Genomic DNA, 72,089 nt, shown 5'->3' with positions numbered 1-72,089 from the left:
CATGCAGAGAAGGGTCCTCTTCCCGTTATCCCCCGAAGTCTTTTTTGTGAGTGAATTAAGATCCAACTCTAAAGCTGAGTTCTGTGAGAGAAGCAGATTGTCTGTAGTAGCTACCTTATCTTTCTTGCTGAGGAAGTGCAGGATGAATGAAAGTGATTAAGCAGATTCCAGGAATTCTACCAGAATACCTGTCTTTGCCTGCCCTTTCTTGCATTGCTCTGGTGAGGGGCTTAAACCAGGTTTCATATTTTGATGTGTTATGTATTATGGGGCTTGACTTGATTTCTGGGGTCTATGTATAGTAGCACCAAAGGTCTACAACTGCAATTAAAGACAGTGAGAGCTCTATTTGAGTAATTAAACTTATTCGGCATCTGAATAAATGTTCTTTTTGGTTGTTCACATTCCGAATTAGACATTGGCTCTTCTGTTTATTTCTTACAAGGCAGCAGTACGCAATGCTGCAAAGCTAGATTAATCATTCAAGTAATTCATTTCAGGATCTCAGTTTTGTTAAGAATGGAGTTTGACTAGGAATGGAGTGTGTCATAAGTGAGGTTAACTGTGAAGAGGTAAAATATTAAGTTTTTATTTAAGTGAACAACCTCCACATTGTAAGACTGGGTCTTACTGGAAAGTACAAACTATATTAACCGGGGTTAGACAGATAAAGATACATGGGATAAGAATGAGGTTATAGGGCACTGGTGCATTGTGTATCTGTGTGTGTGCAGTACCTGTGACGGTGTGAGAGCAGTGAGGAGTGACAGTGGCTGTGGGCAGTCACAGCACACCCAGAGCAGTGGCCGGGTTGCTACAACAGGCACCTGCAGAGGGCAATTCGGGAGGACGTCAGACATGCAGATGACTGAGTCACACTCAGTATTTCTTAAACTATATTCCACCCAAGAATTGAGGCACATACCTCTCACTTAACCTGGCTTTTCACAAGCAAGGCATTATATTGGGGTAGATATGATTGACACTGGGAGCCAAACTGTCAGCATGTAGGCTAGTTGGACAGTTTTACTAGATCTAGGCTTTTGGTATCTTGTGACACTTACTCCTGTATTTGAAGCTGTAATATTAAGAGTTTAAGCATTGTTTAAAACAAGTGAGTGCATTAATTGTTTTACAGGAAACCTGCTGTATTTGGTTTTGTATCTGCTTACATTCTGTTTCTTCCTGGCTCTGCTTGTCTAGCAACCACGCTGTCGGTTAGCACTTCATTGTACCGAGAAAGGGGGAGCTGAACATAAGAGTCACTAAGTTTAGCTATTTTGACCTTCAAAGTTATCTTTAGGATTTATAACTGGTTGACCAGAACATGTTGCTTATGATTCACACTTGGAAGTTTATCAGCAGTAGCTTATACTAAGTATTTGGAAAACATGCATGCTTTCCTTCACACAGTCTCTGTGCTGCCTCTATTATGGTCTTCTCTGGTATTCAGGAACACTTTACTGGTACACTACATGGTGGGATGATAGCTTAAGCTAGCCTGTTTCATCTTGTCTGTAACAAGCACTTCAAAATCTTTATGCAGCAGATATCTGTGTTCAAGCACACAAAATGCCAGCTCAGATTGCCAGCTTACTGCCTCTTACATCTCAAGACTGTTGCGAAGGCAAACTTGCCAACCCAAAAGGGATCAATGCAGCACTAGTGTATTTTAGGCTACTGTCTCTAAACACTTACTTATTTCATATAAGGGTCATTCACTCAAGAATAAGTCATTCTTTAGATTAGCACAGGCTACAGTACCGATGCTTTCATCTCTCCCCTGAGATCATTCTCCTCTGGTCCTGCTCTAAAGATGTCTGCAAAGGGTTTCCTACTCCTAAGACTTTATTTCTAAGGCCATTTGCTTAGGAGGTGGTTTTTCCTTCCTCTCAGTATCTTGCAAGTCACAGCCAAGTTCTCACTGGTCCTGCATAAAAAGCAAGGACCTAATTAGAAGATTAGAAGTCCTCAGCAAGACCCTTGGGTAAGGCTGCCCATCTTAGTGCTAGGGGAATTCATGGGCCTAAACTGGATGTCTGACTCTCCCTGGGTGTTAGATAGGTACAAAAGCGCGGGGTTTGGAAAAGCTGACAGCTGAAACATCTGTGCTAGCTCACAGAAGAAGGTGCCAAAGAAGCCTTTGCAGCTTAAAACTTGCGCAGGCATGCATGCACTTGTTTTATTTGTAGAATTTTGAAACACTGCTGTGCTACTTTGGAGGATTTCACTTAAGCAGCTCTGACACAAGCTGAGAACTTTTGCCTGAAACTTTTCCTCCTGGCTGCAGAAATACTGTGGAGTACTTGCAAAGCTGGTTCCTCATCTATCCATTTCCTCTTGTGAAGGCAGTCAGGGGAAAGCAAGCCAGTGACTCCACTGACCTGTCCTCTCTGCTACTGCCGTAGGTGTGTGACATGTAAATAAATCAATTGCAATAAAGAAAGGTCCAGTAGTTACTTGGGCATTGGCTATCTAAATGTGGTCAGCTTCTGAAGTCACAGCAGAAATATGCAACAGGACTCTTAATTTAGTTTCTCTAATTCTGTTCTGTATACAGAAGAGGTGAGTAGTAGAAAGCAACTGCCCTGCTAGTTACAGAGTCTTTAGTAGCTGGGAGGAACACAGGCGAAATGGTTATTACATATCACCAATCTGCTGCTCCAGCTTGGGTCTGTAGCTTGCACAAGCTCCCTGAAAACCAAATGACAGAGTACAGTGCTTATCTGAGCTTATCCTGGAGAAGAGGAGATTTCTCAGCTTTAGCAGTTCTGGAATAAACTAGGATTTTCAAAGGATTTCTTGCTCCTCTTCCTTGAGTTGTACGGAGGGAACATAACGGTATGACTTGGAGATTCACGGATGATGGCTTAGCATGAACTGTTGGCATCACTCTTACCTGCCGTGTTTCCAGGGGGAGATAACCCCATCACTGTGGTTTTGAATCAGTTAAAGTCTTGCCTCGATTTTGCATCTTTCTGCTGGCTCCTGCAACACACTGCAACACTGCACTGTTAAAAATTAACTCTTCTTATTAATCCGAAATGGATTTGACTGGTTTATTGAAAAAATTAGCATTGCTTTTCCTGGTGTGTTGACATATTAGAAAGATCCTTTAGCAGCTCTGGTTATACCACATAATGCAAACGTTTGCTAGCCTTGTCAGAGATCAGTTGTCCATCTGGATAGCTGGTATGACCAGATCTGTGACAGCCTAATGAAGTCAACCAGGAAAAAATATCATCTATGAGAGGAACATGATAAATTAGAAGTGCTTTATGTTTCTAAGTTTAAGCCCCTCACTTTGCAGATCCATGTGCAGCCATGCATAAGCTAATAGTGTCTAAGGTGAGTTAGGTTTCTTGTCCTCATACCTCTTCTTGAACAGCTATTCCAGATTTTGACTTTTCAGAATCGTAAATCCTTCTGACTTCCAGTTTATTTACTTTATTTTTGTTTACTGCCAGCTTGCTGGCACAGAAATAGATATTGTTCTTTAACCAAATTAGATTTTCTTCCTTCCTCATGTTTATTCTAGGTATATTTAGAAAGTTATGTTGCCCCAGTTCTTCATTTTGTGAGTTAATCTAGAATTAGAATAATTTTCTTGCCATAAATAAATTCCTTCCCATAAATCGTGCTTCTGCTGTTCTAACATGAGTTGATCTGTCTCAAAAAATGACCACCAGAATGGTGATACTCCAGACCATGTTTTACAAGGGGATAGCTTTTTCTGTAGCTCTGACGGAAATGCATAGACCAAGCCTGTAAAATTGCCCCTACTAGTTTCACATATGCATCATTTTCGTGGCTTAGTCATCCCCGAATCACCTGATACACATACATGCGTTACAGCAGGAATTTTAAGGTGTTAATCCCAGAAGCCTTACAGTAAAAGTCTTCATGCCGTTTTTGCTATTCCATGCATTCAAATCAATTTAGTTTTTCATTTTACAGTGTTTTAAATAGTATTTTACTGAATGTGCCTGAATACCATTTGCAGATTTCATTAACGTGCTCTACTTTTTTGTTCTCAAGCCATTTGTAAAAGTATTAAAATTGGGTCTATTTATAGGCTTCCCACCCTCCAACATGCCCCTTTGCAGTGCAGTCTATGTGGCAAAAATACCATCTCTATTTTTCATCAGCAGCCCCTTGGGGACTTCACTGCAGACTGTCCTAGTGCTAGAACCAGCTCTGTGTAGGACATTTTGCATAAACAACCATAAAGGAATTCTTAATCCTTCTAATAAATTCAGAACAGGAATTCCATTTTTCTCTGTCTTGCAGGAAGGCCTTGGAAGTCTCAAGCAGCTGAAGGCAATTTTAGATTAACCACCCTTTCCAAAGTTATGCCACCATCCCATTTATGTACCCAACTCCTATTTCCTTACCCAGCCCTTCCTAGTGGCAGCTCTCTGAGACCCGCAGCTGACCCCTCCATCAGCAGATGGGAGACCTGATCTTGCTTTGCTTTCTCTGGTTTGAGGTCTGGCAGGGTAGCATGTGATACCTTGGTGGCCAATTCTGTGACTTTAGCTGAAGAAACTGGCCAGCAAGTCCTTCCACTGTCACTCTCCCACCGGTATGTCAGCACACAGGAACTAGGGGATAAACCTTTCAAGCTGATTTTCCTAGCTCAGGTTTTGCGTTGGCCCCCTAGATCTGGTGCTGTAGTTCTGGGAGGTCGATGGACAAATCTCTCAGCTGCTCTCTGGTTTTCCAGGGGGGGAATTGAAAGATCACAGTTCTTTCCATAGATATCCCTCTTTACTCAGGGGTTTTCCTCTGGAAGGTGACTGCTACTGTGTGTTTGTCATTTGTGTATTTCAGGTGCTGTCTGCCCTTCTGACCAGTCCAGCCAAGGTACAGCTATTCCACTGCTGAGACACTAGACCTACTTCATGGCTGCTGTAAGCTGCCACCAGCAAGAAAATAGAAGGAAATTTATTAACAGATTGCTATCTTTATAGCTCTAGAATCTTCCAGTCAAGATCCTTTCCTCCCATTTGTTTTCCAGTACAATCCACTCTAGTTTTCTCTTCAATAATTTGCATTCTAGTAACCTTAAGCATCTTTAGTTTAACTAATAATTACCTTTGTGAAAATGGAACAACTGTTTTTGAACTCCAGAAAATTTAATCTGGAATAAAATCATGGTTTGACTTTGTAGTTTTTTTGTTCTACAAAATAAATGCATAGGTATATAAGCATTCCCATTCTGGATTCGACCTTCTACAGATCTAATACTATACCTTGTCTTTAGAGGTAACAAGAATGAAGAGGAAGGTGGAAGTAGGTGAACAGCTGGCTGATATGGGCATCATCTGTCCTCAGTGTATCTTTAATAGCTGAAGATCCTTTACAAAGACAGAAAGCATTTTAGTATTAACTTTGGGTTATAGAAATATGCAACAGCTCTTGGGAACTTTTACTATTCTTACACATAGTTAATCTTTTAGTGTTTCTTAATTTTTGCCCTCAGAAACTTGCTTAGAGTCATGCTACATTGTACTCTGTGCATGAATACGTTTCCTGTTATCAGTGCAGCATGTAGACCCCTTTGCTCTCCCTCAAAAGTGCCCTCGCTCACTTTGCTCCTTTGACCTCCATCGAAAACGAACAGGTTATGGAACTGGGTGAAAGGTGCCATGTGGAGATATTCCATAGATTTGTTTTAATATTATTATATATTCCTTGACCATTGTAACATTTTACATGCTTTCATGGCTGTGCTGCATGTTTACCAGAGGTACTCAAGAAGCTGGCTCTGTTCATGCACAGGTACTTTCCTTTAGCTGATCAGATTAATTTAGACCCTTTGAGGACGTATGGATAGTTTAAATTTTTGTCTCCAGTGTTTATTATATTGTGTCTGTTGCTATTGAATTTTCATTTACTATCATGTTGTCCATTCATATATTCTTACCAAATGTCTCTGAAGTACCATGACCTGCACATGTTTTTTTTTCAAAATAATTAATGTACAATCCACAGATTGTTTATCTAATATTTGGTAACATCTTAAACAATAATGTAATTAATACACAACCTTGAAGCACCTCTTCCTAATTTTTATCAGTTATAGCATAAATCTCTTTTAGATTTTTGTCTTTTTAACCAGTTCCTTTTCATTGCATTATTTGTACTCTCATTTCAGGGCCACTTATCTGCATAAACAGTCTCCTGAAAGACTAAATTAAAAAAAAAAATTACCCCTCCCTTTCCATCTTTTTGTCAAAATTTTTAAGTAATGCTGTGAAATCACTGGAATGTGATTGTCTTATACAGAAAGCACGCTAGTAAAACATTAACATAGCATCTGATGATTTTCTAGGCATTTTTGCCTTCGTTCTTCAAGTATCATTTCAACAAATTTGTCAGATACACATGAAAGGTTTACTGATCTCTGCTTTTCAGGGTCCAACCCAGAGTTATTTTACAAAGTGGGTACAATCATGTCCAGCCCCTTGAGCACTGCAGCTGATGTAGGAGATGCGTTCACATAGTGGCCGGGGTTAAAGACAAACACTTCTAGCAGTGTGGTTGTGAAGCTTTTATGAGACAACACACTGTCAGAATGTGCTTTACCTCCTGGAGGCCATCACAGCTTTCTCATGTCATGACTTCCCTGTCTTCTTTCCCAGTTAGCAGAGTATTAGAGGAATGCATATTAAAAAGTGTTTCAGCAAGGATTTTGTTACTTGTTGTCCATATATAATGTTGTTAGTGAAGTTACATTCACAAGATTATTCAGATAAATTCAAATGAAGTTGCATTTGTTTCTTCAGATAAAGGTTTTGATTTCTTTAATCACAGGATGGTTTTATTTTATTTGTATTGACCAGAAAAGCAAACACGTAGTAATTTGGTTAGCCAGTCAGAAATTGAAATATTACATTATGATATACGGCATCATGTCTCTTAGATAAGCAGCCTTGAGTATTAACTTCTCAAAGGAATATTTGTAGTAAACAGCTGAAACGTGCTGCAAACACAGCTTCCCAAACTGGGTCTGTTAAAATTGTGGTTTGCTTGTGGACATATTGTGAAAGAAATAAAGCCATGATGTTGAATTGGTGAAGCTTTTTTTTTTTTTTTTTTTTTTTTTGTATATAAGCCACTGTCTCATGTGTGAAACCCCAGAAGCTCTTCCAGGTGCAATTCCCACGGAAACCTGTGCACAGGGTGGGCTCAGAGGTGAAAGCTGGTGACCTGAAATCAGTGTGAGATCTGTTCCAAACGAAACACAGTAACACAGAGAATGATGATTCATGACAGGCCAGACTGTACTCATTAATTTTCCTGCGGTGACGGAGCCAGGCTCGTTACGGTTCCACGGATGTTCTTCAGCAAGAGGGACACCTCAGGCAGTCCCCACCCTGCCTGTCCTGACCCCATTCTCCCAGCCCCGTCAGTTCACTCTGTTCCTTCACGTGCCGGCACGACTGTCCATTTGACTGAAGTGTTTCAGAAAACGAATCCAGCCAACATTATCAGCCACTCTTTTATTGAGTAATTTTTTGACCTGAGCTCTCTGCTCGAGGTTGCTGACCAGTTGCACAATGATGCCAGCACAACCAAGGGGACATTGCAGGGGCGGCGGGGAGCAGCAGCACTGTCAAGCTCAGCTTTGGTAGGCTTGCCATTAGCTGCGCAATCCGCACCTACACAAAGCCAATGGGCAATGTTTTGATCCTGTCAATCCTTCTCTGCTGCCTCCTGCACTTTTCTGGCACAAGCATTTGTGAGGCTGTGCAGTGGCCCACGCTGGGAAACTTTCCTAACTGGAAAAAATAATCTACCATTTCTGTTGCCTTATTTTTCAGCAAGATTAATTCCCCAGTCTGGGAAGTCCCATGGTCACACAAGCACCTGTCCTGGGAAGTGGGTGACATGGGGCTGAGAAGTCGGTGCGATGTATTCAGGTGGTACAGATAATTACTATCAGATTGCACCTTAAGTAGCCAAGCAGCCTAATTAAGTAGCCTAGTCTGCCCCCCAAATGATACTAATCAAGGAAAGAACTGTAACAAAGTTATAATGGAGTATGCTTTGTATGTTACACATTATTTTAAAGTTTGCTTTCCAAATACCATGGGATTAACAGAATCACTCTTACACCTCAGAGGATGGTTGAGTTTGGTTTGAGGATTTTGAGGGCATTGCCCTTAGAAACATGCTTGGTTATTTAATAAATGAAAAATTACCAAGTTAACATAATTGTAACCCTTATTAAAAAATGTTGGTGAGCGAACAACCGATGTCAAATTTAAATAATGAGAGTAATTGTCCTACACGATCTAAAATAGTTTATAAGGATCCTGCTTTGGAAGAATGAAGGCAACAATCCTAATTTATAATCGGTGTCTACATATAATTTGTAAATTCTCTGACACCTTATTTTAAAACTTTTAATTTAAAAAGCAAGTTGATAATTTACCATCAGGAAAATAATCCCGATTAGGATTTTAATTTAAGAAAACAAAGATTATCTCTTGGATTACTCATCTTCATAAGCAGAAGTTTTCCCTATGCAAATCACCTGACTACTTCACGTTATTCTTAGCTGTAGCATCTGCCAGCACATTTTTCAGTAATTCTAGCTAATAATGTGTCAGTTGAAAGTGAGCATCACAGTAAACAGTCTGTCTAAATGACTAGAACTATTCAGATGAACAGATTCATTTTAGCCTCAAACGTAGCATTACTGATGATTTACTCAGAGGATGGTTTCCCTCAGAGTCACAGAATCACAGAATGTCAGGGGTTGGAAGGGACCTTGAAAGATCACAGAATCATCCAGTCCAATCCCCCTGTTGGAGCAGGAACACCCAGATGAGGTTACACAGGAAGGTGTCCAGGCGGGTTTTGAATGTCCTCAGAGAAGGAGACTCCACAACCTCCCTGGGCAGCCTCTTCCAGTCCAATTGCTCAAGAGGCTGGAGGGGTCAAATTTTCAGGGTGGCACAGAAAAATGCAGGGTCATGTGTTTCTGAAGCTTGGAAATGCCATTTTCTGTGCAGAAATACTGACTAAAATTTGTCCTTTACCTTGTCTTAGAGAAAATGTTATAATCCAAACCTGACTTTTGGTATGGATAAAGGAGGGAGCAATGCCACATGTGTAACAAGAAGTTGTTACACTGAGTTAGATTTGGTTGGTTTCAATTGAGCATCCAAAGGGTCTACACATTGAACTAAATGCTGAAGAAGGTTTTCTGTCAGGATGTTGGGTCAGTAAGTGTGACAGGAGTCAAGTTATGACTGTGTTTGCTGCTGTTTTGACTCCATTCTTCAAAGCTGTTATTACAGAACTTCTTCTATTTGTTCTTATAGGTACAACTGAGCAGCTGCATTTAGGAATAATCCAACTAGAGTAATCGAAGTAAAATGAGTATCGGTGCTAAAATGCTGATAAATGAGAAGAAACACATCACAACGAGCAATAGCAGGTCTGTAGGATCCAACACAGGAACATTTCAACATTTCAGGCAAGGCCACTAACAGTAGCTCCCTTTGCTGAGATCCAGCAGTGCAATGTCCTCCATCCTCTTCTGGTGCTAGCTGTAGTTCTGACATCAACATGTGTCTGGGAAAAAAAAAAAGAGAGATGCAATATCATTGTTTAGGGCTGGATGAACTCTGAAGCGGAAGGACAAGGTGATTAAGGCAAATAAACTCTGAGACTGTGTTTATTAGCCAGGAAGTGGTTATTACCAGGTTGTAAGGAAATGCATTGCAGGCTGATGTACCAGCTTCAACATAGCCATACATATCAGTCATCTTTTCTTAGTGTTGTTGAAACCTTGGAATAACAATGGCAGCTGCATTAATTTTTGTTTGAGAACAGACCTTTTTTTTTTCTCATCCAATCCCACAAACACATCCACCTTTATTTAGAGGGAGTGCATCTAGTTTCTCTACTCCAAATATTTTGGTGAAAATAGTGCTCATGAAATAGGACTGGCAGCCGCTGTGACACAGGGTGTTCAGAGAGGTGGCAGCTGCCCTGTCTGATGCTGTGGCAAATGACAGTGAGCAGGGAGAGGTAGGATGGAGCACGAGGAGCACGGAGGGATCCCTTCAACAGCTGTCATTGCTGGAGGCAGCTTCTCATGAAACGCTATGACACTGTCCAGAGAGAGGTGGGATCCCAGGGGCAGGTTGGGATCCCACCCTGGGATCCACCTTCTCTTTATTAATGAAGCAGATTTAGCCAAATGTTCTCTCCTGTGATTGCAGCAGCCATGCCACCTTGCCAGCTGACCAATGGCATCCTCAACTGAAGGAATCTCTACTGGAAACCACAGGATGGTCCAACCTTCATGACCTGTTTAACTCAGGACTGTATCCAGACACTGCTGGTGACCTTGTCCATGGACTACCTAAAGCTGCCTGAGAGAACACCAGCCGCCTATGTTTGAATCTCAACCTTCCTTTCCTCATGTTGTCTTTCCGTGTAAGGCATTGCTGTACTTATCCCAGGGATGCTGTGTTTGCAACAGTGGATGGAGGCAGAATAGTGGCTCGAGCCCAACTAAAGGCAAATGGAAAATTGTTTCCTCCTGTCTGAGCTGAGTGATGCTCCTGTGCACACTCTTCCTCACGTGATGCAGGTGAGCTGCTCCACAACATCAGTCTGTTCTAACTATTACATGACCATGGAGGGAAAGGGAGTTAGCCGGGTACAGTCACCCCTAAACTGAGGTCCAAACTGGGAAAGAGCAGGTTAGGGCTGACCCATCAGGCAATAGTAGTCCCCAGAGTAATGCAGTGATCGATCCAGTTTTTCTGGTGTGAAGGTACCTTTTCCAGGTGCCTTTTCCCTTATTTTCTTGTACTGCAACTATTCTTCAAGCATCTTTCTGTTGCCAGTTAATTGAAGCAGAGGATTATCTTGCAGTCAACTCTGCTAATGGATGCTTTTCTGAAAAACAAGTATTGAAAACCAGATATGTAAGTGCCACTTGTTAGACATCAATATTAATTCAGCTGTAAGTAGTGATCCAGCCCAGGCAAGAGTGAGAACAATATATTAGAGGAATACATAAAGTAAGTCAATTTCAAAACTTTATTAGCAAACTACAATAAATGAAAGAAAAAACCTCTTTTGCCTACTGTTTATCAATATTTGGAAATTCCAGAAGACAACCAGTTAACTGCTGTTTACAAAACAGTGTAGCTTTGTTTTAAGCACCTACCAAGGTGACAGTTGTTCTGGTTCTGCTTCAGAGGAAGCCGAGCTGCACATGCACTCAGGCTTTGGCCAAAATACACAGCAGCAGAGCATCTCCATCACAGTTTCAAAGGTTATTCAGGTCTGACACCACTATTTTCACTCCCTCAACTGGTCTGTGATGCGCTGCTCTGGTGTGAGGATGATGGCCCCAACCGCAGTAGCCTGTCTGTCACAAATTTGTTATAGTCCTGTTTTAGCATTTCTGTGGAGTTGTCATAACTATGGTATTTATTTTAAAAAGTATTCCTGGACATAATTTTTAAATCTTCCAGGAAATTAAGGTTAAAAGCTGAGAAGTTTCTAAAATCTACCTGAAAAATAGAAAATCAATTTTTCTTTGCCGTCCGGCTTGGCCTGTTGCTGGGGCCCGACTGTTTGCAGGCCCTTGGCATATCTGCATTTAATACAAATGGTTATCACACAGTCATCTTCATTTTTGGCTTACTAAAATACTATCAGTAACACAAAAAGGTCGGGGGAAGCTCAGTTTTTCTTTTTAACCTAATGGCATCTCCTTTTGGACCTTTTGAAAATGATTGTACGAGCATCTTACCACAAGATGGCCCCTACCGACTGCAGCTCGTGCGTCTGGCCCTGAGGAAACGCCGACCCTTGGCTTCTGTTTCTTACAGGGTCCAGCAATTATTATCATTACGTTTTACTCTACAGAGCACTCTTCCAACATATAAAGCCTGTGGGATATGACTACTCTTGGGCTCCACAGTGACTAAATGCCGAGGCCTCTCTGCCCAGTTCATGAGGTGATAAACACCACAAACATAAATTCTTTACACAGTTAACTTGGTTGTAGTTAAGTGAAGACTGGACAATATCCAAAACAATCACATGCGGGATGAGATGTATCAGCAGGTCCCTCAAAAGCAGTAGCTGAGGCGTTCTGTGAGGAGACAGTCCAGCAGCAGGGATGAGGCTGCACACAGGACACTCATCCTGAGAGATTAAATTAAATTTCCAGAGCATTTTTCCTCTCCTTGCCTGCTGCAGTTGGAACACTTAGATCAGCAGTTATTAAAGTTAGCACTTAATCTACTGAGATCATGGGGTGTTCTCCACTCTCATTAGCATCAGCAGTTGCTGATGACATCCAGACCTCAGCCTTAAAGATCGTCAAGAGTAGATCAACAAAAGGGACATCAGTGCCTGAACTTGTGGTGTCACTTATTTTCTATAGCCTTAAATTGTGTAGCCAGGTCCCATAAATAATTCTTAGGGCGAGGTGTGTGTCCTATTAGAAGCCTATAACACAGTCCTTTGTTGAGGGAGCCACCTGAGGCAGCTGAGTCTAATATAGAAAAAAAGAACAACACTTTTGTCACCCGTCTGGTACTTCTGGGCAGAGATCAGCATCTGTTCCTGGGCAGCAGCCACCCAAAGCCCAGCTTTCTCACCTGTGAACAAATAGGGAGCTGCTTTTGCTTGGCTGTTGACAGTGGCCTCATGGCTGGAGCTGGGAGAGGGGCTCAGGTTGGACCTCTCCTGGTGCCAGAAGTTTCTCTCACCCCTCTTGTGACAGTCCATCTCATCGGACCACTGGCTGTCATATCATGGAAGCTCTCTTCATTTCACATGTTAAAGATGTTTTATTTTGTATAAAGAGCAATATTAAGCTAGAGCAGGACCGACTCTACTTCCAGTTAGTAAGACACTTGGTTAAAAGATTAATACACAGACTTACCCAAAATTCTCTTGCAAAAGACCCATATAAATTTGTACAGATTAGATAGTAGCATCTACCTTCAGATATGGAAGAAAGAAACTGAAAAATCTTGCTCTGAAGCAGAAACTTCACCTTACACCCCAGTCCTGTACCCTGATGAACAAGACGCCATTAGCTACTCTAATTGCCAATTAGCCAGAACATGTCTAACAAAATGGGCTCCGATGGTCAGGTGAGCACTCCCCTCTCTAGGTTGAGATTCTCATTTTGTGCTGACCTGAAATCAGCTTGAAGGAGAACCCTCAGCAGCTTGTAAGGAGTGGGGCAAGATTTGATGTCTGAATTTGGGGACCTATGGGATTTGGACTTAGGAGGGGCTTTTGTGCTATCTGTGCAGTGACCTGGGAGCTGCAAGAGCTGCCTAAATGATGACAAGAGGCAACTAAGAAATCAGATGCTTATAAGCACCTTTTAGGAGCTGAGTTTCAGCCCCTTTCGAAGATGTGACACGAGACATCCATCTTTCAAGCCACTGCTCAAGAGTCTATTAGGAAGAGCCATGATGGAGAAAGGAATGTAATCCTAGTGACAAGCCTTCACATCTCTTCTGCCTAACCTCAGTGATATAAGTGAAGCCAAAGGCAAAGCAGATGAGAGGGAAAACAGGACTACAGGTTTTCTGAACCTGCATCTCCCCTCATTTCACTTTTTTGTTCACTGACAGCAAGTGTGAAGGAGGCAATGAAGCGTACCACCCAGGGACAGGCGTTTTCCCCCAAAATCTCTGCTGATTCCATACCAACCAGCTCTTGTTACTTCTCATGGGCGCTGATCAGCTATAGCTGCCTCATGCAGGGACTCATAGCAAGTGTTTCACCCTTGACTCGTATCCCAGGATTTAAAAATAAACCAGAAGCTGAATTACAAAGGCACAGGTGTTCCTGAATGTCTTTTCCCTGGGCTTTAAACATCCTTCTCTGCCTCTACATTTCTAGTGGTTTTGTCTTGGGACATGTACCAGTATCTGCTCTGACAGATTCTGGTATCCCCCTTGTGACCACTTAACGGCTGTTATTCACTTTAAAAATAAATACAGACACTAGGGGAAAGAATCTTAATAAAGCACAATATGTTCATGTTAATATAAGTACATATTAACTCTGGGCTTCCCAGTGCAAGAGAAAGCCATCTGAAAATCAGGCTACCGAGACCAGATAAACCTTTGCTATTCTCCCTGGTATAGTGTAAGCAATTAAAACTCATGCCAACGATGTGAGTTTTTGATCCCAGTGTCGTGCAGCACAGAGTTGTTCTGTGCCCACAGGAGCTGTAGAAGAAGAACGGGGAGACACAGAAACCATCACTGACTGCAGAAACCTTTCCCAGGCAAGCCACTGTTAATTGTGAAGGAAGGTGCAAACACCATGTGGAATTTGGGGTATTAAAGGATAATATGCTGTGTACAAAACCATTTTGTCACTGTGCTCCCAATGCTGAGATAATTCATTATCTGTTGGTGGCAGAGATGAGCGGTAGCTGTCCTCCCCAAAAGAGGGCAGCAGTTCAACTTCTATGGCCTGTTTCATGTTCTATTAAAAAATGGGGTTTAGCCGTGACAAATGCTGTTTCAAGTAGCTCAATAACTGGGAACCACGCCAGAGCCTGACAGTAGAAGCTGTTATTTTATTGATGTTTCTCAAAAGGAAGTCAAGCCTGATTAGATATGTTGACACTCGGAAAATGCAAAGTAACATTTAAATTCATAATAAAGGGATGAGACGGCTTTATGTAAGAGTGGGGCTGTTAATCATTTCATTTAAGTCAGCCAGTTAGGTGTAAAGTTAATTTAAATGTATTAGAAAAAAGAGGGAAGAACCAGGATCTTTGATCTGTTTTGGAAAGTTTCCTCCCCATCCCTTGAACTGCAGCTGCTGTCACTGAGTTGTCCTGTCTGTTGCTGAGCAGGGAACCACGAAGTTACTTCTAAGCTCACTAGTCATCCCTGTTTTCTTCTTCTTGCTGGGTACAGCCATGCTTCATTTTCCTTTCTGGTTCTCAGCTGCTAGAAAAGAGGATTTTTCCTTCCAGATAAGCTGTTTTCCATTGTATTTACTGACCCTTTTTGCTGCTGCTGAGACGTCCATCCTCTGGCCCAGGGAGGCACTGGCAGGTCCTGGCCATCCTTGGCCCAGAGTCACAGGGCTGGCAGGGGCCCCCAAGTCTCAGTCCAATCTCCTGTGCTGAATTCAGACCGGGCTGCTTAGGGCAGTGTAAGGTCACCTCAAGGTGTTTTCCAGCTGAGGTGGAACAGGAACTGAAGCAGGAATGTGCTGGAAGCAATCTACTGTGCTTTGGCAAAACCTCTTATTAAATCAGCTGATTCCCGAACCAGCTGTTAAAAATCCCTCCAAGCTATCTCCACACCGAGCAATTATAATTTTGCAGCTTGCCACCAAGTTGCTCACCCTACATAGGAGATTTTGAAGTAGGTTCAATTTAATAGAGAGCAAACACAAGAGCGAGGCAGTGTAGCCACAGCAGCACCACGGTCACGGCTGCTCAGCAGACTCCTCTTGAGGGTCTTCATTTTACTGTGACTCTGAGGAATTAGGCTTCAAGGTCGTGACTGTATTAATTACCAGGGACAAGTGCAAGACCGTTAGGAACATGGAATTAGCTTTGGCTGGGGAGCTCCGTGGGGCAGGGAGTTCTCTTGATTGCCATGGCTATGTGGGCTTTGTTTCCAGCCAAGGAACACCGGGAGGCCCCTCTGTGGGGACAGGAAAGACAGAGGTGCCCCAGGATGCTGCCTCCTGTGGGCATCATGTGCTGTGCTCAGCCTGATGTCTGCTCATCTGTGACAGTGGAGATGGAGGCTTGGCTGTCACCCATGGATGGCCTGCATGTCCCACATACTCTGACCTTCTGTAACAGAGAGATGACAGATCTCCCGGGCTGGGACCATCCGCACTGCTCAGCTGTTCACGGGCCCTGTGTCACACTGTCCCAGCTAGTGGGGACAGTAAAACATCCCTGGGGGATGGGACACCAGTCCCAGTCAGTGTGGACACGAGCCTGGTGGTACCACTTGGCTTCAGCAGTGGTGGTTGGTCCCTGGCCCACTTCTGTCCCCCACACAAGTCATGCCCTTGCAACATGCTCACTCCTCCCAGTCTGCTCACGGCCTTACGTCAGTGTGCCTTCAACTTGCCAACCCTGAAATGCTTTCACATCACTATGTCTTGTCATCTATATTACTTTTTAACCTTCCATTGGGAAAGCTGCAAAGCAGATCTGGGGTACAGTTCATTTTGAAAACAGCAATAACAAAATGTTCCTGCATTGCTGCAAACACGCAGCCACTCAAGACGTCAATTCCAGTGACAACCATTACCCTGAACTGAATAATAAAAAAACCCCAAAACGACAACTTAGAAATCAGCAAACCACAGCACTTCAGTAAACTAAAGCAAAATGCATGCCCAGCAGTGTCAATCCCTTGGCTTCGAGCCTGGGTAAATAAGCTTTTGCTTGTCTCGTGTTGGCTTTACGAAGCGGTTCTTCCCAGCGATCGGCTCCACCACAGGTGTGGGCTGCTCTGGTGCGGGTCCAGCAGCTCGGATTAAACCCCCGTCACGCAGGGTGCCGCGGCTGCACCGCTGTGTGTGGGGGGGCTGTCCCCCCGCGTGTGACACCCCTGCCAAAGGACACTGCAGACACCGGCCCAGCGCATCACAACCTCAGAGCCGCTTCTGCCGCCACCTCCATCCCCAGCCCTTTAAAAAGAAGGCAAGAAGGACTGACGGCATCAGAGTTAAATGTGAGGTGAGGCTGCAAATTAAGTTCATTTTATTTCCAGGTATTACTTGGATTTGTTTGACCTCTTTTGTTATTTTTAGAGCTAGTTTAAATTGGCAGGTCCTGTTATATGGGAAATGGAAAGTTAAAACCAAATCTTTTAGGCCTGAATTGGAATGCACAGTTGGAAATTTCCAAGAAATTGTATTTCCAAAAACTCTTCTGGAAATATGAAAATGACCTAGTCACAGCTGTCCATTTTTATTTTTATAATTTTGAATAAAATGTGTTATATATAGTAAAAGCCCTTGGCCTTTTTATTACATTTTGTGCTCTGATTTTTTTGGAAACCAAATATTTTTATCATTTTTTGGAAGTATGATTTTAAATGCGCCAGTAAGCTCCCCCAAAATATTTCCATGTTGTTAAACCAGTATTTTCCTATGAGAAGCATTTTCTTTGGGGAAAAAAAAAAAAAACAAACCAAAACCAGAAAAAACCCCAACACTATGGATTTGAATTTTACTCTTTCTGCCCCATGACTTGTTGTGCAGCAACACAGGCAGAATTCCCTGAGGGCAGAGGCCTGTCCTCACCCAATCCCTGGGAATGGAAAGATTACTTTCTTCTGGGAGATACTTTTATTTAGATAATTCCACCACTATTAAGCATCTGGGGGGCAGAGGACTGACTTGTCAGTGTCACAGCCCTGCCGCACAGCCGGGACATGCTGACATGCCACAGGTATCCCGCCAGGCTTGCAGCAGATCCTTGTCCTCCCTCCCAGGGCTCTGCCATTTGTCTGGCACTTCCACCTGTGAAATGGCATCTGGTCTCTGGCAGCCACCCCATCTACCTCGGGCTATGTGGGTGCACATTTTCTGAAAAGGATGCCTTATGGGTGTGACTTGTGTTCTGGCTTTGCACGGCTCCATTCAGTGGTGGGCAAAGGCTGGGGACATAGCCAAAATGGTATGTGCACCAACACCTCAACAGCTTCATAATCCTTCGTGCAGCCCTTTAGCTGTATGTATTTTCAAGGTATTTTGGCTGGACACCACCTCTCTGTGCATTCCTACAGCTATGGTACAATGCCCGATGGCAATGAGGCTTTTGTGCAGTGCCACGATGCCAAGAACGACAACTGTGCCAACCCACTGCCAGGCTTCTTTGAAGGGCTTGGAGAGCAGCAGATCTGGCTGGTGACAGCCACCTCCTGCTCCACTCAGCCTCAGCCCCCCGTGCTGGGGGAGGATGTGCTGTCCCCAGAGGCTTTCTTGGGACAAAGCCTGGCTGGCCAGACCCAGCGCTGGCAGTGGGCCCACGCTGAGTGGGAGGTCGGACTGCGGATCTCCAGAAGACCCTTCCAACAGGCATTTCTATGGTCTTATTGTTCACTGACCCCTGGCCCCCTCCAAAGCAAATGCAGCTGTAAAGCCAGCCTTGATATCCACTGCTCTGTCAATCCCTGTTCAGCTTGGGTATCTGTGGTCTCCTCGGTTTCCACTCAAGTGAGTTCCTCTTTTAAAAAAATTTCTGTTGGAATTTCATCGTAACATCAGGTTAGAACACACTCTAGTCAGATGCTCTTGAAGCTCTTATCCTGTACATCAGCCCTGAATTTTGACCTTTCTTATCTGTTAAGATTTCACGTCTAGAAAACCAAACCAAAGCAAAAAACCCTCTTCCCAATCCCCCAATGTTGAGCTAAAGCCAGACACTATAAATAGCTGATGAACATACCTGTAAGGTACATATCTATTCGTTGGACCACTGAGCCTTCCCTAAGAATGAGGTAATGAATGTTTGCCCTTGTGACAAGGACCCAGTAGCAAAGTCAGACACCTAAAATGAAACATGTGTTGTTGTTCTTTTTTTGCTGGCTGTATTATTCAGCACAATCAGGTATGTTTTTAGTGAAGTCAGCTACCCTAAAACTGTCATCAGACCAACAAAAGCCACAGGCAGCTCTTAAGCTGTTGCTATTAAGGCCAAAAATGACCAATGCTGTGGAAAGCCATTATCAAGACGACACAATAACTCATCAGACTATGAGGCTACTGCCATGAGAGGCTGAGCTGGTGCTCTCAGAAGTGGCGATTTCATGTTTAGACTTTGCATTACTAAAGAGATCCCATCAGACCTGCCACATTACTGAGTGATCCTTCTCCTTTCTAGGAAAGAAAGTCATCAGTGCTCCATTTGGAAAGGAGCAGAGTTGTGCAGCCCTGAAAAAAAAGAAAGAAAAAGAAACAACAAATACCCATAGCTGCTCAACAGCATAAAAATAGGGAAAAAAGAAAAAAAAAAAAAAGCTATAACTTATGACAAGCCTATTTATGGCACAGTCGATGCAGCGTTCAGAAGCAGAGTCAGGAGCTTAGGGGAAAATCTCAGGTGTGGAGAGCCCTTCACAGCACACAGCGAGCTTCTTGGTGGCCCGTGGCTGGGCGAACCAGCGGAACCACAGCGAGCTCTTGCTCTGCTGTCCCTTGACACAGTCCAGATGGAGCCGGTGTGGGAGCTTCTTCCTTCCCCGCACAGCGTGACCCAGAGCTGGGGTCTGGCTCACTGCGTGACCAGCTGTGCTGCCTCCCTCCTGCCCAGCAGGGCTCTCTGAGGAGGGTATTGTGTGCTCCCAAAAAGCGTCAGACAAACAGGAGGTGCCGACATAAATGTTCTCCTGAACACGGGCACCCCCATGGGGTAACCGCTGCAGCACGGCCAGACCATCTCTGCAGTCTTTTTCCTGGCTGCCACTCATGATGTAACACGAACAGCTATTCCCCTCACCCATGCATTCAATTCCCCCTTTTCTCACAGCAGCCAAGGGGCCAAGTGCCCGGTGCTTTCCTGGGTCACAGGGATCCCAGGACCAAGACAAGCACCAAAGGTGCGCCTTACACCTTCCTATTTTTTACACCCCACTGAAGCTGAAGAAACGCTTCAGATCTCACAAGGCCTGCTTCACAAAGCTCCATTTCCTTCACCCATCTGAACATCAATACACACAGGCACAGGTATTTTTCATCTTTTGGAAGTGATATAAAGGCACTTTCCAAACCGCAAGAGCTGGCAAAGTCAGTGCATCTATCAGTCCATTTGAATTTAAGTTGTCCATGTCACTGGGCTCCAGCTCCTTCTCCACTTGCAGAAGGTGACCACAGCTTTACACATCAAATCCTCAGCTTATTTTGATAAGAATGAGCCTAGGACTCTGTTTTTAACAAATGTCACTCACTGCTCAGAACAGAAACCAAAGGAAGGCACAACTTCCACATTCTCGCTGCAGCAGATTTCTTTGCCAGGAAAAATATTTGTACACTTTTTTTTGTGTGTGTGTGTTTTAATGGTTGCTATTTCCACACTATCTATTCCTGAGATTACTTCCTGTGGGAAAGATTTAATAATTTTAATTCCAATAATAATGTTGGTAACAGTTGCCATTTTCTGCCAATGTTTCTGCATTTTGAGATAAAACCAAATTCTATGTTCTAAATTCTCCTTCTCATTACAGCTTCTCTAGGAAAGCTTTAAGGCAGTTATGTCATACCTCAAAAATGACAGGGAAAAGAACAGAACTTTCTAATGTTTGTGAGAATTATTTTCCATGAAGTTCCGGGCTATCACTTGCTTCCTGCAGCCAACCTAATTCCTCCAGTCACACTTAAAGTCAAATGCTCCTCTCCCTCATGTAGCTTTCATGCTATTCAAGTAGGTACCTGGTTATCACTTTTGCATCACACTAGGAATAATTTGCTTATCAAGAATTGTTGCTGCTTCTTGGCAAATCTAGCCATACTGAAGAACAGAGATAGGAAAGGCTGCAGAGGCCCCTTCTGTTCCTGTGTCACCGACACGGTTGCATTATGAAGTTTCCATTCTGGAAACAGCAATTACTTACATTTTCAGAGGCAATTGTTTAGCCTTTCATACACACAGTACAGGGTGTTACTGTGCATATGTGTCTCTGCTGAAAACCAGGAATGAAATTCCTGTCTCGCCAAGATCAGCAGCAGGTTCAACCTTGACTTGTCACCTGTGGCGTTAACCAAGAACACTACTTCAGAATTAACAAAGTCTTTACTTTCAGTCAGGAATAGCTGCAACTAAGGGCTTTTTGTTGTTCTTCTATTTTTTTTTTTTTTTTTTAAAGGAAAAGGTCGTAGTTGTTCTTTTATTTTATCTTTGTTAACAAACACTGAATTGATATTAGATGCTTTTGGAAGAAGTTCAGCAGAACTGAGAATGCTCAGAGCCAGTCCCAATATCTGGCATTTTGGTTACTTGTCCAAATTTCTGAAAATTTACTTCAAGTTTCCGTTTACTCCTGAACTGAGTAACATGTGAGCCTTCTAGAGACAGCACCTGATAAGCCGGAAAAGATCTGTTTTCCAAATCAGTTCTTCTTTAGGTGAAATGGGAGTTGGCTTCTGTTCCCTGCAGCATAGATTTTAAGTGAGTAATATATCCATTGTGGAAGCACCTGTTTCCTTCTGGGCTAGTTTCTCTTGTTTTGCTTAGTTGCAAAGATTCTGTATTTGCAATGAATTATTTACATTGCAGAAACACACCAGAGGCAACAGCCAGAGGGGGCAAACGCACTGGTGGTGGTTGTCCTGGCAGAGCCACCACTGCAGAAAAAGTGGCTGTGTTGAATTTTATGCCACCTACGGATCTGGTCACATCAAAGCAAGTTCCACCTGGGAATCCCAGCCCTTAGTCTCAAGGGCCATGAGGACAGAATAAATTGTCTTAACATACCCAGAGATCCCACATCAAATGCTGCAGGGCAGTAACTCAAACCCATCACTAACATTGCAAAACCAAACCCATTAAAATTCCATCTTAAAACAGGCAGAAATTATGCTTTTCAAGAACACATAACTCATTTTGGATTTTGATTCAGATTTTTAATAAATTGTGCCAGTAGAAGCTTTCAAAGGCAATGATATATCAATAAATAACAGTTAAATTGAGTTCCTGAGAAAGAACCTACCACATGAAAGAATGTCAGATAGATGTAAATAACAAAAATGGCATTACTATATAAAAAAGCAGTAATACTGAATCTTACATGAACTGTCACAACACAAGCACTGCATACCTCAGAACATTCCTTTCATACAAATGTAAACAAATACACAATCATTTTTGTTTAGTTTAGGCTGATGTATTTATATGTTGTTGCTTAGATATCTAAACAATGGATAGAGTAGGATATGCTAAAACATTAAGGATTAATATGTGGAATAATATACGGAAAAAATAATGAAGCTCCAGATTTAAAAATAAAATAAAGCAAAAACACATTAAAGGAGTGTTTTCCTCAAATGTTATTACGTCAATCACTTTAAATAGGACTGTTACACTAATCTGAATTAAGAATTTTTGTGTGTGTTTACTTATTTAGTTATATATAATACATATGCAAATATGTATGGCTTAATTATCTTTAGCATTCTGATATCACCTTGAATAATTCTCACTTATACATATAAGAAAAATGCATATTTTAACATAGTTAAGGATTGATATTTCAAAGTATGCCTATAATTCGACAGAAATGCAGGACTATTGTGCTCCATCACAGCAACACTTTTATCTATAGACAACAGGACAGAATGACCTATGAACAACGCCAGCATTCTCAGATGCCAGTGCCTAAAACATCAGGATCCTAAGCGGACACAAAACCAGCCACGTGTAGGAACCTGATGTCTGGAAAAGCCACGTACCTCCAGGTTCTGTAGATGTCCATGGAGCTGCATGCACTCGACATCAGCCTCATCGCTCTCAGGATCCAGACGTGTTACAGAAGCACAGCGCTGGACATTCTGTTCTAAAGACGTTGCGCCACATACGTTAGTATTGGTGCTCTGCATTGCTGCCAGCATTAAACAGCGGACATTGTGCTGCCTGCTACGTGAACAAGCTCGATTTAGGCTGTTGCCACAAATCAGCTTCCTAAGAACAGTCTTGCTATTGATCCTTCGTGGGGAAACATGTGTGCTGATGATACGTGTTTGCTAAAATGATCTATTACATCAGACCACAAAATCACTATTCAGTTATAACCTTTGCAATCTGTTTTACAAAATTAATATTGGATACAATCATAAGAGGAAACCACCCACACAATATATTATCAACACACGGTTTAAAACGGTCTAATTTTAGACCCTTAGTAAAAAAGGATCCACAGGACCTGCCTGTGAATGGCAAGAAAAGGCCATTTCAAATAGAAAAACACTGCTCATGCAACATTCTTCACACACTAGACAATGAAATCACACCCAAATTGTCACTTGCTCACACTTTCTATTACACTCCAATAAGCAGAAGGAAATAAAGCAGCTTTAGGGTTATGTCACCATTTTGAAATGTGGAAAATACATAAAATAAACAAAAATCACGGCGTGAATAAAATGGCATCAGTAAATTTAGAAAATTAGAGAGCGGGTATTTTTTTTTCATTTTTCTTTCTTACATTATTGCACAGAGACCTTTCATCACATGTTCTTCAGCTTTAAACATCTTCCTAAATGTGAAATAAGTGCTATGGATAAAATAAAAACGTAGAAAAGAAGAACAGCAGCATGATTTGTCAAAGTTAATCCCTATAATTTAGTAGGAAAAAAACCCCTGCTATAAACAAAATATAAGTGCTCTTTATTCATTTAAAAAATAACGCTGACAGTTGCAGAAGTCTGTAAATGTTAATCTGAGTAGGGGGACGCTGACCTCAAATAAAAATAGGCCTAGGAACGATAGACTGCTGGCCTTGCAGATTTTGGTGAAGACCAGGATTTCAAGTGTAATTATCAACAAAGTTATTTACAGTAAAACTGACCTGAACTTTCAAGAGTGCCATTTTTAGGACCTGGCCCTGCAAGCTTCTGCCTCCCCAGGACAACTCCAGCCTCAGCTGAAGTTACATCTGGACAAGCGCTGCAGGATCAGCTCCTAAAGGATCAGTTAAAGGCCCTACTGGATTTGAGATTAGTCTTATCTGGAATACTCTATACAATAATTTACACATATACAGGCTGACAAGCTCCAGTCTGATCCACCACGCCTTTGTCTTCTACATCAGATTTCTCAGACTGACCAACTTCCATTCCAGAAGGTTTGGGATACCTGAACGGGTACCCGTTGTCATCGAAGAACCTTCGGAAAGTAAACTCGTAAAACGCATGTTCTGTGTGTTTGCTATTGGAAGAGGCTAGTGGATCCCATGTCCTGGTGCTGTCACCACTAGCATCATCCCAAGGACTTTCTTCTTCGACTGGATCAAAATTTGAAGTGTCCATTGGATGGCTGATCTTTGGAACGTAGGGAGCTGGCTGCCTGCGGATATCGGTGGAGAAGTCCATAGAGTGAAAGAAAGAATGGGCCTTAATATCATCCGCTCCATTTCTTCCAAGCCTGTCCTCAGCAGCACAGCAGAGTTTTGTGATGAGATCAGTTGCCTCAGGGCTTAGCTTGATCTGTGAGGGAATGTGCAATGTGCTTTCCCAATTTATCACCTGGAGGAAAGAAAGGTATTAAACTCCTACACGTGGACACAAAACCCTTCCAATGGTCAACATTAACTGGACAGACATGCACACATAACTAGTCAACTCACAGTCTGCATAGTTATTGTAAAGGTTCAAGAACCCAATGATTAGATTGAATTCCCTACTATTCATTATTTTAATTAATCAAGAGGCATCATCAGATAGCAGATAAAAGGAGCAATTCCATTTATAAACGAGGCAAATTCCTTCCTGAATGCTTCTACAGTCAGGTTTGAGAATGTGTTCAGTTTACACATGACTTCATGGAATGACTTCAAGGAATTATTTCATTTCATCTCCAAATGTAAAATAGCAAAGGTGGTCATGACATAAGCTCTGAAACACTTACATTGCCAACTGTAATTGTCACTGGCATATCAGCTTAATTCTGATAAGCACTCCAAGGAATTTAACTTATGCTTAAGGAATCAGAATTGTGCTCAGAAGACTCATAAAACTAATAACTATCTATGCGGTTGGACAAATCAGTTCTAGTCTGATATTCAGTATCTTCATTGATTGGGAAAGGATTTGTCCCTGCATAGAACTATTTAAAATCAGCCTTCTGTAATCACTGCTGCTTTCTCTAGTAAAACAAGAGCAGATAGGTCTGTGCATGGAGGAGAAGGGAAGAGAAAAGGTTAAAATGTTGCTAACCCAGACTGGAATTTCACTTCAACTTACCTTCAGTTGGGTCTCTGTGGGTGTAGGAGCCAGAAAAGGAGGCTGTCCCACTAACATCTCAAAGAGGATCACACCGACACTCCACCAGTCACAGAGCTGAGTGTAACCTGAAAGGCAAAAGGTTGTCCTGCAGCACCCACAGAGCTACTTGCAACCAAATATCAAACCACACAGCACACATTTCTGTCTTTTCTCAGAGAAGCGATTTGTGACCTAAAAACAAAAGACTCCAAATCCACCTTTATCATAAAGTCACTTCTGCTTGCTGACCTAAATTCTACTGCTGTCAGTAAAGATCTAATCCTGTTGTCTGGGAATCTTTATCAATAAATTTAATTATCAACAAAAGTGAGTAGTGAAATAATATAATTAGAAATAATTAGGTTTTTTTGTGCCTTGTCTCACAACTGCGTCACTACACAGCACAAACTGGACCTCAAACAATAACAAAAACGTTCAGTGACTGATGTCCCCCGTAGGTTCAGTGGAGGTGACACCATGAGTTTGAAAAGCTGCTGAAAGACAATCTGGCTCTAGAGACAGAAGCAAGCCACAGATGACTTTTTCAGCAAGTTCTAAGCAGAGGAACAATTTCAAACACTTAATTACTGTGACAAGACAACGCATATGTTTGAGATGTCTGAAAAGGAATGGAGGATTTAAACACTGATTTCAATGGAAATTTGTGTCACTGGATGATGCAGGGTCCAATGTGAAATCTCTCAATTTGAGAATGATCAGTCTTAGGATCTGGTTTGTGGACAACTTTGAACATCTAATTTTCTTACTATATTGACCATATCTGTTCTACATGGATAGCCACCAAGAACTGTCTAAATTCCTCAGGCCGAGATTCTGAATGCAGGATGTCCAGCATAAATTGTGGAAGACTTTCTGTTGGTTTTCCCCAAGACTGTGGATGAGAACCTGAAGGACATGTTTCCACAAGTTTCCATCATCCATATGATAAGTGGCCAATCTGAATCAGTAATTCAGAACCATCGGCTGGCTACTCACTGGTCTATATAAACTAGCCAGCGGTCATAGCTGTACTCCATGAGCACAGATAATCTGCTTTATACTTGCAAAATATCACTGCCAACATGATCTGACACATTTATTAGCAGTCTCATTCAAGGCCTCAGAGTGTAGGCATACACCGACTATCCACAGGCACACAAAGTATGATCGTGACCAGTGTCAGCAATGTGATACTAAACAGTGAAGCATGCAGAGAAATCCTTAATCCTTAGCTCCTTAATCTGAGCTAAGTGTTTGTGGCCTTCAGGATGACAATCTTCCAAAGCAGCAAATTTATTTAATGGAAGAAAAAAACCAACCAACCAACCAAACAAACAAAAAGAAATAAAGAAAAGCATTTCAAAGCATCCATTTTCACTTAAGAGAAAAATACAGGTTATCTACCTTTACGAAGCAGGACTTCAGGAGCAATATAATTAGGGGTTCCAACTAATGAGTGGGCTAGGCATCTCTGATGCTGCTTCTTAGCTCTTTGTTCCAATGTCTTCAGCCTATCTCCACATCTACAATTGGACACATCATCCCAAAGATCACTCGGCTCCATGCTGTCTTGTCTGATATGGCTCCCTTACAAATGGGAGAGGAAGTTTACATTCACAGTCATAAAACACAACACACAAAGAGAAAAGTATTTCTCTAGATCTAGTTGTGCCATCTTCTGCTCTCACTGAAGAACAGCATTTAAGCTTTAAACCCAAGGCATTTCCCTCTGCCCTCCCCTTCACAATTTGTTTTCCATAACCAGCAAAACGTCTGTCTCAGTGCAAGGAAGCATGCTCCCTTATGGGAGACAAGAACAATGGAGTATATTTACATTAGCTATACCAATTGTTTATGACCTTTTTGCCAACAGACATCAATACTCCTCAATGGCACACACAGGAAGTGTGTGGACTACTTCCAATTTGTGATTAAATTATTTCACCATCAAAAGAGACCTTCCAAACAAGTATAAACTGAAAAATTGCTGCTAGTGCAGTGGTCAGCCAGGTGACTGACAGGGATTTGAAAAGTATCAGAAATAAATTGGAAACAAACTAATTGAATGAGTTAGTGAGAGACAGACACATCACACTGTCATTGACCCTTTGTCAACATAGGCACCTCTGTTTTCTGAGCTGGCCTTTTTGCCAAGAGGCACCTGCTTGTTTCAAAATAAATAATGCAATACCATCACAAATAAAGCCAAAGAACACTACCTTTCTGATAGTATTTTGAGTTGTGAGTCCACCTGAATCCAGTACACAGCCCAAAGTCAGTCAATTTGATATGCCCATCAAGGTCTATCAGAATGTTGTCAGGCTTGATGTCTCGATGAATAAATCCCATTTTGTGCACGCTCTCTATAGCCAAAGTGAGCTCTGCAATATAAAATCTAGCCAGACGCTCTGGAAAGACCTCCATTCGAATCAGTAGGCTCATCATATCCCCACCAGGGATGTAGTCCATCACAAAGTACAAGTTATCTTTATCTTGGAAAGAATAATAGAGCTTAACCACCCACTCGTTGTCTGCCTCAGCAAGTATGTCCCTCTCTGCTTTGACATGAGCCACCTGGTTCCGGTTTAGCACATCTTTCTTTCGCAGCGTCTTCATGGCATACAGGGCATGGGTATCCACTTTGCAGGCCAGGCATACCTCTCCAAATGCACCGATCCCCAGAGTCTTGATTTTCACAAACATGGATTTGTCCATTTTGGCCCTCTTCAGTCTGTTATAGTTGGACTCCTTCTGGTAGAGAATTTTCCTCATTTGTTCCTGTTCTGCTTCACAAAGGCCAGCCTTTAAAGGAAAGCAAACTGTAAGGGCTAGTACTGTTACATTCATAGCAAGAAAACAACAAACTAGCATTCCAAAAACACATTTCTCAGAAACATTAACCAAGAACCAGAAAAACAGATATTCACAAGAGATATTATCTCTTATCTGTCGAGGTATTTCTGAAATACCTGCAAATTCACTGTGCCCTAACTTGTCACCTGACTTTACCGTATCTGAGATTTGTCTGCGTTTCTCGTTTGACCGAAGAGGCATGGGGCAATACTGTCAGAGAGGGGAATATAACACAACAAACCTGATAGTGAGATTTGGTTTACACCTTTCAAATGTATGCTTCACCACTGCACTCCACTGTATGTACACACGCTGCAGCACAGCTTAATTTAAACTGAAATGTAAACCTAGATGCAGCAGGCTACTTTGTTCATGAATGGTTCTCCAGGGTCACTCACATGAACACTTCCTACCTCAAGTGCTGATTGACTTGTTTTTGTGTAGTAATTAAGAAGCTGGTTTGGACACACACATTCCCAAGCGCCTTGGGAACTCTCTTCTTTAGAAACTGTTTTTCTTGCTCTGCCATATACAGCCTCCACTCTCAAGGTTTATACATCTCCCAACCATCTGTTCTATAAACTTCTCCCTTCTCCCTCCCAAAACACATGCATATAACCCTCAACTCTGGCCTCTCCCCAGCCACTGCAGCCCAGACCCTGGTGCTATTTCTCCCCAAATGTATTGCTTCCCCTCTGCAACTAAGCTGTGAAAAAGCTAAGGCTTTTCCAGCCACCTCCTGTCCCCAGAGAACCTCCAAGTAACATTTCACATGGCTGTGGCTTGAGATCTCCTGAAAAAGGGAGAAGCTGCAGTATCTAGCCAGACTTTCCCTACCCTTCAAGACAGAGCTCTGCCAACTTTGGTTCCTGTCTCTCCCCTGAGAGACTGATGGCCACCAGCAAAACCTCGTGGGCTGATCCCCAGAATCCTCTGACAGCTCATCCTCTGCAGCATGACCCTTTCTTTCTGCACACCTGATTTCCAGAATCCTGAATTAACTGGCATCACTTTGAGAGGAAGATTAGTGCCTGGTGGGAAGGGGCAATGGGAGGCGGGCGGAGGGAGTTGAAGCTGACTGATTAGCAGGCCAGACACCCAAGCATACACCCACAGGGCTGCTGCTTAGACTGATTTCATTTCAAATCTCTACTCTAGGTCTTTAAAGATGAATGTGGGCAGACAGACTATTCAGTGAGATCCCACAGTATAAAAACGAAATCTGCTTGAACAAAGGATGGAGGAGGTCTGCAGAAACTTGCAGAACAGGTAGGATGAATTTCCCAACTGAAGGCAAGAGCCAAATCAAAACAGGTAATATTGTTTTTAAAATGTAAGGCAAGTGCATCAATCCATAGTAGTGTTCATTGCTTTAAGGTAAAATAATTAGTGTGTTGTGTTCTTGGTTAATTTGAGAATAATGCAATACTCAGCCAAAATCTCCTGAGTTCATAGTGTATTATTCCAGCCAGCAATGAGGTTGCTAGGGGAAGGAGTTGTGTTTGTTTATATTTGAATTATCTCTGAGTTATGAAGTGAGGGAAAGCTGAAGAGTCCAAAGCGAAGAACTAACTCAATTAGCTGCTGTCTTTCTTCTCCAGAGATTATTCCCTATCTCAATCTCAGGAAAATATTCCCTAAATCCAAGCGATGCAACACAATCTGTACTTGCAGTGAGGACAAACTATGAACTGTCACTAAAATGGACTGACCTTTCAAGAGAGTTTAGAAGCATATTCTTTAATTTTAACCTCAACAAACAAACAGCCGAGTTTTCCAGAGCAATGTGAGCATCAAATTAATTGACTCTGGAAACTGACTGCGCCAGGGAAGATCGGGTAGTTAATTATTACCCATTATGCATTAATAACAGCTTTCCTTAGAGCTTATCCCTAAATACAAATGTAGACTAGTCATATTCTAGTCATGCCTGGGAAAAAAAACCTCTTCCACATTCAAAAATCAAAACCAGAACTGCCAGAGCAACCATCAGAACTTGGCAACTTTGTTTTAAGCAGCCCTATCAGTGCAATTAGCTTAGGTTTGAGAGCTACAATCAGGCATGAAAATAACACTCTCACTCACTCAAAAAGTGAAACTCCCTGAGACTTGCTTCTAGAACAGACTCCAGCAAGGGTTCCACGATCAGTTCAAGCTGGCCAAGATATGGTTACTTGCATGATATTATTACTTACATGTGTTCCACAGACAACTTCCAGTCAAGTATTACATATTCATCTGAAAACATGGCACAGTGAATACACTGCCAAGTAGGACCATGGCTCTGGTGAATAAGTGGCTGTCATTGAACAAGGAGGAAGAACTGGAGCAAAGAGAAAACCTTCTCAGGATTTTGCAAGAGCTGCTGAGGTACTGCCAGGGTTATTTCAGCCTCAAACCTGGCTTCTGAATTCTTGCCTAAGCAAACCTAATGCTTTCCTACTACAGGGCTGTTTGCTTCATTATACTTTCCTGGTATGAAGATAATAGATTATTTCACAGCTCAGGTTTTTCAAACAGCCTCCCAGACCTTAATCCATGCTTCTGAGTGAAAATAGTCTGGTACAGAGAGGTGTTAGATACCTGCTACTTCCAGTGGAGTCTGCCTTTACCAATTTTTTGACTGATTAAAAATAGCAATAATCAATTTGACCCCATTAGCTTTTATTATAACAAAACAAGGAGAATTACTTTAGCCATTTCTTGCTCCAATTGTAACCTTCTGTTAATTTTCTGCTGGTAGGTCTTTATGACATTTTCAACATGTTGCTCCATGTAGAACTTGAAGGCAAAAGGCGAATAGCTCTTTATTCGGGATTCTCGCTTTTCCTCATCTTTGCCATTTTTTCGCACAGGTACTGGAGAGGTCTGAATCTGCTTTTTATCTTTGCTTGCTTTTTCAGCTTTAGTGTTCTTGCTGCTTTTATCATTTCGCTCACTGTTCTCCTCAGCCTTATTGCACGTTGAATTGGGGACCACACGGAGGGTCTGCTCCACACCCATGCATAAGCAATTGATATCAAACTGCTCAGAGCTCCCGGGAAGCAACAAATGCTTGGGATACGGTGGTGGTGGACACCGCAGTTCCTGGTTACCATAATCCACATCTAGTTGATAGGCATTAGCTGCTCCAACGGGTGGCACATGCTGCTCAAGGATCTCCAAGCCATCCACAGCCGGTGTCTGCGCAGGTAACCAGCCAGGGTGGGAAGGGCCCACTGCAGTCTGGGGCTCAGGTCTCATCACTCGCATGCTCTTCACTGGCTGGAGAATATGAGCAGACGTGACTGCTGTGATCGTATTTGGAGATGTAATGGAAGGATCAGGTTTTCCAGGAGGGACCTGTCTTATAGACACTGACACTTGTGGCTGTTGCTGGTGGTTGTTAAATGAGTTTGTTCTGCTTGGCACTGTGGCATCGGGTCTGAAGGATACGTGTTGCCGTGGAGATGTTTCTATTCCTGGATTTTGTAAAGAATCTCGGCGTGACGGTGTTGCTGCCTGCCACTGCTGCACTTGAGGATTATTCATGTCATAGAGGTCCATGTTTAGGCTATTTCTAGACGGAGTTAACATATTTTGCGGTGGACTGTCTGAAAAATCATTAGTAAAGGCTGGACCTCTGGATATCACATGTATTTGATGAGAAGAAGGACTTGTCTGTTTGTGATGAGAATGTGATATATACAGGCTTGCCGGTGCCTGCTGAAATGCATGACCGGAATTATTCTGAACAACTGCCCCTTTATTTGGGAGATTGGTGTATCCTCCCTCCTGCTGCATCTTGTTTTGGAAGGATGGACTCCGCTGAACACCATACCCCATAGGTTCCCCCTGCACCATCATGTGCTGCCTACTGTAATGCTGGCTGTTGGATCCGTGGGATGCCTGCAGCTGCAAAGCCTGACTGCTGTGATTAGCCACCGGATAATTAATCACAGAAGACTCAATATTTGCAGGGTACGTTTTCTGCTGATGGCTTGTTGGTGTGCTGTGAGTGCCTACTCCAGAGGGTCGCTGCACAGGAGCATTCATAGCTGTAGACTGCGAAGTAGAGATTAAATAGTCCATGTATGGCCTCGGAACTTCAGTAAGCATATTTGCACCTTCTGCTCCAAAGCCTGTCCCTTCATATGCTGCGTTACCAATCTGATGGTAGGATGGAAAAGATTCATTTGATCCTTCGAAGCTTGGCCTGCGGGTTACGTTATTTGGCACAATACCTTTTCCTTTATGAAAAGAACACAGAAGAATGTTAGGAAACAATTCAGGTGAACAAATGACTTTGCATTACTCATCCATCTATACATACAGATGTACACACACATGCATATACACTGCATAGGGAGGATGTGTTATAAAAACACCTTCCAAAATCTAAATTAAGCACTCTGAACATTTAAAGTCATAGGTGCCAAGTACTACTGATAACGAGCTACTGGCCCACAACACTGCTCATGCCAGGAATCATCAGAGAATCCTATCAAATAATGAAAATAGAAGCACAAATTCCTTAACTATGAAACCATCAGATTACACTACAGCCTGTTTTTTTTAAAGCTGGACCATTATTACCAATCATTACTCACAGACATGAGAAAGCTACAGAGCAGGGGGTTAAGTACAGCACCAGTGTACTTCCAGCTCCCAGAAGGACTGTAAATACATCTTAGTTAACATCACTATAAGCTACTGGGTCATCACATAATCCACATCTTCTGCACAGTGAGCACACTGCTATCACTGGGGATCTGTTTACATCTCTCTGTTCCAACATTCTCCTCAAAAATTCTTGTTTCCCTCTCCTTCATTTGCAACAAAGGCATTGTACAGTTTGTCCTGTATTCTTTGTAATGTGTCAGACATAGAGCATCCCCTTATGTTACTCATCTTCCATCTGTTTGGAAGTCAAATCTTTCAGGGTGGCAACATGCTAATCTTAGCTTGAAGAATGTGCAGAGACAAGATAACAGCGTTCCTACACTGGAAGTGTCAATGGCACTTTCCATCAGATCTCTGATCTGAGGACAAATTGCAGGTGTATAAAGCACTGGCTATGTCAAAAAGATAAGGGGAGACTGTGCTGTCACTATTTCTTTGTTCCCCCTCTGATTCTTTAGCTTTCACAAATCACAGAACATGGCTCACATATGCCCGAACAACCTCCTTTTAAAATCTTGACTTCATAAGGTCTACAAGAACAGTCATATTGTGCTAACAAGCTTGAACACTGGACTGCAAGCCCGAACAACCTCCTTTTAAAATCTTGACTTCATAAGGTCTACAAGAACAGTCATATTGTGCTAACAAGCTTGAACACTGGACTGCAAGCTCTTCTGGTTGGTCGTGTTACACCATGTCCCAGCCGGGCCAGATGCACACACTTGCACATAGCTGTTGACTCCTCAGCTGCAGACACACCAAGAGACAAGGAGGAGGAAGGTGGTGCTGCAGTGGCCCAGAAGATAAATTTATCACGTGGAAATCACTTGCACCCAGTAAACTTATGACCACACTTAGAAGTCTGTACTATGGTAATCAGATTGACTGAATGGATTTGTTAGCTTCAGCTAGTCCAACACGGACAAGACGTTTTAGGTCTTAATATCGCCACTGACACAAGAGAAGTTTCTTGTCCAGCAAAACAGGACCCTGACAACAGTTCTCCAACCAGCTCAACCCACTGATCCCTCTGCAGCGTGTCACACTGCATCATCACACAGGTTCGGCCAGTCAGAGAATGGTTATTTGTCTGCTTGGCCATTTTTGACACTGAAAGAAGATAAAAGTAACAAACTCTATCCAAACCCAAGTGTATCCTGATCACAAACCAAAACCATTCTGCAGGGCTGTTAACTGTGAATACCTGAATGGAAACAACTCTTGCAAGGCCTTTTGTCAGCTGTGGTCTGATGTTTGCTGATGAGGAATATGCAGGAGCCAAATCCTCCCCATTTGCTAATTTACATGAAATGGAACTGAAGCAGACTAGCAGGAATGAGTGGAAAAAGCTTTTTTTTATGTTGGCCCAAGTTATTTCTGCAGTGTACTTTCAAGGATGTTAAAATTAATTAATTCCTGGAAGGTGAGCTCTCTCACAACTCCATAGTAATTACCTATGTGCAAGCTTTTACTTTGCAGTAAACTTGTGATGATTTGAGGTGATTTGCACTTAAGGATAAATAGCTTTGTGTTTAAGAAGGTTGACAAATCATGTGCTCTTGCAAAGAAGGCGAGTTGCGTTCAGCTTCCAGCCCAGCTCACCTTGTGGAGCCATGTTCATGTCACTGTCTCCTACAAGAGTACAACTGAATCCTGCCAGTCCACTGCTTCTCACCAGCAATTACTCTGCTTTAAAAAACAGCTTGTTGTAAGGAAGAAGAACACAATTTTTTAAAAAGTTGTTGCTTACCTGGTGAGGTCTGCTTAATTACACGTACTATCTGTTCATTTCTAGGATCCAAGTAGCTCATCTTACTGATATACTCCAAAGCTGCTTCAATACTTCTGCTACCTGTCTGCTTCAGTGCCCGAACAGCCATCTCCTGTATAAAGGAAACAAGACTTGAATCAGGATGAGATAAAACACAAGCACCGTATTGCAGGCTAGATAGCAGTAAGTGTTCTTACATTTATGGAAACATTTTATAATTCACACCAGATCACAGCTGCCTGAAGCCAAATGGACTCATATTTTGAAAATATTTCCATGCCTTATACAACTCAGATATTAAAAGAAGCAAATAAAAGAAAACACAGCCTACCCAAACTCTGGCAATTAAAGAAGCATCAAATTGAAATGTGTGCTTTAAGATTCCTTAAAATAAACTTTGAGTTAAATCTGGAAAAGCAGCATAGTTTGACACAGGACAAAACAAAATGAAATATTTAGCTTTGGTATTTGAGAGCACGTCTTTTAGTCACACCTGAACACAATAAAAGCTTTACGGTCTCACAGATGCCACAAGAAGCTAATTACGCAGGGACTGCTTTCTGCTGAGCAAATCATGGCCTCGCTAGAGTCAATGGGGAAGAAAGATTGCTGTTTTCAGTGCAGCTGGGACATCAATCACTATCTGTTCAGAAAATGACTAGCACACCAAACTGCATTTCACATGTTACTCTTTTTAGCTGTGTTTTATTTGGCACACATTCATCACTGAGAAGTTAAAATGGGTGCTACACACAACGTGAAAATTAACACTGGAGTAAATACCAATACTGTAGTTAAACTATGCCAACACAACCACGGATAGTGTCCCTTGCTCTACAGCCAACAAGCTGCAGAATCATAGAATATCCTGAGTTGGAAGAGACCACAAGGATCATGGAGTCCAACTCCTGTCCCTGCATATGACAACCCCACAGTTCACACCATGTGTCTGAGGGTGTTGTCCAGTGTCTTCTTGAACACTGTCAGGCTTGGGGCCATGACACCTCCCCCTGGGGAGCCTGTTCCAGTGCTCCACCACCCTCTGGGGGAAGAACCTTTTCCTAATGTCCAAGCTAAAACCACCCCCCGCCCCAGGCACATCTTCCTGCCATTCCCTCAGGTTCTGTCATTGGTCGCCAAAAAGAAGAGATCAGTGCCACATCAGCAGTCAGATTCTTCTGGTATTTGTTTAGACATTTACCTATAGCTCAAGTATACAGAATACCTTTCAACAATTACTCTAGCCTCTGGTTGCAAAGTAAAATTCACAAATCCTTGCAAGGCTGTGTGGTCTTTCCTGAAATGGAGGGACTGAAATCCAGAGCTTTAACGTAAAATTCACATTGCTGAACTTCAGCCATCAAAAAGTTAGACACTTAGTTGAAAGTAGGTGCTGAGAAGTTTTCTATAATCACCTCCAAGAAGTGATTATAGAAAAGTAGATACAACAGAAGATAGACTGATCTTTGGTGACAAAAAGACTAGAGCACTAATTTGAACTGGACTCCTAGCTCTTAACATGGCTCAAGTTGGTGTCCCCATCAAGGACTTGCCTGCAAACATCAGTATCATATTATCTTACCACTGTAGTGCCATTTTTAGGGGAATTCTGTCATCACAACCGCATACTGAATCGGATGCAGTTTGTGCCTTCTTGCCTTGGCTTACTGACTGCAGCTGCGGTGGCCGGTTGGCACATGCGCCACTTTCCACGGGGCAGTTCTGTGCACCAGACAGTACTCAGGTAACCTCCACACATACGTCTCTTTCCCATTTCATTGGGAGCAAAGAGCAACTTTGCTCATCTGAACTGCAAGTACAAGTAACATTCTCACCAGCTGTTTATTTTGCAAGGGAGGATCATCTCAGATGACACTAATTCACATTTTGCACAGAGCCACATGCTGGCACTTGGCATTTTGCTTCGCTTAGCTCAGTCCCCTCCTACTCCCCCCAGAATGGCAGCATTTTCTCCGTTACTCAGAGGTTCTGCTTGGGGAATAGCTATAGCAAGTTTGAATATTTTTCATACAATTTATGACTCATAATTCATAGAAAGGCAGTAGATGGTTTCACATTTCCTACAGCTGAAATATTTCACTGGCATCAATATATTACTAAGGGCAATTTTAAAATCAACAGAAAACTATTATGCATGAAGGAAAGAATTTCCCACAATGTTTTTTCCCCTCTTTAGGAATATTTCCAAAGAAGAAAAAATAAAGTGTGAGCAAATTTGCATCCTAACACTCAGCATCCTCACCACCCAGGGACTCTGGGCTTTACAGCCCAGTTCCACAGGGCTGCTAACACTCTCTGCCCATCTACACCAGTTGGATCTAGCCTTAGATCACAAGTCTTACAGTTTCTTTTGTGCTCCATACGCTCATTTGGGCTGGCTTGGACATTGGGGTTTATTCTTCAGTTTTGTCTGTAATGTTGTACCAAGAGAATAAATGCTTGGTAGACAATTATCTTAATGATTACTAAAACAGCCCATATAATCCATTTCTTCCTCTCTTAGCTGTGTTGGCTGAATACAATTCAGAAGTTAAAATAGGTTATCTATTTTTTCACCAGCACAGTGATATAATATCCAAAACCAATCCTTTACCCCCCCTATACTGTGGCACTACCTTCTCCTCTTTTGTCATTGCCTATATCAGAAAAGCAGAGTAAAAAAGACCATGGTCTATTTAAAGCTGAATGTTCTAGCTTCAGCAAGTATGTTAGGGGACTCTCATTCAAAATTCAGTGGCAACAATGGGAGGGGAAAAGCCCAATACATCTAACCGTGGACTGCACGATAACCTAAGAGGGTCAGCAAGAGCTTAGGACCAGCAGATGTGTTGCTGGAATCTCATCCCCACAAGTGCCCAGTGCAGCAGCAGCCCTGAGCTCCAGCTCACTGCTCCTCATCTTTCACCCTCCAAAGGGTTTCCTCATTACACATCTTGTTTGCTTAGCACTTACATTACTGCTGGAAAAAATGAAGTAAGGTCTTTTCTGTGGTTCAAAGGAACACCTGTGATTCCCCTGTACATCAACCATCCCGTAGCTTTGGCCCTTTCCCCGTAGGTATCACGAGACACGAATAGACTCAGTTTCTGATGCTCGTTCACGAAAGCTTCGCATCATCTCCAAGCAAATGGAGAATGGCTGACCAAAAATAAACATTTCACATACAAAAGGAAAGGGCTTTTCTCAGAGCCAGATCACACATAATCATCAGTCTCTACCCAGGAGTGAAATCACTCTGGGGCCACGCAATACTCCAGGTGAGTGGAGGGCACCAAGAAGCTCCAGCACTGTTAAGCTGGCCTTCGGTCCCCTCTGTGTTGTTTTCCCCATTGCCACCCTCCATGTCCACAGCTCTCTCCTCTCTGGCAGCCACACGAATGGGGCTCTGCTCATTCCAGCACCTTTTTCTTGGGGATGGGGGAAAAACTTATGTACAGCTGAGGCTCACAGAGGATACGCTCTGTGCTCAAGGTGGTCACTGGCTAATGGAGCTTGGTGGCCTCCTCCTTCCTCCATACAATGCAGAGATGAGCTGTGCTGAGCGAGGGAGCGCAGCTGGGACAAGGCAGCGAAGGGCTGTTCTCCAGAAGCCTGCTGGAGGGGAAGCTGGTTCCCTGCTGGCAGCAATGGCCAGAGCCTGGGCTGCGTGGGCTGGAAATCAATATAAGAACTGTTTTGAAGGATGGGAAGAATGGCAGAAGATGGATTAAGCAGTGTCAGGAATTGCAATTGGAGAGCAGAAGCTTAAGTGAGATGGAAGGTGTTTGTGAGAAGCAGCAGAATGGCTCAAGGAGAGAAATTAATACCAAAATCTTGCAAACTGATACTGTAGACAGTAGAATGGCTGAGGAAACAAGAGGAAGACACTGTGCAAGGATAAAAGTGCACAGCTACACTGAAAGAGATAGAGACACCTTGATTTTACGCCACTCTAAGGTAAAAAAAATTTAGAGAGTAAGAAAAAAAGATGAGAAATGAGACATGACAAAAAAAAAAACAAACATCATCTACTTGGAGCCATATCCAACATCAAAACATTCAAGCAGGCACAGGATCAAATCCAGTTCCCACTGATGTCAACAGAGATATCCATTAACTGCAAGGAACACTACATCAGGCCCTCTGCTGCGGATCGTCCTCTTTTCCCCAGGCCAAGTGCTGTCAGCCACAGGAGGGCTGCAGAAACCTGGCTGCGTTCTGCTGAGCCCACAGCCAGCTATCAGCCTGCAAGGAGGAACACAAGCCACTGGCAGTGTGCGGAAACCACCCGGGAACAGAGCGCTCCCGGCTCCAGCGCATTCTTTGCATTCTGTGTGTTCCCTTTGGAGGATTCAAACATCCCTCTGTGCAGGGCTTTTGTGCACTTTTTTGCTTCCAGACATCACCAGCTGTTGGTGAAAAAGTAAACCAGAAAAAGTAAAGGTGAGAAGCTACAAAGGAAAAATGAGCTTTTACAATTAACTCTAATAATTTTGTAATTAATATTTCAGCTGCGATATTAAAATGAGGTTTCAGTGGTCAGCTGTAGTTCTGGAGAGATCTAATGGAAAACCAAAGTAAGACCACGAACCACAAAGAAGATTGAGGCAACTCTGCAGGATCCCAGAGTTGTCAGTTCATAGAGAAAAATTAGGAGGGGGGTGTTTCCCAGCCAGTTCCTACAGTGGGCTACCCAAACCAGACACATGCATGGTCAACATGGTCTCTGTTATTTCCCCAGCCTTGTGCTGGTAGAAGGCAACTTTCCAGGAGATGTCAAGATTTTGCTAGAAGTAAAGACACCTTTGAACTCAGACACTCAACAGGGAAAATCCTTGTTTGATAGTAAACAGATATTTGGATGTGTGCATATACAGCCTTTACCTCACTCTATGCTCTGTAAGCAACGTGAAAGGCTTTCCCCATGTTACCCTCCCGCCTGGCTGCACTCCACCAGCGCTGGCGGAGCCTTGCGTTCTTGCTGTACTACGGGGTTGTCCAGCAACATTTTTCATTCAGAAAGCTCCCAGTTGCCAAGATGTATTTATCATCCAAGCGAAGATTGCACAAGAGGTTACAATAAGTAAGACTTTTTCCCAAGAACATTGTGTCTGAAGGAAACAATAGGTCCTCCAAGATTTGGCAAGAGTAATTAATTGCTAACAACAGCAAAAAATAACTACTTGCTTTCCATTCACAAAGAAGGATGGGCGACAGATGCAGGAAACAGATACAGGTTCCCTGCGGAAGGGAAAAAAATAAAGCTCATGCCAGAAGAGATGATCCAAAATTGATTATGGACCTCTCTGCAACAGCTCACCATTGTAGGAATTTTCATTCATTATTTTAAACGTACAAAACTTAAGAAATTCAGGAAACAATGTGTACAATATGCTCTGTTAGGATTGCTGCAGCCCCACAGAACAGAGAACCTGATTTTGTAATATTATCTATCTGTAATTATTCTCTAGTTGCACACTTCATGCAGTTCTCTACTTCACTTTTATTTTGCCAGTCTTCAGGTTGCTAACGCCAAGGGCTAAATTTTGCCTGCAAATTGCCATGCCTAACTATCACCCTGATTAAAATATTCTAGCCACATAATTAAGAAGCTATTCTGAGGACCATCAATGCTCTTCAGTTTTAGCATATAAAAAAAAGTAGGAGGAAATCAGCACTGGCAGACCTACTGAGTGCCCACTTGTTCGCCACAGGATCACTTAGTCCATTCATAAACCACGTAACCTATTCAGAAACCAAAGGAGATCTACCCTGTGGCTTGTTAAGAGTTTTCTGTCCCTAGTGCTCCTGCTACAAAGCCTCTCCAAAGCATTAGAGCTTTGGAGGTGATAAACCTCCCCCTCTTACTTTCAGTCTAAATTCCACAGGGTTAGTTTATTCCCCTCTGCCTTTAGTTTCAATTGTCTTTTAAGTTCAGAAGCTCTGCTGTTATCTACCAAGAGCGAGGCCCCTTCATCCTAAGGGATGCTTGCAGCTTGGCCTCCTGGGCTAAACGAATCACATTCTTCTAGTTCTCTCTTGTAAAACAGGCTCTTCTTTTCTTGATCGCTGTAGTGGCCCACCTCTATATCAAGAAAGATCAGACTGGGACATGGCTTTGATAACAGCTACACACACTGTTCTCAACGACATTCTCCATGAATGGTGGTAGAAAAGTTATCCTTGTGGCCAAGTAATTCCCTTTCTTTGTTGAATTCAGCAGAGAAAGTCTGAGGTCAGGGCTTTAATTCCAGGTTTTAGTCCTTGCTTGCAACATTTCTACCCTTTGTGCCCCTGAATTTCTTTTCAGTTCTGGCAGGACTCCAGCCCCAGCACTGAATTTGAAATCCCACTTCACATTGTCAGAGTGCCCTTTTTTTTTTTGTTAAATACTAGACTTATTAATGGAAAAAGTATGCACAAGAGACACCCTGTAGTACATAAAGTCAGGACAGACAGAAAAAGAATATGGATACATGATGAAATGTAAGACTAAGTTAAATCACATCAATATAAGAAAAAACATAACTGAACTGTAAGATAGGAATCAGGAATTACAGACAAGGAATGACTACAACCAGAGGTTTTCATATAACATTTTCAATGGAAATTTGAAGAACTAACAAAGGGAGTATGCCCAAAAAGATAGAAGGAGGGTTTTGGAAACGATGCAATGCTCTGGCAAATGTCCTGACAGAAGAAAAAACAAACTAACATGACATTTGCTGCTATGCCACCATTCTGCTTGCTTTCAAACTCTTTTAGTCTGGATTTAGAGAGCCACCTATAGAAGGTAGGTGTATTTACTATTCTGTTTTTGTGCTGCATCCAGTATAGTGGGGTTCTCCTATCGTTATGTTTATGGCAGTATGACAACTTGCTATTAAAGTAATTAAGTCCAGCCCAAAATACTCAACTTGGAGTAGCAGGCAAAAAGATGTTAGAGGGCTGAAGTGTCAACTCTCCTGGGTCTCAGGATAGAAACCCTCGTATTGCTACCACAACAAACCAACACTAAAATAAAATTACGATAATCCTCTAAGCCATGGGACATGGCATATTTCCTGTAGCTATAGAAGGAAGAAGGCAAAACTTTAAAAAGTAGAGATTGAGAAGCATCTTTTGATGATCAAGATTATAGCTGTTCAAAATGTTTCCAGTATCTTTTTAGATTTAAAACAGCTCTGGACAATTAAAAAGCAAACAATGAACCAGACAAATGAAACCAACATCTGAAATTTATCACCTTAGTTTTTTGGTTTTTACTACCCCTAGAACTAATACAAAGTTCTTTCACAAGTATCACAAAAAAAAAAAAAAAAAAAAAAAAAAAAAAAAAAAAGGCCATCACAATGCTTCTCCACTGCTTTTCATCATCATGACTAATCAATGCTATTTAAGTTTTTCCAAGAGAAAAAAAATACTTTATAGACTTAGCAGCATGGTACTTATAAAGAACAAACACCGTAACACTGTCACCAACCTGGAAAGGGCAGACAGAAAAACAAACAAACAAACAAGAACTTAGAACAGTAACTGGAAATACGACATAGCTTCTTAGCAGGTGTCTCAAAAGGCTCCAGTTACATCAAAATACTTTTTTAAACACTATGCAATTTGTATGAAGTAGCAGCATATAAAGTCTTTCTGTTTGTTTCTGTTTTGTGGTGGTTTTAGTTGGTGATTTTTTTTTTTCTTTTAACTGAACTTATACAGTACAGTGCCGCACGGCAGCTCCTTGTCAGACACACCGTTTGGCCGTGGGTGTTTCACAGAGGACAACTGCCATTTTACACTCCAGTCCTTGCATTCCACGTGTTGTTTAAACCATGGCGCTTTGCATGAAAAGCAGAGACACCAACTTCAGGCTATAAGCCAGTCCAAGGTCCCAAAGTTAAGACATTTGGAAATAAACCAAGCATGGCTGCTCAACATATTTCCAAGCAAATGCTTGTAAAATGACGGGAATATTTATAACAAGGCATCTCCAGACAAAAAGTGCATATGTAAACACTTCAAGAAGCTCTGCTGAACTATTCAGGAGATGCAATCTGTTTAAAGAAAAAACATATATGTGCTGCAAATGTCAACAGCCAAATTCAGCCAGAATATTTAATCAGATGACTCTTATTATTTCCCAGAGAGTGTGTGTATGTACAGACACATGTGGATATATTGTACAATGTGTACATATCTGTGTATGTGATTCTGTTGAAATTAATCTTACTTTGAGTAAGCCTGCAAGCCCTTTGAAAGCAATGTATTAAAAAGAGACATGACACCTTCTTTCATGAAGAAATAAGGCTTTTATTTGTGTCACCAGTCAGACCAGACAAGTAACTTGATTACATGTTATATATAACATTTATTATAGTATTTCTGGAAGCATATCAGGCACTCTGGAAAGGATTTGGAAAGGGGAAGGCCTGCAGGAAGCTTAAAGAGGTCCTGCCCTGGGGAGCAAAACTCCATGCTGCATGAAGCTCAAGTGTCATGAAAGAACAATGCAATCAGGCAAGGAAACAGTGGCCGTGGCATTAACAACAACAATGAAAAAGGATTGAGAATAATCAGAACTGGCCATGAATAACACTTTTTCTTCCCCTTGTTTCCAAGTCTGGCTGGAAAGCAAGAACAGAGCTGAGCTGCTCTGTCCCAACCAGGACAGGGGCAGGAGAGTGCAGAGCCCCATCAGGGAGGCAGCTTAATGGACAGATCTGAGGGACAGTGACAAAGAGCCTGTTCTCCTCCCTGTCACCCTTGTCCCTGGAAAAAGCACATCTGTGGCTGAAGAGCTGGTGGTAGAAGCCTAGTTTCCCTAGATATTTGGTGAAGTGACACTGTTAGCACCAAAGATACATGGTGACTTGCTGCCTACCTCAGAGCCTCTAACGCTCCTTTCTGAGGACACCCCTTATTTCTCTCAGCTTTTGAAGGAGCACAGGCTCCTGATTTAGCAATCAAACTTGGTCAACAGTAATAAGGAAAAGTAGTATCTCCCCAAGTAGAGAAAGTCCCCATTCTGGAAAAGACACCTTCAGATCCCGCATGAGAAGAGACGTGTAAGGAGTGAACACACAGAGTATTCAGTTTTGAACACATCTAGTACTCCAGATTATCTATATACCCAAATCCACAGGCCAGGTTTGCATTAACGGTAAAATAAAGTGTGCATTTTTATGTCTTCACTGCTCAAGGTATCTCCTACTTGTCCAAAGTCCTTTCTACCGTGATGGCACCCGAAGCCTTCCACATCACACTGAGTGCTACACAAACACGAGGGAAGAATCCTATTCTAAAAAGGATTTCTAATTTAAAACAGAACAAACAACTCTATGTACATCCATAACTGTTCCTCATTACTCTCTAAGTCTGCTCATTGGAGAGCTATTTCAACTATTTAGAGTTCAGTCTAACAAAATGACCCATGGTGGGTGTACCAACAGACAGAAAGTTGTACAAATCTCTCCTGAAATTTCCTCAGCGCTGGAGCAGAGGGAACTCAAACCAGAAGCACTATTATGTGCTAATTCAGAAATCTTACACTGAGGCCAAATCATGTTATATAAACAGCATTTATGAATTACTGCATCAGCAGTTTTATGTTAGAGAGCAGTATAGAAGAGCTTTGCTTACTTCACGCATGTGTGAACGCACACGCATGCGTGAACGCACACGCATGCACAGGGAACTGTGTAAGCAGCTCCTTTCCAAATGTGCTATTTTACTTCCCTCGTTACGGGAAGAGGGAACTTCCCACGCTCTCTGGACATGGCCTGCAGCAGGTTCAGCCTCAGCTCCAGTTCCCTCCTGTCCCTTCCGACCAGCAGGCACTGCGGTGACCTGTACTCTGTCACACAGTACCTCAGCCAGATGTCTTGCATTAACCAACAAGGCTTAAGAGTTTCTCCTGTTGCCACAAGCCAAGCCAAGCCATGCCGTGGCACTATTCATCAATATTTTTAATATTACAAAGGTAACATAACATCCTACAATAGCTTTTGAACTCTGAAGAAAAGGAAATGGACAGCAATTAGAAAACAACCTCAAGTATAAGCAAATGAGTTATCCCAAACCAAGGAGTAGCATCATCTTACTGTAATGTTCACTGAAAACTCCTTTCCCATTCCTGTTTATATTTTTTTGGTATAACTAGGCATGTTACCAAACATGCCATCCCCTTTTCATACCAAGCCCAACACTGGGCGAGCTCTGAGGCTTACATCTCTAACTCAAAGAACAAGAGATGCCCATCTGGTACTCCAAATCCTTTGTGCAAGGCAGAGAAGTCGAGACCAGCGAAGAGCTTGTAACCAACCCTCTGTGTTTTGACTCCAGTTGCTGAAGTCTTGAATGCAACACCTCCCACCTCCCTGTCTTCTACTTTCTTTATCTGAACAGTAAAGCAGTTGAGTTGATGCAAAGAGCATTTCAGCAGCAGCACTGAGTCACAGGGTCTGCCAAAAGCTCTTAGCAAACACTATCAGATGTCACAGCCCTTATAACTAAGAGGAAGACACGCCTGGGACAAGAACCTTCAAATAGTCACGATTTGGTTTGAAACCTTCCTCTGGATTGGTATGATTCACATCCAGAAAGGAATAATGAGTCCAGAAACTCACAGTATCACAGTATGTTTGGGATTGGAAGGGACCTCAAAAGATCATCTAGTCCAATCCCCCTGCTGGAGCAGGAACGCCTAAGTGAGGTCGCACAGGAACATGTCCAGGCGGACATTTAACTCCATTTAAAGTCAGAATTCAGTTTCAAAAGACAAGAAGAAGAGGATGCGTTTTCCCGCCACTTCTTCAGAAGGTGTACGAAAACCATTCAGGAATGCAGGAGAGGTGCTGTGTGTTTCACCAACACAATCAGAAAGTTTTCCCACTCAACAGAATGGGCAGAGTTCAGCCGGATTCATTCCTCCTCACTCCACTTCTGCACTTGTCTGACTCAGCCTCATGAAACATGCAAATGTGGCCAACAGCACTGACATTAATATCAATATAAGTATTGAAGGCCAATTTGAGAATATTAATAAACACTGCAGCAGCCAGCAAAGAACCAATACAAGTTCCTGGGCAAAAAATTCGTAGCAAGCTGCCTTCACGAATTTATTGATTCCACTGAAATCTCCCAAACTCGTACACATGGAACACAGTAAAAATCTTGCACAGAAGGCATCTTCAAGTTGAGGTAGAATTGGATCCAACCTTGAGGGAAGGGTGCACCACACTGCAGAAGAACACTGCTGTTTCAAGAAAGACATTGCAGTATAGCTTCATTTCCAGTCATGTACTGGGACCCTCATGCATTAAATCCAGTCATGAATTAAAAAAATGGTATTCCCTACTCCGTATTCTGGGAGTCCAGTTGAGTGGCCCTACACTCAAGGCCTGCAAACTTAAAAAAACAAAACCAAAACACAACCTACTCCTGACATAATGCATCTTAATGACTGAACACATTAAGATGGTGGTTCTAGCAGAACCATACCTTGCTGTGCAAAGGCCAGCTGCCATTTAAAAAGCACTATATGAACTCTTTTAAGTAATCTCTTGGAATCAGGTTCTTTCAGATTCTTTCTCTCAGGTGGGATGTTTTGTGGTCTTAGTATTTTACACTTATTAGTAGCCAGGGCACATTTGCTGCAAGAGCAGCAGGCCACCCTTGCTCTCTTCCGGACCCACTTTTGACATACTGAGCTGTCAGAATGATAGCGTGACTCCTTCCTAATAGAACCCACATTCCACACACCCTCCCCCTCCACTTTATTTTTTTGAGACAGTAGTTTCTTACTCTATCAGGGCAAGTAAATCAAACTGGATAGAACAGCAGTTCAGTGAAGGTTTCATGATGAGCTTATTCCCCTTCATTAGCAGCAAGTGATGTGTTTGCTAATTTTATTGCTTACACATTAGCCAAAAATGCATTTGGCTGACATTACATTTACAATAATGCTATTTGTGTATCAAAGCATTTCTTTTCAGTGGCCACATACACTAAGATGAGTACTTTCCATTGCTCTTCCTTCTACAATAAAGATACATACATATTATGTTACATATAAAAGAGGATTATTACAAATAGTCACAGAGCTTGCAAATTATTTCTTAGCCAAACTGGATAAAAGGGACTTGCAAACTGGGTGTTCCGATTCAGCAAGATGAGTTATGAGGTTTCTTGTCCAGGAATAAAGCCCCAAAGTACAGAAAAGAACTGTGTCAAAGACTGGAAGAGCTTTATGCGCTGGCAAAGTCAGCTGTTCCCCACAAAGTCACACGGTCCTGCAAATTTGCAATGCTTTAGTAATGTTTTATGCATTTCTCCATATTAACTCTGCAAATTGAATTTTTCATCTAACCCTGTTAACAGCACCTCTGTCATTTATACTGAGTGCTGCCTACTTCAGGCATTATAAGTTTTCTTATATTTCACAAGATTTTAACATTTAAAGAGTGATACTCCTCTCCCTTTACTTTTAAGTTAATATGTGGGGGTTTTTTTTCCAGTTTTAGACCACTAGAACTATCAAGCGTTGTTTTAAAACCTCTCCTCAATGGCAAGAAAAATTCAAGTAAAGAGAGTAAAATTAAGTCACTCATTCATATTCAAGGTCAAATACTAACATAATTTTCCAAACAAGGTTCAAGCATATTCCTGATACGGCCTTCAGAAGTTTAGGAAAGATTTGTTCCCCTTATTTTTTCTTTGGGGAATACTTTAATAGAACTATGAAATCTCCAAGATATCTGGTTAGAATGCATTACCACTGAACTGTTCTCTCCTTTGAGGCTTTACACCACAATGGGACCCCAACTGACATCAAGCAGTAATGCACAGCCAAAAAGAAAAAACAAACAAAACAAAACAAACCCACAAAACCAAGAAATATAGTATTGTGAAACAAATGAAGGCTACTTCTCTCTCAGCCTCACGGTCCAACACAGCATGCCTCACATGACTGAAGAAACATCTGGGTTTTCTCTTGAGATTCCTACTGTTTTTCAGTACAGATACATATACACACATCCCCAGAATGCAAGTGTGCTGGGCAAGACAACTTGTATATTTATTCTTCAAATAAAAGGATGATGTAGAACTTTTACATATAACTTTTTTTTTTTTAATTTGCTGGCATTTTTTGAATTTCGTTTATTAATTGTGATGCTACTTTTTTAAAAAAATTCTCATTCTAAAATATGTAAAAGGCCTTATCATTTTATCATTCAGCCCTTATCATTTTAAAAATCAGTATGTTCAACCTTGTAATAAAATACACTCAAACTCTGCAGCACTAGGGATCTCAGACATTTTCCAGAAGTATCCATGCAGCGCTTAGTTTCATTAACTCCATCAAATACATGTGTATAACTACAGGTCCAAAAGTAAGAATTGCTAAACACCACTGATTGATGCTTAATGGTTTCTAAGACTACAAAAATATCCCTTTGTACCAAATGCTTTATACATTTCCTAGTCACTGCAGCTTTCTGAAGTTGCAAGATAAAAAACTCTGAACTACACCAGCGCTAGAGGCCAAAAGAAAAAGAGAAAGAAAAAAAACCCAGCTGGATAAGATATCTTAAGGTCAGGCTTTTTACATGTAAAGCAGCCGCAGCAAAATTATTCACATTCTTAGCACATAGCTGACCGGGACAAGATTCCGCGGAGCGGCAAACAATTCCCCCAAGAGAGCAGCTGCATCTTCCTCAGCTCAGGAGCTACTGGGGCAGAGAGAAATGCCCGCTGGGGTCCCCAAAACTGACCAAGAGCAGGAAGAAAATGAAACACTATTGCTGCTCCACAGTAATGCTTCATGCAACTGCTTTTTCTGTGCTCAGTGAGAATAGAGAAGTGTAATACATAGATAAATAAATAAAGCCAGTTGGTAACACACACTTTGATTGATGTCCTAAGCAGACTCCCAAGTCGAGTTAAACATGGAAGAACAGGGGGAAAAAATTAGATAATATTGAACAGAACACCTGAAAGGAATACAGTCATCCAGCTTTGATTTATTGCATAATTCTTTACAGAACTATCTTTTGAAAGTATAAAAACATTGCTTTCTAGGTTTCCACAATATCTCTCTTAAATTGTCTTTTTTTTAATCTGGTATTTCCTTGGCAGTATCTTTACTCAGTTCACTTCAACGTTACTTCTGTGGGCTACTGGCCAAGTGGTACACTTTAATAGTCAAGACACACAGTACTGAAGAAGCATCTATCTTGCTCTGCTCCATTTAGGTGCAAAGGCACCTAAAGGTACTTTAGGTTGTTGTAAGAAAATAAATCCTCTTGTAAGATCCTCCTCAATGCCATCCCCTTATCATTAATATCTCCTTACAAACCTGCCATTAGTCATCAATGAAATCAGCTGCAGCAACACAAAAACTGACCATATCACTACATTCAGCATTCATAACTTAGTATTCACATATTATCTTCCAGCTGCGAGTGCGTCAGCAGAAAACTACTCCAACCTTGTTCCTGGCTGCCTGTGTCCAAGGTATAATGTGCTTCCTTCTTGCCTGACCACACTGTGGTTTTGCTCTCTGACAGAGACAGGTGGATTAGTACAGGCCTATGATTTAGCTATTGAAGTTAACTCGGCTCATTTTGACCCAAGTGAACTAGGGTTAACTCCAGCAGCAGCTCAGCTGGGGCAGTAAGACCTGGGTGAGAAGAGAAGCAAGAAGAGACAGCACTGAGCAGATGGCTGTGTCTGGAGCACAGCTGGAAGGAGGAGACCACATGAGTACAGGCTGAGCTTTCGGTATTTCCTCTGATGATGGTTGATAGCCAAGGCAGCTGCCGCCACTCTCAACTTCTCCACTCCTTTCTGTGCCCCCTGCTGTACCCTGCAATTGCACTTGGGTCCCTCCCACCAACCCCAAAAAGTTATTTTTAACCTGGATCAGTTCTCTGATCAGTCACTGCTCAGCTCCACAAGTGCTGTGCTGGCACAGCTTGCGGGAATGAACCTGGGAGGAAGCAGCGGGAAGATGGGCAGCTCTGGCAGCACCACTGAAACCTGCTCTCCTGGAGCCCCAGCCCAGGAAGCTCCTCTCTTTCCTTCACATCAAGCTACAAACTTCCCAGGTGAATGGAGTATCTCATGATATCTCAAAACCATAAGTTTTTACTTTTTCTTTTTCCTCTTTGCTGCCTTAAAAAAGTTTTTAATTGCATTATTTTGTGTGTTGGTGCCATATTAGGTTTAACAAGCTAATCCCTCTCTTACTTGTCCAGTTATCACCTAATATTTCACGGCAACAACAGGACATTTTTCAGAAATACATTTGATCATCTTAAAAAGATACAGCCAAGGGGAAACAGTCTTACATGACAGGCTATAAATCAACATGTTAGACAAGTAATTTTAAACCACGGGAGGAAGAAAAAAAAAAAATCTCACTGTATCAAGCCAATAAAAACCCAGTAACACTGACTCCAGAAAATATTGGACCTATTCCATAACAACTATATTTCTTAGGAAAATACTGTATTTTGAACTCTAAAGAATTCTGAACGTGATTAGACTGAAACAAAGGAGAGAGAGGAAAGCAGAGCAGAGGACATGATTCCCCTCATATTTCCTCCACCGTTGAAGCCTCAAGAAGCTTGAGAAGGCTCAAGTAGATAAAGAAACTGTTCTCCTGAGCAAGTCACTCAGTGTTGACACATTTGCTTAATAGTTCCCAGTAATCCTGGCAGTGGATCAACATTCCTCAACTGCCTCCTTCAAGCCTTTACTCAAACTTTTAGGAGATTGTTGTTTTCCAATGCTCTCAAGCCCTAACACTTGACAGGAGGACAAATGGAAATTGTTTTTCAGGCTTCATTATTATTATTATTACTACACCACATGCTCAGTTGCATGAATACTATTCAGAGACAGCACATTTCTTCCAAGACCTTTAAGGGTACAAAATATTAAGAAACCAATAAGAGACAAGTAATCATTTTTCTTCCTTGAGAAAACATATTCTTAAAAGTGAGGTCTACAGCAAAATCATGCTGGGCAAAATCCTTCTTGAATATTTCAGATGCAGAACAAAACCTGGCCAGTGCTTTGACAGGATAACATTAGCAATAATGAGCACAATGCTACATGGCCTGAGAGGCTTCCTGATACAGCATGCCAGAAACTTAAAGACTCAACAACGTGCAGTAGCACACTGGTGAACATCTCAGTTTCTGGATGAATTTTTAAAAATATAGTTCTCTACGACAAAACATGCCAAAGGTAAGGATATATTTTTGATTAGGCAATCAAGTTCCAAATTCCCAAATTCTCCCCATGAGAACTGGGTGGAGACAGTACTCCTACTGGTTTCTAACCTGTGTGCACATTGCCAAGTCCTGTTAAACAGATGTCATTGCATCACACTGCACCACAGGTTCATGGGAAGATCTGTGTTTGTACTCCTTGAGCATGCCAAGCCCAAAACAAAGCTAAGCCTCCATGGTAATGATACACAGAAACAGTCTGGTTTTTGATAACCAAGTTCACGGTACCCCAGCAAACTCTGAGCAGCTATAGCTATATATATATATATATATATACACACACAGAGAAATGCTCTTTCCTCACTTCTACTGCATGTGCATCTTACTTGGGCTCCTATCTGTGTGCAGAGCGCCCTGGATAACGCTGTGAGATGCAGAATTACAGATACAATGATTCCTGAACAGCAGTGTTCAAGCAGACACGCTGCTTCCAAGGTCAACATTGACCACCTGTAACAGGCATTGCAACTCTCTATTCCTTTTCTGCAAGGCATCCATCAGATCTTAAAAGTGTCAACATTATGATTAATTATTTTTAATTAAACTTTTCAGTATCTGCCACTACCTTCAGAGTCTAACCACAGAGGCCAATGATAAACAAGCTTAGAAGTATACACACACACACATGTATAGAAACATGTACAAAAACCTTAATTTAGCTATTTTTTTTTTTCAGCTGAAACTTCTAGGGTTTATGTTCCAGAACATGCAATATCTGAGATGCTGGAACTATCTGAAATACTGCCATGTGAAGAAAACAGTCATAGTAGTTCCATATGCACATCGTTATTTGAATGACTATAATGATTCTTGTATATCAATTTTAATAGTCTTCAACATTCAGCTCCTCTCTGTAAAAGGAGAGAGCTAAGAATCTAGAGTAGAAGCACCTATGTAATATCTGATAGGATATAGATTTTATTTAGAATGTAGGCTAAGTGCCAAATGAGCTTTCAATAAGTATTATAAAGTTCCCATCTAAGCAATCTGCCAAGCAACTTCTGAATTCTTTCTAACCTGAAACGTACAGGTTGGGACATCCCACCAGGTGACTACATATTTACTCCTGCTCTGATCATTTACCCACGTTTCCAATATAACCTCAAACTCTCCTCTTGAAAAGCATCAAGTAAGCAGACAGTAAGAATGAAAGACATATCTATGAGAACAATAAAAACACTAAATATCATTATCCCACCCTAGAAGCATCAATTCAGGTTGTAATGTCTTCTGGGTAGAGACCTCATTTTTTGCAATGATGTTGCAACACACAGCTTTACTGCAATGCCAACGTAACAGTGGCTTTGTATTTGATAACCATAATGGAACAATGCAAATGTGAAACACAAGGTGAACAGTAAAAGTCTTGTTAGCAATTTTCACCTGCAACACGATCCATACCACACCAACATTTTCCCATCATGTTTTCTTATAATGTCATTACAAACGTTTGGAAAACTCTGTAGAAACAAACATGTTTTAGAAAAGGAAGACGGAAAATACCTGGTATGCTTCAAATTACAGGACTATCTTTAACTAGTTATTGTTACATATAGCTGCATTTAACCATCCATGTAATCCGAAATCCAAGCTACTGATATTAAATGGATTTGAAAATATTTCCATTTAAAGCCAAAATCTGTGCCAAAACTTAAGTAAATGGACTTAGCATGTGTGCGTACTGAGGAGGACTCTTTTGCTGCCTGAAACAAGCAGCAAAGTTCTGGCCTGATTAAATCAACAGGTATTTTACTGTTGGTTTCAGTGAGGACAGAATTTCAGCCCAACAATCTTCATCTTCCAGCATGGTGGGGCTGAGGATATGGTCCCAATCTAGGTATCCAGATATGCATAGCTGATCTGTGATCCCAAACACACTACTCTTCCCAGCTTTTTCATCTCACTGCACTCTGCGCAGCAGCACTCAGAGAACAGAGCCAAGTTCTACCAGAAACTCAGATTGTGCAGGCTCTTCACATTTTGTCTTCAGACCCAAGCATCCAAGGGACCCTCTGCTGTCACAGGTGGGGTCTGAGGAAGGAGAACACTGTTACTCAGTAGCTGATGAAATGAAAATGCCTCCCAACTCCCCCTAGCACTTCCTGCAATGCTCCATATACTGAAGTCATATACCACTACAAGCTGGATTGCAGCTCAGTGCATTCCACTGCACTTTGTCACGCTTCCCTGACCGATACTATGCCAAAAATGACTAGCTTTAACAGTCCTCTGGTGAATAAAAGAGCTTTTTCAACTCTGAAACAGAGCTGAGTTTTTAATTCACATTAAATCTGCTTTTCTGTTCTGAAGGAACATTTTTAATGCTGCCTGTAATTCCCCTTCTGTGCTTTTTTTCTTACTTCTGTAGTGACTTTAGTCAATATAAAGGGAAAATTCAAGCTGAATAGTTTTTAAAGCCCTAAAGAGACCTCCAAAATATGTCTGAAGGAAGTAAAAATATTAACTAGCAAAATGCAAAGATGAAAAAGATCCACATCATGTTCATATAAATCTAGAAATACATGGAAATGAGCCAGAAGATTCACAAGACAGCTAACATAGAGAACAAAATCCAAAGTACAGCTGGACTATCTAAACAAGCATAGGGCAATACTATCCAAGATTTGCACATTTACTGTTTATTTACTCAGTACCCAACTGAGCACAATCCTGTGGAACAATACAGACTGCTCCTGGAAGCACCCCTTCTACAGTACTCAGATACTCTAAGCACTTGTAGTTAAAGACTATGCCCTAAGAAACTTGCCTTTGTAATTTTTTATTCAAAACCCATGCCTGCAATTACCAAAAGAACATGATTATGAGAAAACTGTAGAACTAATGTAAGTATTTAACAGAGTAAAGCACTCATTATGTCAATGCTTGGCTCCCTTCCATAGCAAAAGAATACTAGCATGTTGCATGTGCACCCAAAAAAGGGATCCCACGTCTCCCCAAGCCAGTTAGCTTTGCTCAGCACATCAAGAAATGTTGCAGGTTCCAGCCCATTTTTGGAACAGAAGGTTTCACTATCCACCCCCGTCTCCAGGCTGACATGGAAATATGCCTGCCCCAATTGCTACTCGCACATGGAAATAAAGTTATTTTTACATTGAAAGAAAATCCTTTATTTTCCCAAAAGCAAGAACAACCATTGCAACATGCATAGAAGGCAGGCATTAGAACAGAGGAGCATGCTGCCTACAAGCAATTAAGCTTTGTGAGGAGAGCATTTGGGCAGGATGAAGGGTTAAGCATGACTTTAGACAGGAAGCACACAAAAAACACTGAAAAGAAGGAAGTGGGGAGGAGGAAAGCAAGGCAACCTGGAGCTTTTAAATTCAATAGGCTGGAAAGTCAGGGAAGATGCCTCTTCTCTTGCAGTGCATGCCAACTAGAACAAACAGCAGGCACCCACTGTTGGGGGACACTGCTGGGCACCCCATGCTGCTTTCCCTGGTGTGTGGGGAACAGTTCTGGCTCTGGCTCCTGTTTCTTCCATGCTGCAGGGTTGAAGAACAGGACTTCACTAATGCCCAAGCCCTCACTGAACATGTGCTGGCTTTGGTCATGCAGGCAGCTTCAGGCCGAGAGACCAAAACAGCACTTCAGTGTGTGTCACTGGCGTTTTCGTCTTCAAAAACCACATCCAGTTTTCAAGGCAGATATTTCATTAGCACTAACGTGCCTCCAGTTAAAACAACCAGTTTGCTTCTAATGGCTGAACTCAGCATTACCAGCTCTGTGACCCAACCGCGCTTCTCCCCAAGTAAATGTCAAACATCATCCTCTCTGCTCACACATCCAGTTCCTGCTTTTTAGCAGGGGCTTAACCCTTCTTATGCCTCCTATTACCCTCACGATTGTCAGCTACCACTTTCCTGTCAGAGTTTAAACCTCCTCTAACCATTAGCTGCCATAATCTAAGTCAAAAAAAAAAAAAAAAAAAAAAAAGGAGGGACGTAAAAATTACTTCCCTTGAGCCTCTTCCCAGACTGGGAAACCACAAAACTACTATGTGAATGTGGCAAAACAAACCAGATCTGTGGTCTAGTGGCAGGATTTTCCCCAAATCCATGAGCTCAAAAGTTTGTGTGCAAGGAGGGTTGACGGTGCCCTGCTAGTTTGACTCAGGGTTTTGTCTGGTGCTGGCCAATGGTGTATTTCAAGGTAATGGGAGAGAGGAACAGAAGGAAGTTTTAGGCATAGATGAAAGTAAAATAACTGGTCTCTGCTAGATGGTGTCCTAATGCTATGGCGGCTGTTGTTCGGCCAATTTAGGGCAGGGTAATGACTGAGTTAATACTCCAGCAGACAGTAGTAATCTTGGGAGCACAAACCCTCCTCCGCAGGCAAGAGGAAGAAAATGGCTCTTTGCAGAAAAAACAAGAACTCCTGTTAAAGACAGTGCTGCTATTTGCCCAAAATAGCGTTCCTGGAGATGCTGAACACATAGCAGGACGTTCTGACCTTCCCTGGAATCTGGGAGAAGGCAGCTCTGCCTCAGACCATGCTGCAGCTCAGACTCTCCCTTGCCTCCCGAGCAGAGGTGTTCCAGGCTCAGGAGGCAACAGCTTCTCCCTGGCAGTAAATCTGAGCACACATTTCTGTCTAAGTGCAGAGTAGGGCCTGCAACAGCAAGTTCTCAACCTCCAGCAGTTTCTAACGCTTACAAACCACAGGGAAGTTCCTGGAAAAGTGGAACTGATTTGTTACAGAAGGTTTTATAGCACCAACGTAGTACTGAAAAATACCTTTTGTAGGTTACTTTCATGTGGCTAAAATCTCTGAAGGTTCACTTTTGTCAGTAAACAGAGAAAGAGGGGGTGGGGGTACGCACACCAACGCAAATGAGAATTTTTGTGGTTTGCTTTTGAATTTGCTGGCACTTCCCAGTGAGGTCCTGCTTCTGTAGTATAGGGAGCTGGCTCGCCACATGCCCTGACAGAAACTGATGACTTTTACCCACTTGTAAAGTCCCTCTAGGCTCTAGGTCTTTGATTTGCATTGTTGAGCACTGCACCAACATCTCTCCATCATTTGCATGACCGCAACATCACACACGTGTTTCACAGGTTCTTCATAACGTACCTTCAAGAAAGCACTCAATGAACTGAATGCTAGCATTAGAGAACATAATAGAAAACATTTTCAGAATGGGAGGGGTGGCCAAGGTGCAAGACATGATCACAGGAAAGAACTGGAAGTGAGTTTCCAGTACAGCAAATGCTGGAGCACTTGAAAGAGAAGAGGAATTCCACCCTGCTCCAGCACACAGCCAGCTGGTCATTCCCATGTCTGGACAGCACACATTACACAGGCAATCAGGGGATCAACTAAAAGTACAATCAAGAAACCGTGCAGGACAATCAGAAGAAACAGGCCCCAGCAAGGTGCAACACGCATCTCTGGAGACAATTATTCGGCACTTCTTGGAGCCAGGGCAAAACCAGCCCAATATGGAGTGAATTTGTCTTGTCTCTATGTCTCCATCATATGGCCACAACTTTTAATATTTTAAATTAGGACAGTCAGAGATTTGTTTTGTTTTGCAGGCAGGGATACCCTGCACATATTAATATTTCCATGGTTCCAGTTACATTGATTAAATTTTATTTTATGCACTTTTATCCAGCTGACATCTGGCAGGAAGGTGGAATGAACCGAGTGACTGCAGCAAAGCCAGAGGAAAAGCACAAGTAGGACAGGTGGCTAGTTTAAGCACAGACTATGGAGTCCTGATTCTGAATGGAAGATGCAGAAATTAAAATACACGGAGTGTGCTGTGAAAGTCACATTACAGTTGCATCTATAATTCTTTAGGATGTCACATCAAATCTAAAAAATAAGGTTGAAATCTATGAAAGAGTTCTTTTTAGTTTGCAATTATTAAAAAAAATAATTATTTTACGGTATTCAGAAGCACATGGAGAAAAGCACGTAGGAAGTGTTGTCATTCAAACCAATGGAGCAGAGAAAACAAGGCAACAAGACAACAGGTAAAGTAAGGTATAGATTTAAAGAGCCTTGAAGATAGTTCAGAGTTGGTACAGTGGAAGAACAAAATGAACAGGGAGAGAAGGAAGCTGCAGAGCAGCAACTATGATCTCTAAGTCTGTGCTGACATTTTCTTCTGTTTTGAAACAACCTGTATCCAACAGATTCATAAATGGTGGGTAAAATCCAAACCTAACCTTATAAAGACACTGGAATAATTTTACACTGCTAGCTATCAAGTCAATCTCTTTGAAGCCCAAGAACAGCTATTATCACCTAGATCAGCAGTCTTCTTTCTAGAATTTTGTATATGTGAAGAGTAACACACTGTATCTTTGCATACTTCGGCTGAAATAATTTACAAATAATGCATTAGCATAATGATGGACACAGAAAACAGTTGCAAAATGCTTGGTCATTCAGGCAATCTAAACTTAAATCTCAACATTTTACTATTTACATTGCATTTATATTTCTTTAAATGTGTAGAAGAAAACGTGTGTCAGGAATTTTCACATACGCACACATACACTGATAACAATTAAAGCCGCACAGAGCATAGTTATTTTCATAGGCTGTCCCTGCCATAGCCGTTACCTACCTGACAAAGTTACAGGTACACAGCTTTATTTGGCTTCAGCCAAATTAACTGACCTAGAAATTGTTTAAGTATTTTCATATCCTCTCCTGTTCTCTTCATCCCTTGCCCCCCTGGGCAAATATTTTTAATTGCTTGGATGCAGTTAAAATGAAGAGTACAAGTTTCTCATCAGGGAAAATCCATCTCTTACACTGCAGAGAAGTAGAACACAGCCTCAAATATTAGACTCTCATTTACTTAGACCGAAAAAGAAATCTTCAGTGTAGTACCAAATCCTACAGATTAAGTTCTTCACAAGCAACTGGTACCATGCAAGCACTTCAGTCATCATAACACGTATGTGCACATGTGCATCTCTGGGGTGAAACCTAATTGCTATGTGTCCATTTGTATACAAGAAGTTTCTTGTGGACTGTCAGTGACATTCCAGATGGCAGGACAGGACCATCGGAACAAAACCAGCTTTGCTGTGCTGCAACCATAGCTGGGAGACCCCATCAAGATCAGAGCTGACAGGACCACCTCAGCAGAAACCACATCAGCTGCCAAGTAACATGAAGTTGAAAATACTCTGGCAGCAACGATGTTTTGGGTGACCAACAGAAGATGTGCAGAGCAGACGGACAGCAAGAGTTTGATCAGTAGACTTGCACCATGCTTTATTTATGCATCTTCTGAAGATGGGAAATTGGGATCCCTCTCAAGTCCAGACAACACAAGCCTGCTGCTGCTATGGTAGGATAAAGCCAAAGACCACAATGCCACAGAAACTTCAGCCTCTATTTTGGTAATCAGAGGCATTTTAATATTTAATGTTACTTCTTTTTCTGAAAAGCTAGGGAATTATGAAAACCTAAAAATAAGGATCAGCATTTTCCACTCAAGGCTTCAGCTCCAAGCAACATAAAAATGTCAGATCTAAGCTATACTCACACTTGTGTTATGAACATGAGCAGAAAGAGTGAAAAAAGCAGAATGTATTTTACACACTGTACACATGACTTAGGTAACAATAAGGCCCAAATTAACACAAACATCTGTAGCTTTAAGCAAACAGAGTGTCTGTCCTTCCTAGACTGTACTAGTTCGAACTGTGGGTGTTCCAGCAGTACTTGGTTGTAAAACATCTAGAGTAGCTATATCCATAGTGAGGCAGCCTGCAATCCAGCCAGAATTCTTTCCTAAGTCAAATAAAGGAAAACCTGGGCCTGCTCAGCTGTTTGTTAAGACAGACTTTTTTAGAAAACAAACAAAAAAGGCAATAGCGAGGAATTAATGAACATACCCAACAGATGAGAAAAACAGCAGCTGCCATCACCATGAAAACTGGACTTGAAGGTCTCTTTCATGTCTCTTCTCACCAATTTTAGATAGTGTTGCATACGTGCATTTGCAAGTCACAGAAACAGACGGTACCCAAGGAACAAAGAATATATGTACTGGAGCCTGATTTATAGTAGATTGTGGAGACACACAGACAACACACATAAGACATGGGCTGAGCAAGGTTTGAATGCTGTGCCCAAGGGAGCATCAACAAGCTGTGACCTGCTCAAGAGTGACATAATCAACCTCACAACCAAAAACCACTTCTGCTGCACTTCGTAGCACATAACCATTCACCTTCAGAGCAACACTGGTGTGATCCTCTGTCCCTGCCTCCTGGGCATGACTATGCTGGTCACTGTTTCTCCTTCCAACAGCAGTCTGGTAAGAATCCAGCCAGCATCTTGAGCATTTCCAGAAAACAGACACACAGTTGTAATACCACCATGCTTTCAGCAAATGCAGTCACAGTAACTTCATTCTGCCCTTGGGCAAATACGACAATATCTGGCAATTATATTTTACTTATAAAATGGAAGAAAAGGTAGTTTAGTTCCCTTCAGTTTAGCAGATTATATTGTGCAACTGAATGCCTGGCTACATTCTTGTAATTTAAATTACTATAAACTCATTTATCTGGTGACAGTATTATTATTTCTGCACAGGATACAGATGAAATTCCACCCCCACCCCTTTTTTTTTTAGTTTCCATTAACTTAGTTTCAGTTCTGCTGATCAAGTAACTTCAAAATGTCTGTAAAATATTTTTTCCTGTGGGTACAGCAAGAAAAAAAAAAGTGAGGAAAAAGGACTACACTGTAAGTTACTCTATGTATATTCAGTCATGCTTTAGGGGGGAAAAAAAGAAAAAAAAAAAAGGCACTCCGCACAATATGGCACATACCTGTATATCACATGAGAGGTAGTCACAGGCTTTTATTTGCGTTCTATTGATACTCAATTAGTAGCTTTAACGTAAGCTCTTATTTAGTTTGGCAACTATCAGAAAAACATTCCTAGACTGAATTAAATGAGTTCTAAATGCACATCTTGGTTTATCTCTAAAGACTGCAGCATGTAAAAGCCTTGCATCCACTACTCTACTGAAATCTAAATTTGAAAGCATCATTCCATTTTTTGAGAAAGAAAAAACCCCACAAACTCAACCAAAAAAACAACCCACCCCCAAACGGAGATGCTAATTTTCAGTCTCAGCATAAAATCACATTGGCTCCTCTCAGATACAAGCTGAAAAGAACAGTAGATATTTTGGCTGAGAACAACAAAAAACAAAAAATGCAAAAGGAACAGCTACACCCTACTACTATTGTGATATCAACTTCCTGTTATGATAATGGCAATCTTTACTTTTGGTCACAAGGGCTTTTTTATTCAGAAACTGAAGTTAATGCTTATGCAGAATATTCAGTGACTGTAATGAAACTGTTTCCTTTTAAAAAAAAGAAAAAAATCCATAGCTCAACCTTCTCCTGAAGATTAGATTTTAATAAATACAATTCAAGTATCCAATGCAAGTTAATCTTACACCCTGTTACAGCAGTATAGACTTTTATATTAACTCCCAAGCTTCTAGAATGATTTTGGGACATGAGGAATAGGAAAGCATTAGTTTAAAATAAGAGTCACATTTATTTACAGCTGAAGTCTGGCATCTGATTACTGTTCTGTCATTTCAAACATCATCCTACTACCAAGTTGCAAGTTATTCAATAGTTTGCCAAAGAAGAAAGACTGAAGAAACTAATGATAATAAAGGGCAGAGACTAAAACATACTGCAGTCTTATTCAGTGCCATATTACTGCCCAGCTGCCAAGAAGCCACATCTTGTCATGTGAAGGAGCACATGAAATCACCTCCAGCTGCCAAGGAATACTTCCCACCACCGTGAAAATGCAAGGGAAATTATCTTCCTGCCTTCTGCAGGACAAGAGTACACTCTAAGCTACACTTACACAAAGCCAAGAGCACCTTCCCAAATACATTGCAGGAACTGCATCATAACACAGGATTTAAATATATTCACTAAGAGAGCGTCATGAAGAAGTGACAGCAACATAGGCAGACTGAAGACAACAGAATGAGATAGAAGATAGAGGTGTCAGCAGGTATCAGCTCAGATGTGCTCCTCGCCTCGTGCTTTCAGAACCTGGAAAGCTATGACTAACTTTTCTGCAGCAGCTGAAAACTGAAATGACTTAAAGGACTAATGTCAAGCATATTGGTGAGAAATCAGTCCCTTACATGCCTCGATGGAAGAACACTCGATGATACTGGAAATATCTCAGAAATGAGAAAAAGGTTGAACCCAAAAAGGGAGGTTAGAAAGAAAGAAGTGTAGGAAAAGGTTACACAACAAGCTCTTAACACGTAGAAAAAAAAACAGAGTGAACAACTTACCTTCAAATGAGGGAGGCAAATGAACACACAGGAGACAGTTGACCTCAATTATCAAAACCTACTGCTAAAATAAAATCCTTCTCCTGCATTCAGCTGTGAGTGCCCTCATTTGAAGCCCCCTTTTTTTCTCCTTGTAACTCAAGAATACTTATTTCCTCCTGACCTGCAATGTAATGACTCTTGCCACAGAACAACCCAGGCAATCTTAACAGCTCATTCTTCAGTCATTTTTCATTAACAAAACAACCTGTACCCATGACACCCATAAGACAACTCAGATGTTCATCTTGGAGGTTTTGGTAAATAGCTGGACAAGCAGAACTCTAACTCAGGTAAAGTTTACCCAAGCAGAAGACCATTTTTTTAAATGTTATTAAATTAATTCCTTCATTTTCTCAGGGCTATTACAAATTTGCTGTCCTTCACTTTGAAGGCAAGCTGTCTTTTTAGACTTGTCCTCTTAACAAATACATCACAACAGATACTTTACTATAAGCAAAACTCCAGCCGTGCATTGCCCATTACCAAACCAAAACTTTGTATTGTATCTGCTTCCTCTCTTCATCCTATCACTGGAGCAGTAAGTCACACTGCTCAGTAACGCACTGCAAGATGACACATGGATTATATGTGAACAAGCATGACCTAAAACGCTATATAGAAAAGAAAAAAGAGAATATTAATTCAACATGCAAAGTACTTTCTGCCCAAGATCTATTTGGCACAGCAGAATTTCCCTCACTTAAGACAAGTGCAAATATTTGCTTAAATTTATATAAGTACTGTATACCTCGTTCTCAAATTTTCCCCAAATCAAGCAGTAGTTCCCAAATCAAGGTGTAATCTTTGCCAAATGGGTTGAATAAAAAGGCTGCAATCCACGATGAAGAGACCAAAAGAATCTTGGACTGCAAGAAGAAGGGTTGAAAACAAAGACCACCCCACTTCTACAAAGTTAATTCCATGAAGTCAGTGTAACACAGAGGACAAGATGGTCAGCCTGATATTCTTAGACACATTACAGTATCCACAAACACCATTCCAGTTCCTTGAAAGACCCTATAATTAGTGTCCAAAGATCTTCCCCTTTGGAATGTTCTCATATTGGCACAGGTGAGGTGTACATGTTTTATTGGAGATATTTATAAAAGCCTCTGGAAAAAACAAAGCATAAGAACTTTTCCACTTCACATATTCACATAGTTGTACAGTGTATAGTACATGACGCATGTTACTGGAAGTAGATATCCTGTAAAAAATCTTAAAACATATTTTTTTCTTAAAAATAGCTGTCCAAACAAACCATGTCTAGAAATCTTCACCCAGAAAATGCACCATTACTCAAAGAAAAGAAGTTTGCTTGAGGGGGAAAAAAAAAAGTTACAAGAGTGTAATGTTCCACAGTTCATCTAGAACTGCTGCAGCCCACTCTAAATTACAATGTCAGTGGCTGTTTATGCTCTAAGGAAGTACAGTAAGTACAGTACAGCCCATTCAGGTTGCTGGAATGTCCCTGATCATATGCTCAATTGCATCTATTCATTAGAAAAATTCAATCCACAGCAGCTGCAGTTACCACCACACCCCAAACCCCATCCAGTTGCCCCAGGTGATTCTAGCAGTTTACCAGCCTACAGGACAGACGCTCTGCAGTCTTGTCCCTCTGCAGTGACTGCAAGTTACACTTCCAAGCCCAAGGAGTTTTATTTACTAAATAACAGTAGCATTAGCACTGCTTTTGGATTCAAGCTTTTAGAACAAAAAAAGTCCAGGCTTTCGCAGTCATGTTCCACAAGTTTCAAAACAATTTATGCTGCACTAATTATTTTTGATTGAAATTTGCTAAATAATTACTGTTGAAAAGATGACTTAAGCAAACACAGACAAGTTACTCCACTTGTTTAAGAAGAAGTATGACTAATTATGTGTGTAATTCTGTTTTGTATCTCTTTTTTTTAAAAAAAAAAAAAAAATATTCCTGGCTTCCTTCAGGTCATTTGCAAAGTCTCCATTAAGTTTTAGGGGCCAGATTTCACTACAAAGTCATAAGCTACACAATGGCTGAAAAGAAATCTCTGTGAAAAAACACTGGCCATTTAAAAGAGCACTGACAACTTCCCAATCAATTTTAAAATAATGATAATAATAGTCTGTTTCACATGTAACACCTATGATGACTAAATGAAAGACACAAGAATTTTGTATTTACTTCATGAATTACACTGCATTTTCTATACTTGCTAAATTTACCAACCAGATTATAACCAACTTCCTGCCTGTGTGGCTCTTTAACAGAGCTAGAAAAAAAGTAATAAAATGTCATGATGTTTCCTTTTTATTTAATTAAACCAATTTGAATTTTATCTTAAAACCTAGAGTCACTCAAGGCAGAACAGAGAGCTATAAACACTACATTTATGTTACTACCTTGTAGTATGTAAAATGGTGGTTGTTAAAATCTAACCATGCTACAAATGTTAGATAAGCAGAGCTAATAAAAGTAATAAATAGAAGTATCCTTTCCCCAGCCTATAAAATTCATACTCCTTCCTTCTTAATTGGCACTGCTCCCCTTCACCCTTCCAAAAATCCTTTTCGTGGCCCAATAAGCCAACTGAAGAAGAATCCTGATTCTTCCAGTGCTCCATCTAGAATGCCAAAAATCATGAGCCCAAATCCAACTTGAAAGTGGAGTTCACATAAAATCAAACTGAATAATCTATGAATTCTTCACAACTTCCTATAACACACATGATTAGAGCTTCTCATGACAAATTGCCAACTTCAGGATGCTTGCAGCCATGAAACAGCTGATTAGTGCACCACAAAGCACAATGAGGAGGTGTAAGATCTTGCACTCTGCAGGATTGCTGTAAAGGTCAAGTAGACTATTAGGTATTCATGGACTGAAATCCTTAACCTCTAAATACTTGCTCCTGGCATTTGAGGGGTGCGAGAGGATTCCATGTCCATTTACCAACTTCACACTAGCAGTCGGTCCAGAGGTAAAGAAAACCATTTCTAAAGAAACTGAAGCAGACTTCATTTTTCTTTTAAATCATTGAACAGTCTGAGTTGGAAGGGATCTTTAAAAGTCATCTAGTCCAACCACCGGGCAATGAGCAGGGATATCGTCAACCAGATCAGGTAGCTCAGAGCCCCATCCGTCCTGGTCTTGAATGTTTCCAGGGATGGGGCATCTACCACCTCTCTGGGCAACCTGGGCCAGTGTTTTATCACCTTCAATTTAAAAAAATTCTTCCTTATATCTAGCCTGGATCTACCCTCCTTTGGTTTAAAACCATTACCCCTTGTCCTACTGATCTGTTACCTGACTCCAGAAGGCATGCCTGCAGCAGGCATTTAAAGGCTTTGATTGACAAGCAGGGACAGGGTAGCCTGCGATGGTCAATTTACTACATATTATGGTCTGATTCATAGCAGCTCAGGCACTATGAGGAAAAGAAAAATCTAGAGGTAGTAATCAAGTCTGCCGCACTACACCATGCCACCCCTGGGGCCAGATACCCTTCACACAATCTCAAGAAGCTTTATTCATTCACAATCCTCCAGGACAGTCAGCCTTCCTATGGCTTGGACCCACAAATGCCAGGAAACCCAGCATTTTTAGCCATAAGACTCCAGTTTTGGAACCCAGTCTGGATTCTAGCCAAATGTGATCCTGCTTGTGCTTAGGGACAGGCTCACGCCATGTCAAGGCAACAAGTCACAGCTAGGGAGAAAAGCTAAATGTGAGGATGGAAGGATCATGGCCAGTGAGGAGGGGGAAAACCAAACCAAAACAACACACACACCCACACACACCCCACCACCACCCCTCCCAACACACCAAACATCAACCAAAATTGTGCAGCCAAATTTAAGGAGGTAGCAGAAGTCTCCATATCTGGGCTCAGAAATCTCCACAACTGGGCTCATTCTCACCGTTCTCACCGTTCCACAAGAAGCAATACCATTGCATGAACATTGAAGTCAAAACAGCTAAAGATATTAAAAACTTCACATATATAAAGCATTTTACTGCCTTTAATACCAAGACATTTTAACAGGTGCTCAGGTGTTTCTGTTTTATACATTGGCTTAACATTTCTATGCTGTAGCATGCTCAAAGTACTTTCCAGGTTTTCAGTCCAACAAGCCTGTTTTGTGTGTGAATGATTTGTCCATGTAAGCTACCAAATGCACGCCTCAAATCCAGAATCCAGCTGTGCTCATTTAACCTTGGCTCATATGCACAGGGAACATTCTCATCCTAAATTGCTAGGGAAATTTAGAATGTGGAGTTCTAAAAAACTGTTTTCATGGGATGCTTAGTATCAGGGAAAATTCCCTGGCTTCTCCAGTAAAATAATTCAGCACAGCATCTTGGTTCACTGGACAAGGAAATGTTCAGTTGTTCTGTATCATTCCCCATTGGATCTGCAATCTACTCTCCGATTATCTCACACAGCATAAACTCTTTGGAATAGAAACAGCACTAATTAATGTCTATATAGCTCCAGAGAAATGCAGACTGTTTATAGTAATGCCTGGTGTTAGTTTCATTACACAGATTCAGAATATAGCCTAGGAGAGCCAAGAGACTCACACTGCCATGAGTGAAGGGAGGTTAAGTTTTGAAATCAAGGAAATACCTCTGAAAACATTTTGGTTTTAAATCTCTCTAATTTATATCAAGATCTATAAATGGAAATGTTTCACGTTGTCAACAACTGCCATTCAGTCACATGGGAAAAAAGCTGCTTCTTTAACAATCAGAATCTGAACCCAAAAGAGGACTTCATCTCTAAAAAGCAAAATTTTGAACTATTCCTGGACAGAGGTGAAAGTCAACACCAGCATTGGAATCACATGCAAGATGAATGCAGCTCAACACAAAGACCATGTTCTGCACCAGGTGAATGGTCTTTGAATTAAGAATACATTCTAGCATCAAGCCTGGAATGACAAAAGCATCTCTGTGCCAAGTACTTTATCTGAGACAGGGCTACCACCTCTTGAAAGAACAGAGGTGGTGAGGAAGAAAAGGTGCACACCCAACCACTGCTGCTTGCTGAATATCCAGACAGTTCCACTTGCTTCTGGCAAACAGCAAGTGAGCTTTTTCAAAGAGCATATACAGTCTCAGTAATTTCTTCTAGTTGCTTCTGATAGTGAACCAAGTTTAGATGTGCTACATAAAATTCAACTCATGGCTAAGGCTTGTTCCAATACAGAGAGGAAATAAAGTGGGGGTGGGGCAAGGGGGAAGACGAGCTACAGCCTTACACATCAACTGGAGAAATCATAAGAGAGTCCTATAGGTCACCATGATAATCTTTAACATGAATTAACCCCATACTAGACACATCTCTCCACAGCAAGTCCACCTACTCTGCTAGTCGTACAGCAACAAAACTGTCAGAAGATTTGGTGCATTTTGTCAATGGGCAAGCTTGATAACTTCCATCAAAATCCTTTCCTCAGTCCTGAGGATAAACTAATTTTGAAGGTAGTGACAATCCCCCCTCCAAACTCATACGTACCTGATCGCAGCCTGCATTCACCAGCTCCTGGAGCATCTGCCTATTTACTTCAACAGCTGCTGTAGTGCTTGACTCGTTAGCAAAAGGCAGCAAAGAATACCTAATTTCTCGCAGAGCTTTCTGATACGGTCCAAACTTGGGCGTTTGTCTCATCTGCTGCTGCCTTGCAGCATCCTTCCCTATTAAAATCTTATGGTCCAGAGAAGTTTCACTGCCTGGTCCAATTGGTAGTCCCTGACCTGAAGATTTGGATGGTTGCTTTAAACCTTCTCGAATCTCTTGTAACCTTTGTCTGCTGTTTCCAGAATACGTTGTAGCAGGAAAAGTCTTTGGCCTCATTGTTAATCCAGTTTTCTCTGAGCATAAATACAGCTTTATTCTGAGTTTTTTTTAATTATTTCAAAAAGAGTGTTGCTTGACGGTATCAATTTCTTGTAAACATAATCCTTTGAAGAGAAAAAGAAAAGGCAAAATTCTCAATAAATTTCTGCCAGCGTTTTACTTCAGCTCACGATCTTCATGTTTCCTACAGAAAATGAAAATCCTTGGAATCATCATTTTGCAGACTGACAGTGTCTGAAACAAAAGAAAATAAAAAGTACATGCAATTAAGTTGATATTATAAATGCCTCTGAAGGGATGGCATGACAATTAATTGTGAGAGTGAATCAGTTTAACCTATTAAGCTGTCACAGCTGGATTCCCTTTAATGATTTTCACTTTATCTGTTTTCAAAAATAGGATTCCAAAAGGCTTTCTCAACGTAATAACTAATTTTTCTTTAAAGTTTCATTTTCAAAATATATAAAACTCTTAAAACCTACAATTTTTAAGAATTTTACAGGACCTTACTGTGGCAAGTTTCCTGCTCAATTGCATAACCAAATCCTGGACAAGCCTATCCTATTTCATAATTAGGCAAGAGTATGCTCATGAAAGATTTTGTTTTACACTAGCTCAGCTCAGTTTCAGAAGTTTATGAAGAAGATTTATAATGGAAATATTGATGACTCTAACCATAGCAACTGCTAGTATTCCAATAACAAAGTGAATAACAGCAAGACAAGATTTTTCGCCTTTCCACGTGAATATCTTAGCAAAGCCTAAAGGTAAGAATTATCCCCAGAACTGGAAGGATGAGGGGAAAAAAAAAAAAAAAACAAACACAAAACCACAACCCAAAAACAGAGGGGGAAGGGAGGGATGCATGTATGATATTTCATTAACTGTGCCTTATAGGGAAGAAAGGGAAAAGAGGGGTAGATGGAGCTACTCAGTAACAGCAGAAGAGGCAGAACCACCTCAGTTAGCATCCCAACACAGCAGAAAGAAGACTTTGAGACAGCTTTATGCGCCCCTTCTGACATGCAGCAGAAAACAACTACATAGCACAGCTGAGCTACAGTGCAACTTGGAATCGCTGTGCAGCACGAAGTTACAACAAGAATCCCACTTGAACTAAGTCTTTGTGGCACCACCATCATAGAAACATTAAATAATGGTGCATTTGAAAGAGGATTAGAAAGATAGCTTAACCAGAAATGTCATCTCTCTGTTGATGCTGCTTACACAACTTTGCTTCTGCTGCTGATATCTGCACTTGCAAAGTTAGAATTTTGTTCAGTTGTTTTGAAATCGCAAATACAGAAGATAGTAACACACTGCATGTTCCTTTAGGTTGTCCAGAATTTAACCTTTTTCTTTTTTTTTTTTTTAAAGGAGTTTCACTTCTGATCATAATACACATATCTTTGGAAACAGTTCATCCAAAAAGTATTATTTACTTTCATATGCTTATACTAAATTCTAACTCACTGCAACAGCTCTTCCTGTGACAGCTATAGTATTTCCCAACAATATACTATACAACTACTTCCATATATTTACCATCACTTCTCACTGCAAAGAGAACAGCTTACTGTTGTGAAGGCCAAGAGAATCTGGGCACATTCACCTCTGAACCCCATCACCAACTTCTCATTAGTACAAGATTTCCTCTACAACCAAGGCCTGAAATGCAACAGTGAAGTCAGACCCCAGATTCTTTTATGATGGTTCACCAGTCTGACAACCAACGGTAGGACAAGGGGTAATGGGTTCAAACTGGAACACAAGAGGTTCCACTTAAATTCGAAAAGAAACTTCTTCTCAGTAAGGGTAAGAGAACACTGGAACAGGCTGCCCAGGGAGGTTGTGGAGTCTCCTTCTCTGGAGACATCCAAAACCCTCCTGGACACTTTCCTGTGTAACCTCATCTAAGTGTTCCTGCTCCAGCAGGGGGATTGAACTAGATGATCTTTTGAGGTCCCTTCCAATCCCTAACATTCTGTGATTCTGTGTGATCCTGTGAAATGCAGAGGCACAGATTAATCACTCAAGATACGATCTACATATTATGTTCTTACAACGCACGCCACATACTGCCCTAATGGGAAATTTCTGTAGAGTGTAACATCAAGTCCAGATCCACATCTTTGCTGAAAGGTGGTAGACTAGCTCTACACTGAAAGCTGTAGCATCAAACTGCTTGAGAACACACAATGAAGGGCACCCATGTCAACCTCTTTTGCTAAGATTTAAGTGCCCGGTTCACTGAAAAAAAAACTATAATGTATTTGAGGTCTTGAGCTCCTCCACTCAGTACTTTCTAAGGATGTCCTGCAGCCCTAACTCATACAGGACTAACAGTGACATAAATGCCCACATGCACATTGGACAGGGTTTGTCACTTGTTTTAAGGGAAGTGCTAAAGCTGTTCATCTAGATTTTTATATTTCCATAAACAAATCAGCTACTAGGTGATAACAGAACAAGTTTTCATTGTTCTCAAAGACAAAAGCGACAGAAGGATCTCAATAACATGATTTTGTCTACTTACACAGAATATAGCAAAAGATAATACACAGCCTTGTTAAAAAAACCAAGCAAATAAACAAAAAAACATAGCATTGCAGCCTATTTAGGATTACATCATAAGTAGCTAGTGCTCAAAAAATACAGAGCAATTAATTGGGTCTATAACTATCTGTCTTTTCCTGACAGCCGCAGGCACCATATGGCTGGGTTTAGGAATCTGAGTTTTTCTTCCTTTTCAGTCCCTGTGCCAATCCTGAGGCCTGGGACACGCTGGAAAAGCTTCCAACCCCCCCACCTTTTTGCAGCAAAGGACTGCTTGCCCGCTTACACACATGCTTCACATAAAGAACTTTTGTGACCTTTAGCCTTAGCTTGAGTCTAATAATGCTAAGTCAAGCCAGCTGGCAACTTCCTCAGCTTACATTTACAATACGGCTAAACGAGAAAGAAACGTTGATCGTTTAGACAGTACAAATGAGAACAACAACAGCAGTACATACTGGAGCTAACTGCAAACGTGTTCAATATTTTGCAGAAGCATTTTTTAACTAAATATGTAAGATAAGCAAATAAATCAAAACATTAAATATTACAGGTGATTTACAAAGAAAGACAAGCTGCCTGCTTTCTAAAATCTTCCTGTGATTTGCATTTTTAACAAAAAATAAAAGGGCTGTATGCTTTAAAAGATATCTAGTGTGTCTAATTCTGTCTGAGGATTTCTGAATGTACATCTGGATTTGGATAACTCCAAATCCTTCTAATCTGCACCTTGCCTACAGCATTAATGTATCAATAGCCTTCCTGCTATCTCAAGAAATGATTTTTCAGAATTATTTTTGAGCTTCAAGCCATTCTAACTAAACAAACTTAAGGTTTTTTTCAAAAATGTTATGCATTCTGCACCAAATAGAAGCTTGTCCATTATCCTGAAGAAACACTATTTCAAATAAGCATAGCATTACTTTAATTGCATCAAGTTAGAACAATTTTTGAATAATATCATTCTTCATTTGAGAAATACCAATATCTGCTCTGGCAGCAATCAGCCAACAACATTGAAATTATATGCTGATGTCTGTCACCCCAGCAGCACTAGCTATTCACTCTCCTGTCTCTTCATTCACCAACAGGTTGCATGTGCTACTGTTTCTGCGGAGACGGGGCAGAGGCAAGAAATTAAAGTTCAATTGTGTTTCATGAGCTAAGTCCTAAACCCCGAGCCGGCGAGCTACTTCCTCCGCTATAGCTGTGCAGGCACTGTAGTGAGCTGAACTAGCGATCACTGCAGAAGGAAGGAGCAAAGTTTTAAGAAACTGCTACAACTGCCTTCCCTCTCTTAATTTACAGGTATTGCTTTGTCTTTTTTGGATCACAAATTCATGGAAGCGCTTTGCACTGAAGCCTAAAGATTGTAAAGGGGCTGGGTGCTGTTTCAGGAATTTCAGTATTATAGAAACTGTGCTCCCCTTTGTAAGTGGGCACACAGTGAAATCGAAAAGAACTGAAGTATTTTCCCAAAAGTCATTCCTCCTCTCCTTCCTCCTGCTAACAGAACTGTTCAAAAGTAACTCTGCCCACGTCCCACTGCCAACCTTAAGCACCGGCCCAATCCAGCGCTGTGGGAACAGCTCACCTTCCCCATCCCCAGCACGCCAGCAGTAATTGACCACAGAGCCTGGACACTCCAAATAATCTTTTTCTTTTTTCTTTTTTTTTTTTTTGCGTCATTTGCGCGAGTGCTTTCGCCAGAGAAGGGGGTATTTCAACATGCACACCACTCGCAAGGCAGCAGAGAGGGTGGTGAAGTGCTGATTTTTGGCAGTGACCTTCAGCTGACTGGGAACAGCGGGGCCCCCCCGCAGCCAGACGGGACCTCGCGGGCTCTGGGTGCCCCCGCTCGACTCCCCGGCCCCGCAGAGACACTCCGGCGGGGTCTGGCCCAGGCTCGTCGCCTCCAGCCCCCGTGCTAGGCGGGAGTACCCCCTTCTCCCACAGCCCCGAACCCACCCCTTTCGCAGGCAGAAAGCTCCCGAAATAAACTTGGGCCGTTGACCAGCAGCCCCGGCCTGCTGGGGCACCCCGCGGAGCCGGCCCCCGCGGCGGCGGGGAATCCGGGATGTCCAGCCCGGGGCAGAGGCCTCAAGCAGGCAGGACCCCCCCACACACCCCGCCAGGGCTGGGCTGTCACACGCGTGTCCGGAAAATGTCGGAGGGTGCGGGCAGAGCGCCCAGGCTGCCCCCGGGAGGGGGACATACACACGGGACGCCCATTCCCGCCTCAAGGACCGACTCGCCTTCGCGCCCCCTTCCCCTCAGGCCGCAGCAGCTGGTGGAGGGGGCGCTTACACTCGCTGCTGAGGGGAAACCACGGTGCCGCACCCCCCAAGCCCCCCTTCGCTCACCTCCTCGGGGCGCCCAGCGCCGTCGCTCGCCTACCGGGGGCCGTCACGGAACGACTCGACGGCGACCCCGACGGCGCGGGCCGGTCTCCATCCTCCCCCTTGGCCGTCCCGGGCACCGAGTGCGGGGCGCAGTCGGGACATTCGCTACATTGTTGGCATTCCATTCGCGTCACGTGACCCGCGGCGCCCGCGTCACTGCACTCCCCCCCTCCCCCGCCCCGCCCGGCGCATACCAGCGGGGGGAGGGGCTTCCAGGGCGGGAAGCGCCGCTCGGGACTGTGGCAGCTCCGGGGAATCGGGGGGCGGAGGGGAGGCGGCCCCGTCACAGCGGGCTGCGCTCCGCTCTCCCCGAGGTGCTCTTGCCGAGGTTTACT

General features: G+C 41.9%; 1 protein-coding gene across 2 annotated transcripts; it reads right to left on the bottom strand.

Annotated features, from left to right (window-relative positions):
• Positions 1-21,614: 21,614 nt before the first annotated feature.
• Positions 21,615-71,885, bottom strand: LATS2 (large tumor suppressor kinase 2). 2 transcript variants are annotated; one of them, XM_082076241.1, is made up of 8 exons: positions 71,716-71,885; positions 66,455-67,030; positions 34,250-34,382; positions 30,529-32,066; positions 27,204-27,786; positions 26,389-26,571; positions 24,964-25,070; positions 21,615-24,246 (listed from the first exon to the last, which is right to left on the bottom strand). In XM_082076241.1, the coding sequence occupies exons 2-8, from the start codon at positions 66,791-66,793 to the stop codon at positions 23,752-23,754; spliced, it is 3,378 nt and encodes a 1,125-aa protein (XP_081932367.1). In that variant the 5' UTR covers positions 66,794-67,030; positions 71,716-71,885; the 3' UTR covers positions 21,615-23,751. The 2 variants fall into 2 exon arrangements, with proteins under 2 accessions (XP_081932367.1, XP_081932368.1); XM_082076242.1 differs by having other exon boundaries at positions 66,455-66,900.
• Between the last annotated feature and the right edge of the window lie 204 nt (positions 71,886-72,089).

The sequence above is a fragment of the Streptopelia decaocto genome, assembly GCF_964273445.1.
Source record: "Streptopelia decaocto genome assembly, chromosome: 1".
Classification (NCBI taxonomy): Eukaryota; Metazoa; Chordata; class Aves; order Columbiformes; family Columbidae; genus Streptopelia; species Streptopelia decaocto.
Note: the sequence above shows the minus strand (reverse complement) of the source record. Positions and strands in the feature narration are given on the sequence as shown.

Bases quoted from the DNA above. Each gene is read 5' to 3' on its own strand.
- LATS2 (XM_082076241.1), bottom strand. From the start codon at position 66,793: ATGAGGCCAAAGACTTTTCCTGCTACAACGTATTCTGGAAACAGCAGA. The intron at 32,067-34,249 runs GTAAGCAACAAC...CTTTTCATAAAG, and splicing joins AATTAAGCAGACCTCACCAG to GAAAAGGTATTGTGCCAAAT. The intron at 26,572-27,203 runs GTAGTGTTCTTT...CCCATTTGTAAG, and splicing joins CTCAAAATACTATCAGAAAG to GGAGCCATATCAGACAAGAC.